Raw genomic sequence first — 72,089 nt, forward strand, 5'->3', positions numbered from 1 at the left:
ACTATCCTACTCACGATTTAGAGTTGGCAGCAGTAATTTTTGCCTTGATGATTTGGAGACACTATCTTTATGGAGAGAAGTGTTACATTTTCACGGATCATAAGAGCTTAAAGTATCTTCTGACCCAGAAGGAACTTAATTTGAGAGAGCGTCGCTGGTTAGAGCTTCTAAAGGATTATGATTGCGTGATTGATTACCACCCTGGTAAATCTAACATTGTAGCGGATACTTTGAGTCAAAAGACGGTATCGGAGTTGAGGTCTTTAATGGCCAAGATGAATTTATATGACGATGGCACTTTGTTAGCAGAATTGCAAGTTAAGCCGACCTTGGTTGATGAGATCAAATCTAAGCAGCCCCTTGATAGCTCCTTGTTTTCCATCTTTGAGCAAGTAGAGCAGGGGACAAACTCAGATTACGCAATTAATCAGGATGAAGTTTTATGCTTTAAAGGTAGATATTGTGTGCCTGATGATGCTGAGTTGAGGCAGACTATCCTTACTGAGGCTCATAATAGTCCATATGCTATGCACCCCGAAGGAGATAAGATGTACCGGAATTTGAAAGAGAGGTATCATTGGATTGGGATGAAGAAAGACATATTTGACTTTATGGCTAGGTGTTTGACTTGTCAGCAAGTTAAGGCAGAACATCAACATCCATCAGGTTTGTTACAGCCTATCAAGATTCCTGAATGGAAATGGGAGCATATTACTATGGATTTTGTTACTGGCTTGCCTATGACTCCTTCGAAAAAAGATTCAGTTTGGGTGATTGTTGACAGACTTACAAAGTCAGCTCACTTCATTCCTGTGCGAGTAAATTATACTTTGGATAAGCTGGCAAGATTGTTTATTTCAGAGATTGTCAGATTGCATGGTGTTCCATTGTCTATTATTTCTGATCGAGATCCGAGATTTACTTCGAGATTTTGGAAGGCGTTACATACGGCTTTGGGAACAAGATTGGATTCTAGTACATCCTTTCATCCACAAACTAATGGTCAATCTGAGAGAGTAATTCAGATTTTGGGGGATATGTTGCAGGGTTGCGTAATCCATTTTCATGGTAGTTGGGAGAACTTTTTGCCGTTGGCTGAATTTGCTTACAATAACAGTTATCAAACCAGCATTCGTATGGCACCCTATGAAGCACTCTATGGGCGTAAATGTCGCACTCCGATCTGTTGGACTGAGTTGCGTGATAGGAAAATATTGGGACCTGAGTTAGTGCGAGAGACGCAGGACACAGTCAGATTAATCCGTGACCGTCTGAAAGAGGCATTTGGTAGGCAGAAATCTTATGCAGATCAAAGAAGGAAGGATATACAGTTTGAAGTGGGAGATCAGGTCTTTTTGAAAGTTTCACCCTGGAAGAAAGTATTGAGATTCGGGCGTAAGGGTAAATTGAGTCCAAGATTTATTGGACCATTTCGTATCTTGAAGAGGGTAGGACCTGTTGCATATCAGCTTGAGTTGCCTTCTGAGCTAAGTCGTATTCATGATGTCTTTCATGTATCAATGTTGAGGAGATACCTTCCAGATCCAGGTCACATTATTCAGGTTTAAGAAGTAGAGTTGAGACTTGATTTGTCATATGAAGAGGAGCCCATTCAGATCTTAGAGAGAGATGAACGAGTTCTTCGGAATAGGCGAATTCCAATGGTCAAAGTTCAGTGGAGTAATCGAGGCCCCTCAGAAGCTACTTGGGAGACATTGGAGTCAATGGAGGCTCAGTTTCCTCAACTATTCTCATAAGGTAAATTTCAAGGATGAAATTTCTTGTAGAGGGGGAGAATTGTAACAACCCGACTATTTACAAAATAATATTAATTGAAATTGGAGGTAAATTGTGAAAATGGGTGAAATTAAGTGACTAAAGTATAATTTATGAAAACTTGTATGCCATTTTCGAAGTAAAGGAAATTCAGGGATCAAGCCCTGAATTTCCCCTAAAAGTGTCGGCAGGTTTGGTTATAACTTAACGTGTTTTCTGATTTCAATCAGAAAACACAAAAGCTTTTCTTAAACTTTCACTCCTCCCGCACCTCGACTTTCAAGTCCGATTCCGACGCCGTTCGACATCCGATCGTCAAATTGAAACCACCATCGTGTTCGTTATAGAGTCAGGAACAATCCCCTTAAATTAATTGAAGCGAAACGCTGCTAAATGTCGGGAATTTCAAGTCAAAGCATCGACGTTTTTTTAGCTCTATCGCCGAGAAAATCTCAAATTCACCGCCGATCGTTGCTCAGTTTACGACACCTCCTGCACCATCGTGTTCCTTGTGTCGTTTCGAGTTCACCGGTGTCAACCTTGTTCGCCGTCGACGGCGGCGCGTGAAGAGGTGGTGCAGTCAAAGATTCGACCGATTTGAAATCGAGCTCTCCGCCGTTCAAAAATTTAAACCGATCGTTGTAAGTATCTCGAAATCGCTCAAAATAATTTTTAGAAATTTTTCCGGGATTTTTAGGGCCCCGGAGGATGCCTCACGCGCCACACGCGCTACCGTAGGGAGAGTGGCTGCTGGAAACCGGTTTAACCAGTTTTCAACCGGTTCTGACCGGTTTGACCGGTCTGACCCGACCGACCGACCCGACCCGACCGTTGACCCAACCCGACCCGACCGTTGACCGTTGACCGTTGACTTTCTTTGACCAAAACTTAAAATGGCTTTGACCGAGCATTAAACGACCGTTAATCTTTTTTGAGTATACCTATCCTGATAGTTTTCGACGTGCCAAATCCGTTTCCACTGTCCGTTTCGTCAAATTCGAACCCAAAGGCCTCCAAATCGACAGTCAAAGTAGTTGACTTTAACTTTGACCAAGAATCTGAATTTTCGAAAAGTCATACTTTATGTTTTTCGACGTCCTGATTCCGATTCCGCAATCCGTTTGGCCAAATTCAGACTTGAAATACCCCAAATTGATAGTCAAACCCGAAAAATGCTTATATACTTAAGAAGTCTAGTTTTGAACAATTAAATAGGATTTGGGACTGATAGATTATTATTGTTTAAAGGTACAAGAGACACTCCGGATCGTTCGACAGCTCGACCCAGCTCTTCTAGATCAGTTAAACCACGTGTGCCATTATTCACGCGTTCGAAAACTGTAGCAGAGCGTGGTGAAACCAACAATCAATAGATTTGCTATTTGAACCTATTGTCGAGGTGTGTTCCCTACTTATTACTGAACTGTTTTATTGGTTTTAATATGTGGTACACCGAATTCATTGGTTATTGTTTTATGGATGCACCAATTTTATGTGACAATTTATGGAATATGGCTGCTATCGAATTTTTGTTTTGAAATGGTATATGATTACCATGTTTTTGGATTTATGGAATTTATGTCACGGTGCAATTGAATTTTGGAATTGTATTACGATGGAATAGCTCTGATCAAGCTAAATGGGCCTAATGTGACTCTTGAGGGCCCCAAGATGTTTCATTAGGTCGGCTTTCCTTTACTGTGTGCTTAGGGTAAGCTATATGGACTTATTGACTTGGACTTAAGGATACAAGCTTCAGAGCCTATCCTTAAGTCGGCTTTCTTTATGCTATGTGCATAAAGTAAGCTATATGGAAAATAATTTTGGGAACTACTGATGACGTACCAGAAAAGGGTTTAAACTATGATTTTCAAAAGTTAAACTCTTTTACGAATTTGTGAGATTACTGGACTATGATTTGTACCTATTATGATTTTATGGAAATGTTGGGACACACTGAGCCTAGCTCACCTTTTGAAAATGTTTTCCCCCTTTCAGATACTGTTGGTTAGATACCTCGGTTCAAGCACTTGGAGGATCAACATATCTCTTGAAGTAAATCAGATTGTAATGTTTTTATCTTGCAAGTTGACTTTATTTTGGTGACATGGACCTTATTTTAAATATCGGATTTTATAATGATGACTCTTTTGCTATTACTGCTCGGTTTATTGTGATTTTGAATTTGAATTTGAATACATGTTTTAAATTAAATTATTATTTATTGGTACTATATTTACGAGTTGGATTTTGATAGTATAATTTGTTTATAATTTCATGTTATTTATAATGTGATTTTATATTGATGGAATAACGGTTTCGGAAAATGTCTTTAATAATCATAATGTGATCCACTAGACTTAGTGCCGGGTCTAGGGGATTACACCCTGAGAGTGGGCTTCGTCTGGCAGTAGAAAAAAAGAGAGAAATAGAACCGGTTTGACCGGTCCGACCCGACTGACCGGCCTGACCCGTTGACCAGCGTTGACCGTTGACTATCGACCGTGTTGACTATTGACCAGCATTGACCACCGTTGACCAGAACTTTAACCGGCATTAACCGACCATTGAACGGCCGTTGACTTTTTCTGGGTATACCTATTCTGACGTTTTCGATGTACTGAGTCTGTTTTTGGGGTCCGTTTCATCAAATTCAAACCCGATAAGCTATTTATGACTACTTTATCTCCCGATTTAATCCTTTTTTCAAAATTAAGCTCCGTTTTTTTATGTAATTTCTGTTGATATGTGCTTGAGGAATTATTGGAAGTTGAATTAAAGATCTAGGGCATTCGAATGGAATTTATATGGTCGATGAGTATGGCACAAAAATTGAGGTAATACATTACTACCTCTTTATGCTTTATGGAATATGTTGATAATGGATACATGCATGGATGTATATATGATTGGTCTATTATGTCTCTTTAATTATGGATGGATTCGAATCAAATATGGTTTAAGTGATAAATTATGAAAATACCCTTAAGAGGTAAAAATAGTCTGAGTTAACTCTGAATGAGAAAGTAACATGAGACTTTGTTCTTAAATCGATAAATTATTGATTTATTTGTTAAGATCCTACGTTGCTACAAAAAATTCCTGATAAACCATTCGTAACTTTTGAGAAAGCAATTGATCCGAAAATTTCCAAGTTATGAGTAATTACCTGAATAATAAATTATAGTTTGTGCTCTTTTGTCAGAAATGTTCGAAATAATTGAAATAGATGATAAGTTTGAATTAAGTGATAAGATTGGACAGAAACAAAGGATTGGAATATTCTGGATCAGTAAAATTACCAAAATACCTTGGAATGCAAATGACCCAGAAATATTACTAAGCTCAGAAATGATTGAATACCCTAGAAAGGCAATGAATTGATCAGTCGACAAGTATCAGTTCTGGAAGAGATTCAGCTTGAGTTGTTTGATAATCTGATCGATTGACATAGATGGTAAATGTCCTGAATCTTCATTCTCCCATATCAGCTCAAATCACTCTGATCATATATGAAAAACAAGTAACCCATATGCAAAGGATTCTGAAAAACTTTATGAATACTTGTGTTTCTGAAAACTGTCTGAATACTAAATGATACTGATACGTCACATTTTGAATAATCGATGTTCCCATCAGCTAATAAATTCTTCCGATGGTGATTCTAATTTCTGACATTCTATCGGTATACTAAAGATCCCTGTTTATATGTCCAATAAGATTATCCAGTACCTCCGAACCATATCTGTAATCTCTAGTGTGTTCCCTGATCATATGAGTATTTTATCTGAATTTTGTTCTAATTTCTACTCTGAATTCTGTACTGATTTCTACTCTGAATTTTGTTCTAATTTTTGCTCTGATTTCTGTTCTGATTTCTGATATCTCCGTTACTGAAGGAAAATGTTTTATTCGGGGAACTCTGGGTTTTGGTATGAAGAATCTGACAGGTTTAGTCGCTTTGGTTAATTCCTTTTATAGATTCTGCACCGACTGGTAATTCCTTGTGGACCTATGGCGACCCTTGGGTAGGCTCTGTGGCCCTAATATTTTTCTTGGGAAGGCCTTTGTGGCCCGAGAATATTCTTGGGTAGGCTCACAGGCTCTAAGGTACTCCTTTAGGTTGTGCTATTCTGGGGAACTACACATGGCGTTCGGTTGGAGGACGATTCAGAGTTTTTAAATCAAAAACTCCTATGATATTTTAATGATTTTGATCTGTACTGTTTTTAATAAAATAAAATAAATATTTTAGATGTTTTGTGGGAACACACAAGATAACCTATTCTGATCTCCTGAACCTAAACATCCAAATTATTTCCATCTGAACTGAATACTATCTGTTACTATTTAAGATATCAATGAGACCTCAGCTCAGCCTAAAAATCTGTAGATATCTTAACTAATAAAGAAATATATGTTTATCTGTATTTGCGCGTTCTTCAGCATCATCTGGTAGTTCTGTATTACTGAGCTTTCCAAAGCTCACTCTGTTACTCACCTTTTCAGGTTAAAGGAATTGTACTGGTGCCTCTTTCGATATCAATAAGAGAGTTCTTCCGGCGTTGCTTGTAGAGGATGGTACATGTGATTAAGGGGCATGTAATTGTATTTTGTTTTATATATACGAGTCTGAAAATCTGTTTTATTTCTAAATAATGATAAATGATTTTATGAGTTTACGTATTCTGATAAAAAGTTTTAAATTTTCCGCTATTTTTACGATGGGTCACTCCGGTAGCCTAATGTGACACTCCAGATCGGATCGGGTTATCTGCATCGGTCTGAGAGGGTTACAAAGGATCATTCTTTCAATCTGACGAAAGCCAGAAGAAAATATTTACAATTATTTGGAAATATTCAAAAAACTTTGTGCGAGCTTTCCGTAACATAGATTAAACGAACAAACATTGCTACAATGTTTTTATTAAGGATTGTCGCCTTTAGAAATGAAGATGATTGATGTCGCAAGCGGAGGAGCCTTAGTTAATATGATGCCAACAACTGTAAGAGAATTAATTTCTACCATGGCAACAATTTTTCAACAGTTTTCAAGTGAACCCAGCCGACGGGTTCACGAGATAAGTACATTTTCCATTGCAAATAAATTAGATAAATTAACTGAAGTGGTTAATTTATTGGTTGTAGAAAATATGGAGTAACAAAAGTCTGTGGGATATGCATGATGCGAGATCCCGACTGACTATTGCTTGATACTACAAGAAAACGTGCAAGTCAATGCCACATGGAGCTTTCCAGGACCTCCTCAAAGACCATACAATCCGTATGGAAGTACTTATAATACGGGATGTCGAGATCATCTGAACTTTAGTTACGCACAAAATTCGAAGCCGAATTATCAACCGAGACCATCTCCACAACCATAAATACAAAAGACATCATTGAAGGCGATGGTGGAGAAGTTGGTAATTTCCCAAGAAGAATTCATCGTTTCCCATAAAAAAATTCCAAGGGAGAACTGGAGTTCATCTGCAAGAGCTAGATAAACAAGTGAGCCAATTAGCCCAAAATATGGGAAGACTTGAATCACAGGGAAGACTACCTTGTCAAACGGAGTCAAATTCGTGAAATAATGTTAGTGTTATTACTTTCTGAAGTGGAACCGTTATTAATCCTGAAGTCCTAAAAGAAGAAGATGTCACACATTCCAAAGAAAAGAGAGCCACATCATAATCCAACTATCAAAGTACAATTTCTTTGCCTTCATCTTTCTCTACTTCTCATAAAACCAACCCTCATTTTTTTCTTTCTTTACGCGAAACAGCACGACACTTCCCCTCAAGACTATTGAGGTTTGACAAGAGAGCTGACGAGAATGAAGTATATAAATTTTTCAAAAAGTGCAAGTTAATATTCCTCTCATTGATATAATCCGACAAGTCTCGAGGTAGGCTCAATTTTTGAAGGAACTTTGTACCACAAAGAGAAAATTACATAGCCACGAATAGGTAAATTTGGGAGAACATATTTAGCGGGTTTGACCTGAAAACTGCCACCAAAAATGAAGAACAAGGGTATGTTCGCCATACCTTGTAAAATAGGTAATTTTTCAATTAAGCATGCAATGTGTGATTTAGGAGCTTAGATTAACGTAAAATCACTTTATGTTTATAAGATTATTACTAACGAGCCTTTGAAGGAAACACAAGTGACTATACAATTGGTGGATCGCTCAGTCATTCACCCAGTGGGAGTGCTCGAAAACGTATTGGTGAAAGTTGACGTTCTTATCTTTCCTGCTGATTTTTATACAATCGACATGGAAAATGGTGACGAATGCTTGTTCTGAAGTTCTATTAGGTCAACCCTTCCTTAGCACTGTAAACATGAAGATCGATGTGAGAAGCGGTATATTGACCATGGAATTTGATGGCGAAGTAGTAGAATTTGACGTTTACAAAGCGATGCAACCTCATCACAGTGTCACCGATCTAAATTTCATCGATGTTATTAAACATGAAATTCATGAATTCGTGGGAATTAATTTTCCCAATGAATTATGCGACGAATCAAAACAATTTTTCAAAACCAAAGATAGTTGATGGTCGGAATGTTGTTGCGATTAAACATGTGTGAGGAAGGATCGACTAATTGATAGCAAATGAACTTACAGGGAACACAACTAGCAAATTGTTGCTAAAGTGAGAATTGAGATCGTAAACTGTTTGTATGGAAACAACTATCTGAGTCGGTTTTAATGTGCTTAAGCGGTTCTTGATCTACAATAATTAATGTTGATTAGATCAATTTCCAAATCCGAGATCTAAGAGTTGCACTTGGGTATTCGGTGTACAAGTTAGTCACAAGGATCAGTCCTTGTAGATAAAGTAACCGACATGAATCCTGAAGGGTAAATCTATTTCGATGATCCAAAGAATGTGAGTCAAAGCGAATGCCTAAGGCTAATTTAATCAATTGAGTTTTCATCTTCCTTTATCTACCTTTCTTTTTTTCCCTTTAAATCTTATTTTTTCCCTTGTTTTTATTCTTTAACTACAAAACCCCGCATTTTATTTATTTTACTTAAATTCATGCTAAAGGTCAAAATCAAAAGTCAAGAATTTCATCGGCTTTCTTAGTCTTTGTGGGATCGACCCTTGCTTCTCCTATACTATATTTAATTTCCTTTATTTTATTCGAGAAGAAGAAATTTATTTTGACGTGCAAAACGACACCAATAAACTTTATATTGCCAAAGTCAAATTTAGTGAAGGCATTTGTGAAACTTGATGCATAAACGTTGAAATTTGAAGCTCAGAATTCTTCCTAAACTTCGGAATAATTGGGAGATTACTATTCAATCACTTAGAATTTTGGGAATGACACGTCAACACTATTCATCAATTTGAGGAGTAATTTGTATATTAAACCTTTCATTCTCACTGTCGATAAATTAATTAATTTTAGTAACAGAAATTTGGAGTAAACCATTTGTTGAATCTTTTCAACAAATGGCCCATAATTTCGTCATGTCTTATCTTTCAATTCCAATGAAAAAAAAAGCTGCACTCTTTACTAAAAAGAAAGGGAATTTTTAATAGATATGATACTTTAAGTAATATTAATGAATCAATTAATTAATATAGCTTATTTATAGGTTGGCTTTATATACAATAGTAAGTATACCAAAAGAAGTAATAGTAATAAGTTTTTTTTCGAAAAATAAATAATGAGTTGAATGTTTCATACACAACAAAGTCAAAATAAAATGCATAGATATCGAAATGGGATTAATAATCAAAATAATATTATTTATTAAAATAGTACTCAATTAAAATAATATTCTTTTAGCAAAGACATGTTACGTGAGAAGTATCTTTCAAAATATGCATCTTGTAAGACGTATTTTTGTCAACGTGACATATCTTTCAGACAATCTTTCTCACGTGTTGTATCTATCGAAAACATGTATTTACACAAACATTAAATTTGGGACTTGATCATAAGCAACCCTCCCCTTCTCTTGTAAAAAATAATAAAGAATGATAAGGAGCGACGGAGTTTCTAAGGGGGTGGCTCACAAAACTTTTACTATAATAACACTTTAGGTCTTTTTTTAGTTTAAAAATAAATCCAATAAAAATTTTGTTTATCTCAAATTTTAAATTTAAATACTCAATGAATTATCATTTTTTATGTAAAATAATTTAAGCTCTATCAGTGATTGATCCTAACTCGTTCTAGGGATGGAACTGAGAATTTATTATAGCAGTAGTTAAAGTATTTTTTTATTTTTTGTTAATATAATTTTTTTAATTGAGAAAAACTTGATAAATTTTTTTATTTATTTTTTATATATATATTTTTAATATTAATTAATACTTAAAAAATAATTAACGGGGGCAAAACTCACATGGGGAGAAATGCAAAGGATTTCAAGATGAGTATCCGGTTGGGACATTGGCCAACCCTACATTGCTAAGATTCCAAATATGTGTTCATGTTTTCCGCATCTTATGTCAACATCTATTTACCCTAACTGCAACATGAGAATACTGTGTGCATGCACCAACATAAAATCACCAGACGTCAAAACTTCGATCCAAATTTATTATATTATATTATATATACACAAAAAATGGTTCCATTATCATATATAAAGTTAAATGTCAATGGGAAGGAATGCATCTTCTCTTGGTAGAGTTTCGTCCATTAAATAATTTGTCTCGTCAGATGAACAATACTGCATGTAGGACTAGAGCTCATAATATATAGGATAAACTACCCTTGAGGTCATTTTTGTTTAACCAAGATTATTATTATCTGTTTAACCAAGGTTGAATATGAATCATGCTAAGAGATAATCCGACACTTATTCAGGTTTAAACTATTTTGTTTAACCAAGTTCGCTCACTCTTAAAACTTTAAAAGTTTGCCTTTAGCATAAAATTATGTGTTCGTCCCTGATTACGATTGAGACAAAGTTTTTAACCCAATTTTCTCTATTAATCATATCAATATTTAAATCTTTAATTTTATTTAAGAGATTTATCAATCCATCCTCTTTATTTCATTCTATCTTTTATATTAAACTTGGAATTTCAGCCCAAAATCCGTTATTACAACACAATAAAAGTACTTGTTCACTAATGATACTATTTATACATTATACTCAAAAAGTCTTAAATCTTCAATTATAAATTATTTATTATTATATTTTTCCATAATGGAGTGACTTGAATCAGATTTGGACAAAAGAAAAATTAGGTAGCAAGTCAATCTGACATGATATAACTATAAATTAAATAATTTAAAATAATATAAAATATTAATATAAAAAATTTATTTTATTATTTTAAAAATAAAATAGATAATATTCATTTTTTTATCTTTATTGTTGTAGTTGTTTGATGTTCATAAAAAAAGCTTAACTAGTGGCTTGGCAATTGATGAATTATTAATCACCTAATTTTGTTTTTCTTTATGTAATGGATGATTTGTTTATAGAAAAAGCTTTAATAATTGGGATTTAGGTAGTTTTAATAAACTTCATTTTTATTTGTTTTTGGGTCCATTCTATTTGATTTGCTATATATGGAGACTGATGATTTTCCATTGTTATCATTTTATTTAGGATTTATGCGCAACATGGCATTCTTTTTTTGTCTCAGACTCGCACTACCAACAAATTGTGTTTTAATATGTTTTAGTATTTTTAGATTTAAAAAATCAATAAATTCTTTTACATTTTTAATAATTTAGAATTGAAAAAAAAACTATTTTCAATTTTATTAATATTTTAGATTTTATACTTTTTTATTTTTTAATATTAAAAAAATATTTGAAGCTATAAAGTAATTATTATAAATTGTTAAAAAATAAAATTAATAACATAAAAGTATTTTTATAAAAGAAAAAATAGATGATTTTAAAATGGTGGCCAAATTTGCCATAGCACCCAACAATCAAAACACAAAAATCCAAATAACTTTTGCATGCATCACACGCACTTAACCTAAAACCTGATTGGGTGGTCAATGAATCAAATCCCCACTTCTCACCAAACTAATAACAATCAACCCAAAAGCATCATATTCATAGAGATCCACATAAACATGTTTCCTTGATCTTTATATAAATGATTCAATCATCAAAGTGAAAAAGTATTCTGGCAATAGTGCTGAGATTTTGCTCAATGGATAAGGGAATCTATGTTAAGTGAGGGTTAGTTAGTGCCTTGTTTTAATACAATTCAAAAAATTGAAAAAGGATTACAGATATTAAAATTCCTACTTTAAACTTCAATTAACCTCAAGCATTTTCTTGCCTATAAGAAGGGCCATTTCTCATTCGTGAAGTTGGCAAGCCTAAGAGGAAGGTAGAGAAGAGAAAAATAGTAGAGACAAACAATGGGAGCTTTGTGCAATGTGTTAAACAAAGTGAAACCATACCTTGCAATGGTCTCCCTGCAGTTTGGATATGCAGGGATGTACATAGTCTCCATGGTTTGTTTGAAGCATGGCATGAGCAATTTCATCCTCGCCACCTACCGACATGTCGTCGCCACCATTGTCATTGCACCCTTTGCCTTTGTTCTCGAAAGGTTCCTCTTTTTTCCTCCCCCTTCCTTTCCTTTAAGGATTTAAGTTGCAGTCTCGATCTGTTACCGCGGCAATGGAAATTGAGACTGCAAAATAACGATAGCAATGTTACCTTGCGGTACAGATTTAAACTCCCTTTTGCATTCTTCTTTGCAGGAAAATAAGGCCAAAGATGACCCTCCCTATCTTCCTCAGGATCGTAGCTCTTGGTTTCCTTGAGTAATGCTCTAAACACTTCCATGTGCACCTTTATGCAAATAAATTCATAATTGCGCGCGCGCGCACATCGCGCACACAAACACACATATACATACATAAATATATATATATTCTGAATGTTAAATATTACTGATTGGATGTTACAGGCCAGTGCTTGACCAAAACTTATATTATCTGGGAATGAAGTTGACGACAGCAACATATTCGTCAGCTTTTGTCAACATGCTTCCTGCTATTACCTTCATATTGGCAATGATTTTCAGGTGAGTAAAAACCATGTCATTCCTCACAAAGATCGAATGAATTTACCCATCTTTAATATACGATAGCGATGCCGAATTCAGGTTAGAGAAGGTGAATGTGAAGAAGATAAGAAGTGTAGCTAAGATCATTGGAACAGCAATCACAGTCGTAGGCGCAATGGTGATGACTTTATACAAAGGTCCCATTATTGACTTCATCAAGTCAGGGGGAGCCACCGACCATGGAACCACGGCCGAATCCACCGATAAACATTGGGTTACTGGCACAATTCTGCTTCTTGGAAGCATCTGCAGCTGGTCTAGCTATTTTATTTTGCAAGTGAGTCCAAATCCGATGCAAAAAACACGAAAATTGATCGAAAATAGTTAAGCTTGAGCTAACATTTGGTTATGGTTTCTGGTCAGTCTTTCACATTGAAGCAGTACCCTGCAGAGCTCTCTCTTACAGCAATGATATGTTTCATGGGGATGGTTGAAGGTGCAGGCTTGTCGCTTGTCATGGTTCGCGACCTAAGCGCGTGGAAAATCGGTTGGGACTCGAGGCTTCTTGCTGCAACATACTCAGTAAGTGCCTATGATCCTGCACGTGAAACACAAGTATCTCAACAGTCAACACTATTAACATTTATGTGATTGATCAGGGAATAGTATGCTCCGGCATCGCGTATTACGTGCAAGGAGTCATGATCAGGCAACGAGGGCCGGTTTTCGTAACATCTTTCAGCCCTCTATGTATGATCATCACTGCTGTATTAGGGGCCATTATTTTAGCAGAAAAAATCCACCTTGGAAGGTATGTTTGCAAAGTGCAATCCACTTGACACCAAAAGCATATATTCCATTAATCCTGGGATCACAATAACAAAGTTTACTAATTAAAACATTATATAAATTTTTGCTGATACTGACAGAATTATGAAACCCTATTTGTTAGTGGATTCTCCATTGTTTTTCTCATTTTTTTTCTAATAATTTCAGCATTCTTGGAGCCATTATCATAGTCACAGGCCTTTACACAGTGGTGTGGGGAAAAAGAAAAGATGTGAAATACTCAAAAACAGATGAAAAGGGCAATGCCCTGCAGGAATTGCCCATCACTGTTGATGATGGGATCAACGGAGTTGCCAAAATTGTTACTATTCCAGCTTCAAAGACCCAATTCGCCACTCAAGGAACATAAATATTGTTGCCTTCCAAGTGCTTGATTAAATTCCTAGCAGACCAGCAAACCATAAAAAAATTACTATGTAACCATCCCCTCATCTCTCTCTCTATAAGCTGCTCTGCATTTTAATTGTACTCTTGATGCTTCTAAATTTGGTCAAGTAAAAATTAAGTTTGCCTATGTTCGTTCCACAAATAGTTCATTTACATCAAATGCTATAACAAAAAAGATATACTGCAAAAACCCAGAATAGGAATCAAACAGCTAAAATTGTTCCAGGCTCATCATTTGTTTTATATTCATTGGAATATCTTTATTTTACATCTCATAGTTATATAAGCTATACCTCCATTGAAAATGGCTTGGGGAAGAATCAAATTCTTCATTGCAATTTGTTATTGCAGTAAAAGTTTAGAGAGAGAAATGCATTTAACAGTTATACTGATTCATACAAGTGTGAGGAACCTATTTGTATTCGTGTTATATTTTATATCATATTCGTCTTTTCAATTTAATAAATAAACATAAACAAATGATTCACGAATAATTTATCAAATACGATCAAGTCTGACGGACTCATGACTGAAAATATTTGCTCATATCTTGGTTGAATCAAATGGACTGATCATCTGATTTACGGATAAATCTACTTACAAAAACACACAGATTATTAGGGGCTTGTAAGATACCACTTGTAATAAATGGGCGCCGTCTGATGCAATAATGCTCTTCAATTGGACCGAGTTGTAATAAATGAGTTTCTAGTTTTCTACACAAAAAAGGTTAATTTAATTTTTGAACCCTAAATTTGATAGTTTATACCTAATTAGTATTAGAAATTTCTTTTTTGACCCGGTTGACATCTTAACAACGATTTTTTTAATTTAGTCCATAAAACTTTCAGATCTCTACTCATCATAAGTTCATAACTCACGATCAAAGAAGGATCGAGGTGATGTTGGGGTTGCAGTTGCACCTTTGAAAATATCAAATTCATGTATAGTTTAAATTTTTATTTTATGTATTTTTATTTTTATTTTTTTAAGGAAAACAAGCCTCATTAAAAGCCCCTCTTAATCAACACAAGGTGTTAAGCCTATGAGGGGAAAAGAGTATCAAACTACATAAATCAAATAAACCGTACATCGTTTGCTACCTCCGAAGAGATAATCTCGGGATAAACCGAGTCAAAAAATAATGAATACAAGGATATACAAACCCATTTAATCAAAGAATATGTATTTTTTATTGATGATCTACTTTCGTACCCCTTAAATTTCTTATATAACTTTATGAATTCACACTTAATATAAATCTTGAGCCTGTCAATGTCCACAACTAGAACAAGTAATGGGTAAAGTTAGGTGAGAAAGCAAGGGATTTATAAAGATGTGTTAGCAAATTTAAGGGCAGAAACAATAGACCTCTGCCTATTTTGTTCCTTCTTTCATTTTCTTTACCCCAAATATAAAGGGAGGATAAAAATTATTAACCAATTAATAGTTTGTTCTCTCCCAGCTACCCAAACGGGGCAAGCAGCAGGCTTTTTAGTTTATGGTGAATTTATTTTCATTATGAATTTATTTTCTTGTGTGTACTAAATCTCTCTCTCTCTCTCTCTCTCTCTATATATATATATATATAGATAGATAGAGTTAAAAAAATTACAACTTTTCAAAGATACATGGTGAAAGATATAATATTTTTATTTACTTTTTTTTCTTACTACAAGTAAATATTTTTAAACAATAAAAAGAATCGGTGAATTATAGCATAAGTCCCTTGCTTGATGTCTGAAATACTAAGTAAATATATATTTTTAGTATTTCAATTTAATTTTAAAGTTTAATTTTTTATTTGATTTTTGCAATTAAGTACTTAAATTTGGTACATATTTTTATGTTCAATTAGGCATCCAAATTTGGTTTTTTTGTTCAAATAAGTACTTAAAATTCTTAATCAAATTGAACAAATAAGTCAAGCTCAGGTAACTATTTAAAAAACATAAAAAAGGCTAAGTTTATATATCAAATTAAACGTGCAAAACTGAATCTTAAAGCTATGTTCAAGTATCTAAGTAGACCCAAAAAAAAAAACTTAAGTACCAAATTGAATCTTGATTTACGATTTTTCTTTTGTACTTTTTAAACCTGTTAAAAATACTAGCTCTATATAAGAATTCTTTTTCTTATAAATTTAGTGAGTAAAAAAAATTAATTTTATAAAAAATTAAAATAGTGAATATCTAAAAAATATCAATAATTATAAAATGTATTTCATAATATATTTTTTAATTCAATTAGAATTCTCAGTGGTTAAAGGAATTGTTGTTCTTCTTATAGCTCATGGGTTCGAGCACTAACGACTACAACAAAATGATTGAGCATTCATTGTCAAATGACTGAGAGTATTTAGAACTTATATTACTTTGTAATCACCTTAACTTAATAATAAAAAATTAGATACATAATATAAATAGTTTAATTAATTTTTATTGATATCTTCTAGCTTAATAAATATCTAATATAACATTAACGTCTATAATGTTAATTAAACTTTAAAGTTAATTAATGTTAATGGGAAATATTTATAAAATAATAATAATAAAATAGAGTTTAATTAATACCTACAGACCAACATTAATCAAACCAAATTAATATCCACAAACAGTCATTAACCTAACCAAACTACTTATAGTACTCACATTCAAATTGTTAAATTGATGTTGTTTATGAGTCACTTATCTTTTACTTTCTTTTTTAATTTAGTTTATAATTAGTTAAATTGGCTAAATATTTGATTAGTGTTTAAATTATACATTATTTTATGATTAATTACTCCTTGATTAGATAATTTTAGTTGGTAACTTGGATCTTTTCATTTATTTTCGATGCATGACATTGAATTCTAGAAATTATGCTATTAACAACAAAATCGAGCAATTTTTTTTATTTTTTTGGATTCATGGCCAGATTTGTGGGCACGACTTGGGACATGACACACTCGACATAACATCTAGTTAGAGGTTGACGTGTCGATGACATGGAAACGTGTACCATCCCAAATTATGGGTTAGTGACCAAATTATAAAGTTTCAGAATTTGATGACTAAAGTAGAAGAATGAAATAGTTCAATGATTATTGGATATATATGATGAAGGTTATTTAGTAATTATTAAAGGAAATAAAGGGCAAAAAGGTCAATTGACCAAGAAATGAATTAAAATGGGATTGATAAGGATAAATACACTTGGAAAGGGAGAGAATTCTCCAGAGTGCTCTTCTCCTTTCTTCTTCTTATTTACGTGAAAGCCAAGAGCAAAGGTAAGTTTGATTTAGCTTTTGATTTCTTGAAAGTTTTAAGTTGGATTTGAGTCTTTGAGGGTTATATAAGCTTAAGGAAAGCTTATATAAGTATAAAACACCAAAGAGAGAGAATTAGAAAGGAATTTTTATTAAGGGTTTATAAATGAACTTTTGTTATAGAAAGGTTTTTAAAGTTATAAAGTTGGATTTGACTTGTCAAGGGTCTAATTAAGAAGTTAGAAGTAATTGAATGGAATTTGGAACATGTTAGAAATTGAGTATGATTCTTGAATTTCCATATGAAAGATGGAATTTAGAGGTTAAAGATGAGATAAATGAATATTCATGAGTTTAAGTATGTATATGAAAGTTAGGAATATGAAAGGGGTTGAAATATGAAGGATTTAATCCAAAAAGAAGGAATTTTCGGGTTTAAAAAGAGGTTCTGGGCAGAGTGCATCGATGCATATTCATAGTGCACCGATGCATCAATGTTAAAACCCAGAAATTGTTTGAAGGTGTATAGATGCATTCTTTTAAAATAAATACATCGAATGTAATTCGTGCATCGATGCATAAGTAGTGCATTGATGCATCCCAGTAATAAACAAACATCGAATGCATTTTATGCATCGATGCATCAGTAGTGCATCGATGCATACCTTCATTAAAAGATGAAATTGCCTTTTCTCTTAGTCTAAAGAGTGAACCATTAGAGTATATTAGTTATAAAACTAATATAGATCTATGTATGATGATGTAGATATAGAACGTGATCCCGTTCCGGATCAATTGAAGGATTATAATCGAATCAAAGCAAAGCTAAGGTGAGTGCACATTCTCTAGTATATGAGGTTCAAGGGAAAATAAGACTTGTGATAAGTCTATTTCCAATAGTGAAAAACATGAATTCATAGAAGTATGTATTTGTTATGATTTATATGTGTGCATGAGTATATGTGTTATTGATATGAATATGGTAAGTAAAAGGGATTAATGGTGATGATAAGAATAATAATAAGGATAATGAAATGATAGGTATATGTGAATATAGGTATTGATGTGTTTTGTATGTATTGTAAGATGATATGTTTATGTGATAACATGATAAGATGACAATGAGTTACATGTCATATGAACACATGAGAAATGTTATGAGCCATATGAAAAAGAAAGTATATGTGATACATGAGGGTGAATCCTATGTGACATATGAATATGAATTCATATGAAAAGTGACATGAATTACATGAAAGAAACTACGTGATTACATGTATATGTGAATGAAACCATGAGCTTATATGAATATATGATATGGTTACATGAATATGTAAAAGGATATAAAAGATAATGCCTATGTTATGTGTCATGAGAGCTAGGGGTATAGTTGGCATGCCAAGAGTCGAGGGTCTATGTGGTCCTTCGGGACATATATGTATTCGTTGGAACATGTGTGAAGTCTGGTGAGACACATACTTGATCCTTGGCATATGTATATGATTCTTAAGGAATGATATGTGGTCCTTCGGGACATATATGTATTCTTTGGAACATGTGTGAAGTCTGGTGAGACACATACTTGATCCTTGGCATATGTATATGATTCTTAAGGAATGATATGTGGTCCTTCGGGACATATATGTATTCTTTAGAACATGTGTGAAGTCTGGTGAGACACATACTTGATCCTTGGCATATGTATATGATTCTTAAGGAATTATATGTGGTCCTTATGGACATTATTATATGGCACTACGGTGCAATTCTACGCGGCACTCCGGTGCAATTATTATATGGCACTACGGTGCAATTCTACGCGGTACTCCGGTGCAATTATATGTGGCCCTTCGGTGAAATTATATGAGCTGTGGTGACAGCATTAGTGCACAACCTCTATGTACTCGCATATCTTTAGTTCTCACATGTGTATCATGGGCTATTAAATAGATAATATTAATAAAGTGGTCTGATAATATGTTTGTTTCCTTGTGGAATTTCATGTGTGATATTGATTGTCCAAATGGTAACTTATAAGACCATATGATGAAAGGAATCAATGATAGTGATAAAATAAGAAAGAAATGAAGATGATAATATAATTGCTTGGGTGTACGTGTTTTATGATAATATATATATATGGTTTACATGACATGGTATGTATATGTGCAATTGGTTATGGTATATGTTATATGATATGGATATAAGAGATCATAGGAACATGAGATAAGAGATATGAATGATAATGACATATATGTTTGCATATATTTGTTACATGTAAAAGTATGAGTGGTATGAAATGATAGTAAGAATTGTTTAGGTATGATTATTAGTTACCGTTTACCTTATATGTTTATATGCCTCACTAAGTCTTTGACTTAGCGTGTAAGTGATTTACACGTAGGTTTCGAAAAGAGGAAAGAGAAATTTGGAGCAAGACAGGTCAGTTCTCCTTACTAAAGTTCAGATCAGAAAAGATGTGAATAATATGTATTTTAGTATATAAAGTTCTAGTTGGCATGTTTTCAAAAGAATATATTGTTTAAGCTATGAACAGATTTATAAATGTTTCGAATAGTTATATGTAAATAATAAGTGAAAGATACATGCTCTGATTGGTTTTGTAATAATGAAAATGTCTTTTATGTAAATTAGTCATTTATATGTTATAAAAGTTTTAAATTACTCACTATTTTATGCAAGTACATGTTTTAAAAAGGTCAATGTGACACCTCGGATTCGTATCCGGGTCGGATACGGGTTGGGGTGTTACATTTAATGGTATCAGAGCTACGGTTTAGCCGATTCTAGGCTTAAATCGAAGTCAGAAGTATTTTAAAAAGTGTACATGCCAACTCAAAGTGAAAAATTCTGATCTGATAGTGTAAGGAGTATGCTGTCTTGCTAATAAAAATATATTATTATGTTATAATAAAAGTATGATAATAAGAGTTTTGAAAGAAGTGAAAGGTAATAAACCTGAAGGTAATCGCATTCACCTGCCCTGGCCAGGCAGGGAGAAGAGCGAACACCTCAGGAAATGCCTGTATAAAATTTGGAAAATTATTCTTCATGATTGAAGAATGTTCTGATGTGTTTTCCAATTTATACTTCTTTAACTCATAGAATGAATGTATCAAATTAGTTGATAAAGTTGCGAGCACCCAAGTTCAAGGGTGGATTTGAGGAAGGTTCTATTGTTATAGACCTTTGGTTGAATGATATGATAGAAGGTTTTCATTTCTTCAAAGTGGAGATGTTGAATTGAGTAGTTTTGTTACTACTTTGGTAAGTTAGAGTATGGTGGACAATTGTCACCATAAGAACATTAAAAGATTAAATGATGTGATTGGAATTGTATAAGAGTTCAAGAATAAGTGCATTGATGACCAATTTATAAGACAGATGAAACTGGAATACACGAGCTTGAAACAAGGGAATTACACCTTGTATGAGTATGATTATAAGTTTATTAAGCTAAGCAGATTTGCTGCTGAGTTAATTCCGACTGAAAATGATACATGTGATTTGTTGTTAGGACTTGCGCCTTAAATTAAAAGAGTGTTACTGGTTTTGAATTTGTTATCGTTTCAAGAAATGGTTAATTGTGTTAAAGCTTTAAAGAGAAAAATCTCAGAACGAAAAGTTTGGAGAAATAAAATCTCAGATGATTAAGAGAATTAGTGCTTCATAGAATTTTAGCACCATCAAAGAAAGGTAGAGATTCTGGTTCAACTTTAAACCAGACATGAATTAGTTGTATTCTCCGTCAGAGAATCAAATCAGATGAGAGTTCGACAGACTACAACAGTAGGTTTGATCTTGAAAGATTAAACAAAGAGTTAATTGAGGATAAGTCAGGGTTAAAGATAACCCTTGTGAATTGGGTTAAATGCTCTTTCAGAAGTTATGTAAATCGAAGCAGAAAAAGTATTTTAAATGGATTAGATGAGTATTGAAATCTGGTGATATTTTTTTTTACAAGAGGAGAAAACATAAGTATAAGAATGGTAAAGAATAAGGTTTTGTGCAAGTAAAGTTGACTATCAAAGCAATGAAAATGTGATAAGGAGTGATAGTTAAGGATAAATATATGTGATATAAAAGAGCATGGGAGTATGAAGAACATGATATGGTTTAGTTATGTATAAGACAATGTGGATTATAAAAGGATAAATGGATAAAGACCAAGGAATGGATTAAGTGTTTTGCAAGAAATTAAATAATGTGAAGGATAAGAAGTATTTTAAATGTATCAAGTGAGGTAGATACTGTTTTTGTATTTAAGATGGAAAGTGTTAGCGTGAGCTAACAAGATTATGGGACGGAATGTATTGAAATTACAAGATTTCAAGATATGGTAGGTTATGATAACCAAATATGAAGTGAATCTGGATACAGTTGTATACTGTGATTATAGTAAAGTGATAGAGTGAAGGAAGTGAGGATTCAAATGTTTGAGTAAAACTAAGAATTAATAAGAAGAGTTTAAGTATGGGTACATCAATGATCAGTTTATAAATAAAGGAAGTTAGAATGTTAAGTTTGAATAATGGAAGTGACATGGTGTATGAGATTGAATGTTTATTTGATTAGTTGAGTAAACTATTGTTGAAATAGTTCCGACTGCAAAGAATGTATATGAATGGTTCGATGAAGGTTTATGTTTTAGATTGGAAGAATCGATGTTGACTAACAGAGTTATAAGATAGTAGTGTATTAAAGTTAAAGGATTAGAAGATGATTTCAGGGTAAGCTAATTATGTATGGTGTGGATTGAGATATGGTTATGTATTTTAATCATTGGAATGAAAGATAATAAAGGAAACAAGGCATAATATTGTATATGAATGAGAGTATGGGTTCAATAAGTGAATTACACTGGGTTGATTTTAACTGAAATGATGTGTAAGATTAATTTGATAAGGGCTTACGCCCTAGATTGAAAAGTTGTTATTAATTAGCTGTAGTGGCATGGATGTTAGAATTATCAGATTTGAAGGAAACATAAAGTAAGTTAATCAAATGAGATACGAATCTGGATGTGGTTGTGTATTTTGATCATATAGATATGATATAGGCAAGGAGATAAATATTTATGTGTCTTAAAGAAAATTTTGAAGGAAGAAAATACAAGCAAAATACGATAAGAATGAGGTTTTGTATAAGTGAAGTTGATTAGTAAAGTTATAAAGATATAATAAAGACTAGTAATCAGAGATAAGTTTAAGTGATAGGAAAAGAGTATGTGAACATGAAAGAAAGATATGATTGGCGTATAAGAAGATTTTGAGTTATGAAGAAAATGAAAGGATGAAGTTTAAAGAATTAGATGTGATAAAGATTATGTTGAGATATAGGTTATAAGTTTAACCAGAAGTAAGAAAGGTATGTCAGGTAATGTGAGAAATTGTTTAGTTATGCAAAGTGTATGTTTAATCAGTTATGATGAAGATTTAAGGTTATGTTTCTTGGTCAAGTGGATGTATTCAGAGAAATGAATAAAGATTTATATATATTAAGGAAGTTTTGGAGTCAGTCAAGTAAGGATGAAATAAAAGTTGGTGATTCTTGAAAGACAATTGAAGATTGACAAGGAATTTGATTGATTTATGAGTTTGAGTAATAAGAATTAATGTTATTGTCTATCTGATAAGTGACATGATAGGAGATATAAAGTAAAAAGGTAGTCGAATAATTGAAAAGATAAGAACCAAGTTATTAAAGATGATACAAAAGATTAAGTTCAGAAAGCAACATGAGAACGTTAGAAGATATGTTCTTCTCAGGATGTGCAGTGAAAATTCGAGGACGAATTTTTAAAAGGAGGGGAGATTTGTAACATCCCAAATTATGGGTTAGTGACCAAATTGTAAAGTTTCAGAATTTGATGACTAAAGTAGAAGAATGAAATAGTTCAATGATTATTGGATATATATGATGAAGGTTATTTAGTAATTATTAAAGGAAATAAAGGGCAAAAAGGTCAATTGACCAAGAAATGAATTAAAATGGGATTGGTAAGGATAAATACACGTGGAAAGGGAGAGAATTCTCCAGAGTTCTCTTCTCCTTTCTTCTTCTTCTTTACGTGGAAGCCAAGAGCAAAGGTAAGATTGATTTAGCTTTTGATTTCTTGAAAGTTTTAAGTTGGATTTGAGTCTTTGAGGGTTATATAAGCTTAATGAAAGCTTATATAAGTATAAAACACCAAAGAGAGAGAATTAGAAAGGAATTTCTATTAAGGGTTTATAAATAAACTTTTGTTATAGAAAGGTTTTTGAAGTTCTAAAGTTGGATTTGACTTGTCAAGGGTCTAATTAAGAAGTTAGAAGCAATTGAATGGAATTTGGAACATGTTAGGAATTGAGTATGATTCTTGAATTTCCATATGAAAGATGGAATTTAGAGGTTAAAGATGAGATAAATGAATATTCATAAGTTTAAGTATGTATATGAAAGTTAGGAATATGAAAGGGGTTGAAATATGAAGGATTTAATCCAAAAAGAAGGAATTTTCGGGTTCAAAAAGAGGTTCTGGGCAGAGTGCATCGATGCATATTCATAGTGCACCGATGCATCAATGTTAAAACCCAAAAATTGTTTAAAGGTGTATCGATGCATTGGTAGTGCATCGATGCACTCTTTTAAAATAAATACATCGAATGCAATTCGTGCATCGATGCATAAGTAGTGCATCGATGCATCCCAGTAATAAACAAACATCGAATGCATTTTATCACCGATGCATCAGTAGTACATCGATGCATACCTTCATTAAAAGATGAAATTGCCTTTTCTCTTAGTCTAAAGAGTGAACCATTAGAGTATATTAGTTATAATACTAATATAGATCTATGTATGATGATGTAGATATAGAACGTGATCTCGTTACGGATCAATTGAAGGATTATAATCGAATCAAAGCAAAGCTAAGGTGAGTGCACATTCTCTAGTATATGTGGTTCAAGGGAAAATAAGACTTGTGATAAGTCTATTTCCCATAATGAAAAACATGAATTCATAGAAGTATGTATTTGTTATCATTTATATGTGTGCATGAGTATATGTGTTATTGATATGAATATGGTAAGTAAAAGAGATTAATGGTGATGATAAGAATAATAATAAGGATAATGAAATGACAGGTATATGTGAATATAGGTATTGATGTGTTTTGTATGTATTGTAAGATGATATGTTTATGTGATAACATGATAAGATGACAATGAGTTACATGTCATATGAACACATGAGAAATGTTATGAGCCATATGAAAGAGAAAGTATATGTGATACATGAGGGTGAATCCTATGTGACATATGAATATGAATTCATATGAAAAGTGACATGAATTACATGAAAGAAACTACGTGATTACATGTATACGTGAATGAGCCCATGAGCTTATATGAATATATGATATGGTTACATGAATATGTAAAAGGATATAAAAGATAATGCCCATGTTATGTGTCATGAGAGCTAGGGGTATAGTTGGCATGCCAAGAGTCGAGGGTCTATGTGGTCCTTTGGGACATATATGTATTCTTTGGAACATGTGTGAAGTCTGGTGAGACACATACTTGATCCTTGGCATATGTATATGATTCTTAAGGAATGATATGTGGTCCTTCGGGACATATATGTATTCTTTGGAACATGTGTGAAGTCTGGTGAGACACATACTTGATCCTTGGCATATGTATATAATTCTTAAGGAATGATATGTGGTCCTTCGGGACATATATGTATTCTTTAGAACATGTATGAAGTCTGGTGAGACACATACTTGATCCTTGGCATATGTAATGATTCTTAAGGAATGATATGTAGTCCTTATGGACATTATTATATGGCACTACGGTGCAATTCTACAAGGCACTCCGGTGCAATTATTATATGGCACTACGGTGCAATTCTACGCGGCACTACGGTGCAATTATATGTGGCACTTCGGTGAAATTATATGAGCTGTGGTGACAGCATTAGTGCACAACCTCTATGTACTCGCATATCTTTAGTTCTCACATGTGTATCATGGGCTATTAAATAGATAATATTAATAAAGTGATATGATAATATGTTTGTTTCCTTGTGGAATTTCATGTGTGATATTGATTGTACAAATGGTAACTTATAAGACCATATGATGAAAGGAATCAATGATAGTTATAAAATAAGAAAGAAATGAAGATGATAAAAATAATTGCTTGGGTGTACGTGTTTTATGATAATATATATATATGGTTTACATGACATGGTATGTATATGTGCAATTGGTTATGGTATATGTTATATGATATGGACATAAGAGATCATAGGAACATGAGATAAGAGATATGAATGATAATGACATATATGTATGCATATACTTGTTACATGTAAAAGTATGAGTGGTATGAAATGATAGTAAGAATTGTTTAGGTATGATTATTAGTTACCGTTTACCTTATATGTTTATATGCCTTACTAAGTCTTTGACTTAGCGTGTAAGTGATTTACACGTAGGTTTCGAGAAGAGGAAAGAGCAATTTTGAGCAAGACAAGTCAGTTCTCCTTACTAAAGGTCAGATCAGAAAAGATGTGAATAATATGTATTTTAGTATATAAAGTTCTAGTTGGCATGTTTTCAAAAGAATATATTGTTTAAGCTATGAACAGTTTTATAAATGTTTCGAATAGTTATATGTAAATAATAAGTGAAAGATACATGCTCTGATTGGTTTTGGAATAATGAAAATGTCTTTTATGTAAATTAGTCATTTATATGTTATAAAAGTTTTAAATTACTCACTATATTATACAAGTACATGTTTTAAAAAGGTTAAGTGACACTTCGGATTCGTATCTGGGTCGGATACGGGTTGGGGTGTTACAAAAAGGATGTGTTAGGTGACGTGGCACCCAGTCAACAGCTTTGAGAAGGCCTAGTCAACAACTTCTAGGGTCCGTTTGTTTCACTGAAAACGTTTTCCGTAAAAGGAATTACATTTTTTGAAAAAAAAATTCTGGAAAACGTTTTACGATGTTTGGAAGATTTTGTTTAAACCCTTTTCCACTAGTTAATAAATTTTTTAAAAATTATTTATTACAAATATTAAATACAATAAATAATATTATTTCTCATAAAACTTAATATTATTATTTTTAAAATATTAAAATAATTTATTTATTATTAAAATATTATTTTTTATGATTTTATTAATAAAAACAAAAATATTGGTATATTTTATTGAAATAAAAATATTATAAATTATATTAATTATTTATTATTGTAATAGTGTTATATCATATTTTAAAAATATTAAATAGTATATTTTAAATATATTTATTATTAAAATATAATATTATATTATTAGAAATATTAATAAATATATTTTAAATATTTAATAATTAATATTTTGATTAAAATGATATTAAAATATTTTATTATTATTAAATTCATAAAATAAAATTATTTTGAGTATTTATTCTTTGAAGTGAAAAGTTCTGAAAATGATTTACACAGAAAACACAAAGGAAATTCTGTTGACCAGGAAAATGTTTTACGTTGACCAACCAGTTTTCCTCCAACCAAACACTGGAAAATGTGGAAAATATTTTTCGAAAAACGTTTTACGTGAAACAAACGAACCCCTAGTTAGCGGTTGATGTGGCGATGACATGGCAGCTGATGTGCTAGGTGACGTGGCACCCGGTCAACATCTTCTAGAAGGCTTAGTCAACAGCTTCTAGAAGGCCTAATCAACAGCTTCTAGAATATCCAACCAGTAGTGGCATGAAGAAGAAGATTTAGCCGAATTTTTTTATTTTAAATTAGGATTTATCTTATTTTTTATTTTTAGGAATTATCTTTTGTTTTGAATAATAATTTCTAGGTTTTTTGAGGACTATAAATACCCTGTTGGGGTAAGCCTCTAAGCATTGATTTTCATTCAGAATTCATTCAACTCTTGTTTCTTTCTTTCTTTAGATTTATAGAAGTTTTTCTTTCTTTTTACTTTTCAAGTTACTTTATTTTTCTTTCAAAATGCTAAGTATGGTTTCTACCATGCTTAGCTAAGTTTTCTATAACCAAAGGCTAGAGCAATGACTCGATTCTAAGTCGTGATAATCGAAAAGCGCTTCATACCCTTAAGGGTTACATTTTTAGTTTTCAAAAATCAAGGATCGGTAATCGAACATCCTTTTATAATCACGGTGATTTCATTTCAAAAAAGTGCACGTTGAAATTGAATTTCGATTTCGATTAATAGTTGGAAGGAATGATCAGCCTGTGGCACATTCGACCTCCTGTGAACACACTTAGCAGCTGTCAACTAAGGGAAACTGAAATCGAGTTAGATTCTTAATTGAGACGATAGAATCCGAGTCGGGTTTTTTCCAGAATTTAGAGGTGTGAAATTAATAAGTGATTGCCGTAATTAACTCACAAAGAGTCGAGATCTGAAAATTGATTTTAGATTGTCGATTCATTTGAGAGAAAAACAAGTTATAGGGGTTGGGCCTTATAGATTATAACCGGCGTGATCCCAAAGGTAAAATCCTATTCGATGATCGATTTAAATCGAGACGAAAACTTTAGCCTAGACTGATTTGTACCAATTGAATTTTATTTTATTTATTTACTATTTTATTTTATTTTATTTCAATCAATTTTATTACTTTTCATTAATTCTCCGAAATATCCCCTCTAATTTCTTTTACAAATCACAACTGAAGTCAAATCAAAAGTGAGGAAATCATCAAACTCCTAGTCTCTGTGGATCGACCCTTACTCTCACTATTCTACTTATTATTATTCATTTTATTATGATTAAAACTATTTATTTGGCATCATAACGATGCATTCAAAATTGGTGATGCTGTCGGGAACTACGGCAAAATTATTGATTTAATTTTCTTGTTTTTAATTTATGACCAGGAAGAATCCGGGCACATTAAAAAATTTTGATCCAAAAATCGAAGCCCGAGCGAGACGAATTCACGATCAAACACTTCGGGAGAAAAAAAAGAAACGACAAGAACAAACAAGTTTCGAAGACACAACTGACGCAACATACGAGGAATCAATAGATTCCACGTAGTTCACCAATCCAATCGACACTGATTTCACATCCTTTACAAATCCGACATACGACGTAGATCATCCAGAACCAAAGGATGATCAAACCATATGCAAACTAGCCGCAGCTCCTGCGGTACAACAACCACTTTGCATTGTCTTTCCTCAAGGCGATACGCCATTTCATTTGGTCTGTTCAAGCATGAAACCTCAAGGAGTATACGAAGAAAAAATTAAATTACAAGCATTTCCATTTTCTCTTTCTGGCATTGCAAAAGAATGGCTATTTTACTTACCACCAAACTCGATAAATACTTGGGTTGATTTAAATTGTATTTTTCTTGACAGGTTTTTCCCAACAGCGAAGGCAAGAAAACTGAGGTGAAGCATCCTAGAAATTAAAAAAAAGAACGAGGAGTCACTTTACGACTACTAAGAGTGATTCAAAAAGCTATGTGTGAGTTGTCCGCAACACGGATTGACCGAACAGACATTTCTACAATATTTCTATGAAGGTTTGCTTCCTATGAAGATAAAGATGATCGATGTTGCTAATGGGGAGCTCTCGTCAACATGACACCAAACCAAGCAAGGGAGTTACTTTCAACGATAGCAGCCAACTCTTAGCAATTTGGCGCATCGAGTGAATCCAACTGACATGTTCATGAGGTAAGCACCGTTTCACTTGAAAGTAAAATCGATAAATTAACTAATATTGTTAATTCCCTTGTTGCAGGAAATAACATAACAGCCAAAGTATGTGGGATTTGTATGATGCCAGATCATCCAACGATTGTTGCCCAACACTACAAGAATAATGAAGCATAAAAGTGAATGATGTGGGTAATTTTTTGGGAGCTCACCAAAGGCCCTATAATCCCCATAGCAATACATACAATCCAGGGTGGTGAGATCATCCTAATTTTAACTATGCACAAAAAAGAGGTCGAATCAAGCTTGCCATCCAAGGCCACTGCAACATATCAATCGCCAAAGACTTCACTTAAGACCCTTGTGGAGCGATTGACATAATCCCAAGAAATATTTCAAAATCATGCAGAGTAACACTTACAAGAAATTGACACAAACTGTGGGCCGTTTAGAATCACACAACAATTTTCCCTCTCATAACAAAGTGAACCCACGGGAGAATGTGAGCGCCATCACTCTCAGATATGGAATAATTATCGAGAAACTAATCCGAGAGAAGATTGATGCCAAATCCCAAAAAAATGATGAAGAATCAATTGACTTGGATAACGATAAAGCAAGTGGTGCCAAATACCAAAAGGAGGATGAAACCACAATTCAAAAGAAGAAGAATCTGATACCTGAATCTACACCATCCCCATATACCATACCACCTTCTTTCCCATCGAGATTCATAAAAAAAGAGAATAAAGTCAAGAAGAATGATATCCTATATGTCTTTTAGAAAGTTGAGATCAACATCATACTCTTAGAAGTAATCCATAAGGTCTCAAGGTATGTCCGTTTCCTTAAGGAGCTTTGTACTACTAAAAGAAGACTTACCATGCATGAGAAAGTAAACCTTGGAGAGCACATTTCTGTAGTTTTGACCCGACGGCTTCTATCAAAGTTGAAGGACCAAGTCATGTTCGTTATACCTTACAAAATCGACAAAGTGGGCATTAAAATGGCGATGTACGATTTGGGAGCCTCAATAAATGTGATGCCCTTATCCATTTACAACATTTTTTTAGTCGAACCATTAAAGGAAACTAGAGTTACCATTCAATCAGCATATCCCTCAGTTATCTGCCCAAAAAGATTCTTGGAGAACGTCTTAGTTAAGGTAAACAAGCTAATCTTTTCGGTCGATTTCTATGTCGTCGACATGGAAAACGACCACTCAAATACTTCATCTGAGATTCTCCTTGGGTGAGCATTCCTTAGCACTGCCAATACAAAAATCAACGTGAGGAGCGGTATTATCACAATAGAATTCGATGTTGAGATCGCTAAATTTAATGTTTACAAAGCAATGCGACATCCTAAAAATATTCAAAGTATTAAGTTTGTTGATGTGATTGAGCCTGTGGTTGATAAATTTATTGAAACTAACTCCGTCAATAAGTTTTGCAGTGAATTGGACAACTTTGATGGTGAATTTAGAGAGTTTGAACAAACTTTTTCCATTAATTCTATTTGTTATGATAAAATTACTACACATTCAAAATCTAAACTTTTACCTTCTGTTTTGCAGGTTCCTCATATTGAATTAAAAGAATTAATGGATCACTTGAAGTACGTATTTTTGGGCGACAATGATACTTTACCAGTGATTGTGTCGAAAAAATTAACCAAGGAAGAGCAAGAAGATCTTCTAAAGTTATTGCGTGCACATAAAGAAGCTATTTGTTGGACCATAGCCAATATTAAGGGGTTGAGTCCCTCAACTTGTATGCACAAGATTAAGATCGAAGAAGGAGCTAAACCATCACAAGAAGGACAATACCAACTAAATCCAATGATGATGGAAGTGGTAAAAAATGAAATTTAGAAGCTTCTTAACGCCAATGTTATTTATCCAATCTCGGATAATAGTTGGGTAAGTCTGATTCATGTTGTACCTAAGAACACTGACGTTACGGTAATCAAAAACCTGAAAAGTGAGTTAGTTCCAACTAGAGTACAAAATGGGTGGCGAGTCTGCATAGAGTATAGGAAGTTGATCTCTTTAACTCACAAAGATCACTTTCCTTTACCGTTTATTGATCAATTAATAGAAAGATTAGCTAGTAAAACTCACTATTGATGTCTCGATTGATTTTCAGGTTTCTTTCAAATCCCTGTGGCGTCTGAAGATCAAGAAAATACAACTTTCACTTTCTCTTTTGGAATGTTCTCTTATAAGTGAATGCCTTTCAGACTGTGCAATACACCTGCCACATTTCAACATTGCATGCTCAATACTTTTCAGATTTTTTTGAGAAAGGTGTAGAGGTATTCATGGACGACTTCACGGTATATGGTAATACTTTTTTCTAATGCCTTTTTAATTTATCAAATGTTTTAAAGTGGAGCCTAGAATACAACCTTATTTTAAACTATAAAAAATGTCATTTCATGGTCAATAAAGGGTTGATTCTTGGACACATTGTTTCTTCTAATGGTATTGTGATTGATAAAGCCAAGACCGATGTTATTCACTCAATCCCTTACCCCACTACGGTAAGGTAAGTATGTTCTTTTCTTGGCCATACAGGATTTTATCGACGGTTTATCAATGACTTTTCGAAGATAACGCAGCCGTTGTGCAATCTTCTCCAAAAAGACCAAGCTTTTGACTTTAATCTGTAGTGCCAAAAGTTGTGGAACACATTGAAGGAAAAACTAATCATAGCATCAATTGTGCAACCACCATACTGGGAATATCCATTCAAGCTTATGTATGATGGTTCTGACACTAGCGTTTGCACGGTTCTCGGCCAAAAAATTGGCAAGGAGCTGCACGTTATTGCTTATTCATCACGCACCTTAGACTCGGCTCAAATAAACTACTCTACAACCGAAAAAGAACTTTTTCCATAGTTTTTTCTTTAGAAAAATTTTGATCATATTTACTTGGTATTAACATTATCATTTTTTCTGATCATGCAACATTACGGTACCTGATGAGCAAGAAGAAAGCAAAGCCGAGGCTAATTCATTGGATTATACTTCTTCAAGAATTCAACTTGGAAATAAAAGACAATAAGGGGAGAGAAAACTTAGTAGTCGATAACTTGAGCCGAATTTCTATCATCTCATCCGACTCGCCAATTAAATAAGAATTTCTATAAGAACACTTAATTTTGGCGCAATAAAAGAATTTTCCATGGTTTGACGACGTGGTGAATTACTTAGCCTCTAGTAAAATTCGGATACACTTACCAAGAGCTGTAATTAATCAAATCAAGATGGAATCTCAGTTTTACATTTAGGATGACCCTTATCTTTAGAAGAACTGCTCCAATCAAGTAATCCAATGTTGTGTCGTCGAAGAGGAGTTGAACTAGATTCTTAATTTCTGTCATTCATACTCGTGTGGTGGTCATTTTGGATTGAAATGCACTACTCACAAGATCTTAGAATGCAGTTCCTTTTGGCCGAATAATTTTAGATATGCTTATTTTCATTGCAAATCATGTGAAAAGTGTCAACGATAAGGTAATATGAGTCATAGAAATGAAATGAAATGAATTTAAATCAAATCCATATATGTGAAATTTTTTACACATGGGGTCTTGATTATATGGTTCCTTTCGTTTCGTCTTTTGGTAACACTTATATTATTCTCGTTGTTGAATGTGTTTCGAAATGGATTGAAGCGAAAGCAACCCAAAATAATGATGAGAGAATTACTGTGAATTTTCTGAAAATTTTTATTTTTTTCAGGTTTGGAACACCAAGGGCGATTATCAGTGATAGAGGAACCCATTTAATCAATCACATTATCGAGGCGCTTGTGAAGAGGTTTGGTGTAACACAAAGAATCACCACGGCTTACCATCCACAAACAAATGGGCAAGAGGAAGTGTCGAATCGTAAAATTAAGGCAATTTTAGAAAAGATTGTCAAGCCAGATCGAAAGGATTAGAGCTTAAAGTTAATCGATGAGCTTTGGGCATATCGAACGTCTTATAAAGGACCGACTGGGATGTCTCTATACCGCCTTGTTTTTTATAAATCATACAATTTTCTGGTTGAACTAGAACATCAAGTCTATTGGGCAGTGAGGCAATGCAATATGGAAATAGAATCAATCGAAGAAACATGGAAACTACACATTCAATAGTTAGAAGAAATCCGATAAAACGCTTACGATAAAGCCTAATTTTTTAAAGAAAAGACGAGAGAGTTCCATTATCAAATGATATCCTTTAAATTATTTAATTTTTAATAAAAATGTTTTGTTATTTAATTCTAAACTTAAGCTTTTTGCAGGGAAAATTTGATCAAAGTGGCTTGAACCATTTACGGTGACTCAGTTTTCCTCATGGCATAGTAGAAATCGAAGACAATTTGGAAACTCAATTTAAAATAAACGGCCAAAGGTTAAAGATGTATTATGAAAACATTCCAGTTTGATTAGTCGAGGAGATTTAATTAGAAGAACCCAAGCTTTAAAAAGGGGTCGTTGAGCTAACGACGTTAAACAATAGCGTTTGATGGGAGCCAACCCATTTCGTTTTTGTTTAATTCATTTTCTTTTTATTTATTTTTAATTTTTAGTTTTCAATTTTTGTTTGTTATTTCCATTCATTGTTTAGTTTATGCATTTAATTCTTGATTTGAATTTTTTAGGTTCCCCGAGAATTTTAATTTAAGTACGGATGAAGACGAAGCGAAGAATCGGTTCAATTGAAGTTGAAGTCGACCAAATTTAAGGCCAATTTGGAGTAAAAATCGTGGAAGGCAAAAGCTCAATCTCTACATGCATTGAGCACACCATTTCATTAAAGCAGAGGAGTTCGATGCACAATAGCAGCAAGTGTGACCGGTGCATGTTAGTACAACCCAAACCCTAAATTTTTCCCCTTGCCACCCAATATTCCCTTAAAATCTTTCTCCCATATTTTTGTAAGTTTCGGCTGCCCCTAGTCCCCAATCAATATCAATTTCTTTTGGATTTGATAACTTTATCCCCTTATCACTCCCCTTTTTCTAATTAAATTCCCTTATCAACCAAAACACCTCACCAAATTAAAACTCATACCCTATCTTACGTTAACAACAAAAAAATTAGTCTTTCCCCTTCTTTTTATTAATTGGCCAAAACCTTACAACCATTAAACACCATTGATGTCGCCTACCTCGCCGCTGTTAGTCGAGCACCACCGTGCCCTTACCGTTTCATCACCGGTGAATGTCACTATTTTTGCTCCAATTTTTCTTCTCCTTCATTAAATTATCAAGAAATCATGGTGATGACAAGAAACAAATCGGGCAATCCATCTCTCCCACCAGTTAATCTCGGTGGTGGCCGACGCCATTTCACCGCTCCTCCAGTGATTAACATTCCGAGCAGCTCTAACTCACTTCCATAACCTGCTCTCATTCCTCAACCAGCCGCTCGACGTGGAGAGATACATACATTACAAGCATGTACTCACCGTCCACGCCTGAGCCAATGCCACCATCATTCGCTTATCATTCATTCGATTATATGGTGTCACTGTAAGGTTATGTCGTTCCATCCGAATCACGCCAAAATCGACCATCCTCTTTGGCCACTCTGAAATTTTATTCAATGTTATCTTTGACATATTCGCAATCGAGTCGGGTGTCACTCATTCAACTCATTTGACAGTACCCGAACATGTCAAATAATCCAAGGTAAATTATACTCCTATCGATATCAAACCATTACTAATATGACATCCTATTTTTGGTTTTTCAGATGACTTTGCTTCTAGATTTTCGAATCCGTCGCCACAACCAAGCCCTGAGCCGACGTATTTCTCTAGTCGAAACTACAACTAGCAACAACATTCCCCATCTTTTGTCGCGAGTTACGACAGAACGCCTCCCTACGATGATCATGCACCTGATCACGACAAGGAAGTACTTCAAGGTTATCTCAACTTTGACGATGAAGAGGCTTGGTGATTCCACAGTATTCGACACTGTAGGTTCCAAGTCTATAAGTATATTCCTGATCACACTCTTGATTCCTTGCATTTGCGTGATTCTATCATGGATTATTTTGATGCAATTGGTTGGCGTTCTTATTCTAAAATTCGATATGTTACCTATTACGAATTGGTTTTTGAGTTTTATATGACTTTTACATTTTTTCCAAATCATATAGATTACTTAGAAAACATTTCGTTCAATCGTTAGTGGATTATAATTTTTCTATGGGGTTCGCGACAGATGTCACGGACCATGATGTTTTAACCTCTTTATGTGAGATTTCGCAGGAATTCAACACGGATGTAGCATACGAAGGACTTACCAGTTTTTCCGGTGCTACCTACAATGCAAGCAATACCAAAGGATAGCATATTCACGATCCCACCCTCCGCTACATATACCAGTTCCTAGCATATAATTATTCTGGGCATAATGACACTACGTCCTCACTAAGTAAGGTTGAATTATTTTTCTTATAGTGTATGCAAATCAGTGTGAAGGTAAATTTGGATTTTTGGTTTGCACACGCCTTTAAGCGAGTTGTGCGTTCCGATAGCCCATTAATTCTTGGACCTTACATTACTAGCCTTGTATCTAATTTATTTTCATTAACATTTGATTCAAATCAAATTACTTATGCTTTTGCAATGGATTCTTTGGATGCTAGGTGTTTGGACTCGAACGTGTATAGTGAAATCCATGAGGTGCATGACCGGCTAGACTCCATCGAAACTAGAATTGTCGAGATACTTTCGTACCTTCACCTGGGACCTTCTAGAAGTGGTCACTGCCGCGGCCGACATTGACCGGTATTTTCACCGTCTCTCTTTTGTATTTTACTTTTTATTGTTCATTTTGGGGCAATATTATTTTAAGTGGGGGTGTAATTATAAATCAAATTAGCCTTTGCTTATTCTTTGATTGAAATTGGTTATTTCTTTATTTGAATCGTTGATAATCTTGGTTGCCGATCTTTAGTTTGATTTAGTTTCTTTGTGTTTATTTGTGAATTCAAGCATGTTCTTGTTAAATTTAGGATTCAAGATATCATGGCACAACTAGTTGATGTAAATTTTTCGTGGCAATTTCATGAATTCATTGATTAAATTGGATCATGACTTAGTTCAATAAGCCTTTCATGTGAGTTTTAAGGCTAATGAGCATATATTTTATTTTCTCTCTTTGTTTCAATTGAGTGTGCCGAACTAATTGATTTCATTCTAGAGCCTGTAACTCGATGCTTGTTGAGACTACACTTTTGATTATGATGCTATGATATGATAGAGGCATTAGGATTAAACCCATTTCCCTTCCCAAACAAATAACCTACCCTTTTTATTTTCCCCTTGTGAACCACTTTGAGCCTTATATCCTTTTCTTTGATTTACCACATTTTTAAACCCAAGCCTATTTTATTTTTCCTCTTTTTGTTACTTTTCTTCAAGACAATGTGAGATTATTTCCAGAAAAAAACCAGAAAAAATTGTTCAAAAAAATACAGTGCAAAATCGAAAAAAACAGTCCAGAAATTTACCCTGTTCGAACAACAAAAAAACCAGTGGAGCTTGGTTTGAACAGTGCATAAATTCAGTGCAGTTTTGATTTGAGTGAGCAAAAAATTCAGTGAAGAAATTTTTTTGGTTCGAGCAGAAAAAAGAAAAAAAAAAGAAAAGAAAAATGAGTGAATAAAGCTTTGAAAAACTTGTTTCGCCTTCCTTTCATTTTTATCTTCCTTTGAATAAATTTTCGGAATAGTCTCTACTTTGTCTTGAATTTTAAAACCCCATTTCTCGACCTTTTCCTACCCGAACCTTAGCCCCGTTACAACCCGTTTTGAAACCCTCTTGATTGTTGCATCATTTTCATACTAAGTAGTGGATATTATATTTAGTTACATGCCTACAGTAATGTGTTGATTAGTTTAGGCTTGAGCAATTCTTTCACCCGAAACACTTGAGCAAAATGAGTGAACCCATGTGAGGAACTAAGTCTTGTATTCTTTGAAATTGATGGATGATTGAAATGCCATGATTGATTTACTCTTAATTGATTATGCATTGCTTGATTGAGCTTGAATTTCGACATTTGCTTGATTGAGTTTGCTTAGAAATCTTAGAAATTCTATGGAATTGAAGTTAGCAACTTGAGTTTTTTAGCATGATAATTGATAAATGCTTGAGGACAAGCATTGAATAAGTGAGGGGGAATTTGATTAGTATTTAAATTATACATTATTTTATGATTAATTACTCCTTAATTATATAATTTTAGTTGCTAACTTGGGCATTTTCATTTATTTTTGATGTAGGACATTGAATTCCGGAAATTATGCTAAGAACAACGAAATCGTGATATCTTTTTTCTGGATTCATGACCGGATTATTGGCCACGACCTGGGATATGACACACCCGACATGGCGTCTAGTTAGCAGTTGACATGGCAACTGATGTGGCGATGACATGGCAAGTGACGTAGTTCCCAGTCAATAGCTTCTAGAAGGACCAGTCAGCAGCTTCTAGAAGATCTGATCAGTAGTGGCGTGGAGAATGAGACTTAGCCAAATTTTTTATTTTAAATTAGGATTTATCTTATTATTTTTTTATTTTTTAAGAATTATGTTTTGTTTTGAATATTATTTTCTAGGTTTTTTAGGACTATAAACACCCCATTGGAGTAAGCCTCTAAGAATCGATTTTTATTTCGAATTCATTCAACTATTGTTTCTTTCTTCCTTTAGATTTATAAAAGTTTTTCTTTCTTTTTACTTTTCAAGTTACTTTATTTTTCTTTCAAAATGCTAAGTATGGTTTCTACCATGCTTAGCTAAGCTTTCTATAGCCAAGGGCTAGAGCAATGGCTCAATTCTAAGTCGTGAGAATCGAAAAGTGCTTCATACACTCAAGGTGATTTCAAAACGATTTCATTTCAAAAAGTGCACGTTGGAATTGAATTTCGATTTTGATTAATAGTTGGGAGGAATGATCAGCCTGCAACACATTCGACTTCCTGTGAAAACACTTAGTGAAGATCCGCTAAGGGAAACTAAAATTGGATTAGATTCTCAATTGAGACGGTAGAATCCGAGTCGGGTTTTTCCAGAATTCAAAAGTGTTGAATTAATAAGCGATTACCGCTATTAACTCACAAAGAGTCGAGATATGAAAAATGATTTTAGATTCTCGATTCATTTGAGAGAAAAACAAGCTATAGGGATTGGGCCCTATAGATTGTAACCAGCGTGAGCCCGAAGGTAAAATCCTATTCGAGGATCGATTTAAATCGAGGCTAAAGCTTTAGCCCAAGGCTGATTTTTACCAATTGAATTTTAGTTTCTTAATTTAATATTTTAATTTATTTAAATCAATTTTATTACTTCACTTTAATTCTCCAAAATCTCCCCTCTAATTCCTTTTACAAATCATGCCTACAACCATATCAAAAGCGAGGAGATCGTCAAACTCCTAGTCCTTGTGGATCGACCCTTACTCTCACTATTCTACTTATTCTTATTCATTTTATTGGGATTAAGGCTATTTATTTTGATATCATAACGATGTGTGTCAATATTTAAATAAGGACTACTCTTTTAAAGGTTGTTCATATAAAGACTCAAACTTTTAAAAATTGATCAAATAGAGAGCTAATGTCCTTTGAATTTGCTCAAATAAATGTTTTATCTTTTAAAATTATGGAATAAAGTTATAATATTTTTTATTAGTTTGAGGTGAATAAAATTAAGTATGTTTTTAAAGACTCTCAATATTTGATAATGAATGCTCATATCCTCCTAGCATATGTGGTGCTCAAACTCAAAAGTTTAATGGACAACAAAAATCTCTTAACCACTGAAGTCGTTTGATTTATGTAAACTTCTAACATTTCTAAATGTACTTAAATAAGATCCTTATGTGGATGATTGATTTGAATGTCAAATATTTACTCCTTTAATGTTTTAAGCTTAAGGGGTAAGAGAAAGAAAAATACGAGGGGGAGAAATGAGTATTCAGCTTATTTTTCAACAATGAGTAAAGTGCATCTTTAGTCCTTTCTCTTTTAATCCTAACTCAAAAATACCTTTATGGGACCAATCTCATTCGATTAGGCCCACATTTTGACTATCGGTGTTAATCACATACTCACATCGTTCCATATATCTCTCGATCAAGTTAGATATGTTGAGTCGTAAATTTGAGTCGTTACGGGGTAAATTTTGAAATCATTCTGTTGGTTTCGAAATAAACAAACCTTAAATTGTAAGGTTTATGCTCTAAACTCTTCTTGATGAATTACTATGCTTTGGACCATCATGTTTGGTAAGAAAGACAAATTAGTGCCTAATTTAATGATTGCTTATTATTTGAATGTTTTCGAGTCGATTTAGTATTGATCGATTCCACTTAAGTTTACATTAATTAATGTGACATCTTTGACCCAATTTTTGACTGAATCAAGTTACGAGTATACATGTTGGTTTGTAAAAAATATTATTACCAGACATAATAATCTTTGTGAAATGTTATGCTCATATTTTTCATGTTTGGTAAGAAAGACAAATTAGTGCCTAATTTAATGATTGCTTATTATTTGAATGTTTTCGAGTTCGATTTAGTATTGATTCGATTCCACTTAAGTTTACATTAATTAATGTGACATCTTTGACCCAATTTTTGACTGAATCAAGTTAAGAGTATTACATGTTTGGTTTGTAAAAAAATATTATTACCAGACATAATAATCTTTGTTGAAATGTTATGCTCATATTTTGTTTTCGAAGAATATTACCAACATTAGTGATTTTTTTTAATCTGAGCTGGACATTAACATGTTGACTACGATACGATAAAATTATATTTTAATGATGTTTACTGGCATCGTTGTTGCTTACAAGTATTGTCTCGACGACATAATATTTCAAACGTTGGCTTGGTGACATAATATTTCAAACGTTGGCTTGGTGACATAATGTAAACCAGATTCGATCCACAAAGTACAACTTAAAATATTCTAGGATCAAATTTTATCATATATCATTCATCATGTTAACTTCTATATTAGACTTAATAGAAAAGGATATGTTTAGAACATATGAATAGTCGCGTGACCATTTTATAACTTTTAAAAGTTGGTGGACTGAACAAAACAACGCCCTATAGTTGAGAGATCATTTTGTTATTTTTAATAGTCATGGGGCTCAACAAAACAACAACCTATAGACAAGGGATCATTTGTGTACTTTACCCAAAAGAAAATATATTATAAGGAAAGTTTGATAAAATTTATTTTCAGGTAGGGGTGAGCGCTCGATTGAGTCAAGTAGAGTGAAAAAAATTGAGTTATTCAAGATGACGAGTCTCATTTTATAACTCAAATTTACTTGAATTTTTTTCAAGTAGAGTCAATTTATTCGAGTTTTTGTTTAAATTTAATTATAAATATTTATAATATTATGATACTTTTGATTCAAATTTAAACAATTTTCTACAACCATACACAATACATATATATATTTATTCAAATTTTTTCATAAATGATATAATATATCATACAGAGTCGAGGGATTCGACTCAAATCCTAAAACCAATATAATAATTACAAAAAATTTGAGTTATTCACCACCATGAAAAATTATTAGATGAATCCTATTCACCACGTCACCCGTTATATTAATCAATAACATTTTTCTATATAATTTTTTAAGATAAATATTCACCTATTTACTACTTGTAAATAAAAAGTGAATATTTATTTTAAAATTAATGTATGTGACTCATTAATATCATTGATGACGTGATGAGTCAGAATTATAAAATAATTTCTCATTGATGAGACACGTTTCTTAATTATTTTCTTTTTCATATTTCATATATAATATATAATAGAAGTTATTTCTGTCATTAACAGTCTTTCTCTCAAAATTAAAAGCCCCCAACTCCCCCCCACAACCCACCAACTTCACCCACAACTTAGTAACCGACCTCCTATTTCCAGTCACCAGTCTTCATCTTGTTTTGGCCACCCAATTTTAGGTGTTCCAAGTAACAAAAAGATGCCAACTTCATCTTCGTTTTTGAGGCAGCTAAGTGTAAAACAAGGCTGGAAATCTAAATCCTGTAGGTGGGAAATGAGCAACAATGACAACAACGTTGTTGGAGGGGGAAAATGTGTTGGGTTTTGTGAGACAACCTTAAGGACTCAGAGAATGGAACAAGGTCGTGTTAACATGTATGGCAATGGTCATGATGATGATGATGGGTTGGTTTTAAGGAAGAGGGTGATGGTTGTGGTGGACCAAAGTTCACATTCTAAGCATGCAATGATGTGGGCACTTACACATGTTGTTAACAAGGGTGATTTGGTTACTCTACTCCATGTTATCTCCCCAATCCCAAAGTGTTCACACTCTTCTTTCCTTTTGCTTGTAAACCTCAGGCAACTCTTCTCAGTTTCTTTTTGCTTTAATTTCTCTTCTTTGAAGGGAAGGGATCAAATCAATCTTTCTTGAAAGAAGATCCTTAGAGTATCCTCTTTCGTTAATACAAACAGAATTTTATAAAATATAATGAGTAAAAGGTTAACATGTCTATTTTGAAATTTTTAGGGACTTAAAAGGTTTTTATTTTAAGAAATAATTTAGGTTCAAGGATCAATTTGTTTACTTTTGAAATTACCATAGACCTAAAATGTGTTTATTCCATAAAAATTTGAGGACATGGTCCCATCCATCTCTCGTACTTCTGTCTCTGTATATAAGGTTCTTATACTATGTACTTTTCTATTGCATGTTTAGTCTCTTAACAATATAATTTGATTTTTTTATTCTTTGAAATGTGTACTTTTTGTCCTAGAGTGTATGAGGTGTATACACGGTTGGATTTGATTTTTGGGTAAAGTATGCATTTAACACATAAACTATCAGTTTTGGTTTATTTTAGTACTTAAACTTTTATGTGTACTTTTTGTCCTAGAGTGTATGAGGTGTATACACGGTTGGATTTGATTTTTGGGTAAAGTATGCATTTAACACATAAACTATCAGTTTTGGTTTATTTTAGTACTTAAACTTTTAATTTTTTTCAAAACTATACCTAATATTTAGGTTTTGTTTCACTTTAGTACACCGCCATTAAAAACTTAATGTGTTTAATTTTTCAAAATATACTAAAATGAAACAAAAACTAAACTTTAGGTATGGTTTAAAAAAAATAAAAGTTTAGGCACTAAAATGGATTAAAACTGATAGTTTAGATAATAAATGATAATTTACCCTTAATATTTTTCTAAACCATCATTTAGTTTTTGGTTTATTTAATTTTATTTATAGAGTTTTCTATTACACCTACTTTATTTCATTAATTTTAAAAGTTATTTTATAAAGCTTTTAAGTTTCTTCATAAAATTTTCATTAAAAAAATATTTTTGAAGTAAATAAAAAACATTAATAATTCATTATTAGTATTTTTAAAGTCATCTTCCTTATTTTTAAGTACAAAATACTTATTTTTTACATCATAAAATAATTAAAATTAATTATAAATAAAATAAAAAAATGATTTCTATCCAATTAGGTTAACCACAATTTTTAAACTTATAAAATGTCTGAACATAACGAATCAATTTTCAGTTAATCAATTTTTGTTGATGAACCTAGTAACATATAAGCGTTAATAAATAAAGTCAAGTCAAATTATTAGTCAAAATTAATAAAAGTAATAAAATTACAAATAGGAACTAAATCGACCAAAACCACATAGTACAAGGACCTTGTTTACAATTTGATCATTATGAAGATTCACGTGGAAAACCGAAATGAAATCCAGGTAGAAGTGGAAACAGTGGCAATCCAAGGGCCAAAGCTGGCGATAGTGATGAGCCAAGTGAAGAAGCTTGGAGTGTCTGTGTTGGTACTTGGTCAAAAAAGGCAATCTCCTTTCTTAACCTGGTAATGATGAATGCCTCCTTTAACCCTCTCTTCTTCTTCTTCAACCCGAAATGATTTCTTCATCATTTATTGTCACTCTCTTTCTCATCTTTTTATTGCAGTCTGTGTGGGAAAAGCGAGAATGAAGAGTTTGTTGAGCAATGTATCAAAAATATAGATCGAAATTGCTTAACTATTGGGGTTAGGAAGCAGAGCAATGGCGTCAGCGGCTACCTTATTAGCACTAGATGGCTTAACAACTTCTGGCTCTTGGCTTAATCTTTTGATATAATGTCGTAAAATATCCCGATATTTGATTAAATAGTCATTTTTAACTCTTATTTTGTTTCAAAATATTTTAGCCAAACATTTCATTTTAGGACAAAAAGATCCCTTACGTCCTACTAAATGATCACTTTGATCGTTATTCCTTTTCTGAGTAATTTGGCCGCAGAGTTTCATTTTAGGATAAAAGACTTCAATTTTGAAGTAATGATCATTTGTTGACCAACAATTTCCATCAATGAAATAGTATTTTTACCCTAAAATAAAACGTTGAAATCAAAATACTTGAAAACATATAGAGATTAAAATAATTGTTTAATCAAACACTATGTAACATTATATCTTTAATTTTATCGAGGCTGAAACTCGTTTATGATATCAACGAACAACAACAATTTTATAACTTTGTCAATGACTCATGACAATACATCCTAAAATAACTTGTGATAGAGTTCAAAGAATATTTTGTAATTCAAATCAATTTGAGGTCTATTTTACAATGAAAATTATGTTAAAAGAATTCCAACTAATGGAGTTATATCACAATCTAATAACAAAATGAACATACTAACAATATATGAGGAATCATTCATACATATATTCCTATATCTGCTACTTATGTGCCTAGACAAAGCTGAAAACAAGAGCCACATTCCTCTAACATGAACAGAATAATTAGATCAGAGTATATGAAAATTAAAAAAAAAAAGTCAGAAACAAACCTGAAAGATCCATTTGTCAATGATTATAAAAGTAACATTAAAACCCCACCATTGGAAGATTGCAAGCAGAGATTTGAAAACACCCGCTGCAAAAATCTCCCTTCTTCCATTTTCAAGGATAGACCGAGGGGATGACGAGGGCAGTTGTCCCTTTAAAAAGTTTAAGTTATCACATATTTTAGATATTTTCTTTATATTTTCTATTGATAATATGCATTCGCACCGAAGATTTAAATAATTTATTCTAAAATATTATAAGTTCACTCCTTAATATAAAATACTAGGTTAGTCCATATCCATTATTATCCTCACTCCCTCTCTCTATCACACAACAACAAAAACACAGATCACCAAATTCAAAACCCAGAATCGAAAACCAAAGATCAACAAAAACTCACCTCAAAATTTTTCCAATTGAAATTTTGTTTATGATTTTGAACAAAGTTCCTAGAAAATTGGATGATCATACACTTTTCATTTGATTTATGACGTTGACTACTTCGAAGAAACCATTTATCATTTTTCCTTTTTGATCTTGGTTGTCTTAATAGTAAAGTGGGAGAAACTAGAAGTTTTTCTTTAATGTGCATTAAACTTCTAAACATAATTGCACCTCTTTAAAAGAAAAATAATGAATAATGTTATACTTTATATAAATTGAATCATAAGATTTTCATACGCGTTTTCAATTAATGGGTAAAGTACACAAATGGTCCCCTGACATTAAGGTATTGCTTTATTAAATCACTCGGCTATTAAAAGTTCCAAAACGGTCCTCCGACTATGGAGCGTTATTTATTGAGTCTCTCAACTTTTAAAAGTTACAAAATAGTCACCCGATTATTCATTATGTTTCAAACTCGTCCTTTTTTGTTAAAAAATTGCCGGCATTCTAAGTTGATGTTAACCTATTGACTGTGATATGATAACATATAATCCTAAAATCTCAAACTGTCATCGTATTTAAGTCATAATGTTAACGTCCAACTAAGACGACCATCAATGTTTTTAACAAAAAATGATGAGTTTGGAAAATAACGAATAGTCGGTGACTATTTTAGAACTTTTAATAGTCGACAGACTTAACAAAGCAACACTCTATAGTCAGCCGATAATTTTGGAACTTTTAATAGTCCATGAACTTAATAAAGTAATACCTTATAGTCGAGGAACCATTGTAATAACCATTTTTTAAACAAAAAAAAACAAATTTAAAATAGGGGTAAACTATAAAAATAGTCCATGAACTTTTAAGGTGTTTGCATTTTGGTCACCCAACTTTTGAAACTTGCCATACAGTCATCAAACTTTTAGTCCATTTCCAAAAAGGTCTCTGCCATTACTTCCGTTAGTTTTTTGCTAACATGGCAGTTAATCTGCCGTCAAATCTCTTCTTCTATTATTGAAAACCCTAACCTTTTGGGAGAATTTATTTTTGTGGCAGAATATTTAAGCATGCCATTGGAGGATTCAAAGCCAATAAGAATGGAGGAACCCGAAGATGATAATGAAGACAAGAAAATCTTGAGTTCCATGATGAAGATAGGGGATAGGAATTTGGTTTCATCTCAAACACCAAGCTTAAGGTCTAATTACCATTACACAGGTAGGGTTGATACTCATGCTTGTGGTAGTGGCAACAATGCTGCAATGTTGCCTAATTACATGGCAGCAACTCAGTCTGCAAAGGCTATAATTAGGGATGGGGCGGGGCAGGTTGGGTTTTTGGCTACCCGACCCCGACCCGAAAATGTATACCTAAAACCCAATCCTGTTCCATCCCAAAAAATTTTAGATTTTTCCTCACCCCGGGCCCACCCTGAATTTTAGAATAAAATCCTGACCCTAACCCGAATATATTATTTTTTAAAATCATTAAACTGATATATTTTATAATTAGTTATTATATTTTAAATGATTAAAGTAATATATTTCATAATAATTTTTATATTTTAATAATTAAATAATATATTTTAATAAAAAATAGAATTCTTAAAATATCAAATGTAATATATATATACATGTCGTGTTGGTGATTTTTCACCTAAAACCCGACCCTGACCAGCCTCGAAATTTTACAACCTATAACCTGCCCTACCCCACCTCGAGCCCTAAATTTATTTTTTAAAAAATTACCCCTATAGGATTGGGTCAGGTCAGGAACCGTATGGTTCGGATATTTTTACCATCCCTAGCTAGAATAAGGTCTCAAAGTGCACCAAGGCAAAGGTCATACATACCAGAGAGGGATCGAAACGGTTTGGCGAGGAAACGACTATCGTTTCCGCTCCCCGAGCTTTATGGTGTTTGGGCGGGATATGGAGGTTATGGTCGCAATTTGAGGAGTCCAAGTTTTAGGAGTGTAACTGAATCACATCTTGAAGTGGAACAACATTCTAACTATTCCTCTTGCTACACCGAGAGCCATGGCTGTGAAATCTCCCCATCTCCAACTAGTGATTTTAGAAGGTGGATGAGGTAATCCTTGTCCTAGTTTCCTTTCATCATTTTCATAGAGATTAGGCAATCAAAGTGTGTTTCATTCTTCATTTTTGTTTCTCTTTTTTCTTTCACCATTTTTAGTTTAAAATTGAAGGTACAAGTGAGGTAAATGTGATGACTGATGACCCTCTTCAATAAAAATTGTATAGATAATCAATTGGAAGTTACTAGTAAAATTCATTTCTTGTTATTCATTTTTTCCCTCTGCCTCTCCTTATCTTTGTCTATTCCAAATAGGCCCACAACAGTAACCTTCGCTGATCGTTATTATTGACCTACAATTTTCTCTTAGAGATTCAATCCATCGATCGATTAAATTAGGGGGGAAAATGGGAGGGGAGAGCATGGGTATGGAGCTGAGGATTTCAGGAAAAAGGTGAGGAACATGTCCGGAGGTCCGTACTGTCGGCCCAAGCACTGGTGTCGCAACACTGCCTTTTCCATGTTCGGCGTCTTCCTCATCTGCATTCCCATTGCTATGAAATCAGCCGAGCTCGAGCAACGGCCTCATCAGTTTATTCGACTGATTCCTTCGCAACTCTGGTGCAAGAACTTTGGGAACAAAGACATGTTTTCTGGTTTGAAGCGCCACTGGGCAGCAAAAAGATGAATAAGAAGAGAGTTGGCGGCAAGTTAACTGTCATGTCAGCAAACAACTAACAGAGGTTACGGCAAAGATATTTCTGAAAACAAACTAAAAGTTCGATGACTGTATTGCAAGTTTCAATAGTTAAGTGACCAAAATGCAAGCGTCTTAAAAGTTTGGGGACTATTTTTATAGTTTACCCTTAAAATAATTATGACTTTTATCTCAAAAAATTTATATTTGTGATGAAATTGATTTAATTTGAATTTGGAGTCGCAATTAATCTTTGAGCTAGGTAGGTCGAATAACTGAAAATGTCAAAAAATAATTTATTTAGAAAAATTATTTTTTAAGACGACTTGGTCTACTTTTACCATAAATTCATTTTTTAAGGATCGAAAGTTATTGCGCGTAGAGAATGGTAAGCACCCCACAACACCCAAAATTAGTACCTAATCGCCCATACTTCATCTTGGTAGTGGAAACAACAATGCTAAAATCGAAAATTATCCCATGACTTATTTTATCGCCCATTAATTAATTTATTTCGAACTTTAAAGAATATTCTTTATTTTGAGAAGAGATAACGAGATTTGCTATACAAATATATTCATTTTATTTCTTCGGGGTCACATATCAGGCATGAATAAAAAATAAATCTAAAAAATAATTATTCATTTATTTTTATTAAAACATACTCGATTGTTTTCAAGTTCATTTTCATTCGAACGTCGTATTGGATCGTATTACCTCGATATGTCACACTTTCCATGATCATCTACGAAATTCATTCTTGAAAATGGATAGGAGTATAAAATAGATGAGTAACTAAGTGAATAGTAAAATGATAATAAAATGGGAATTAAAATATAAAGGATAAAAAAATACTGATGAAGAAATATGTTATGTATTAAAATAAGTAATATCAAATAATTTATCGCCTTTATTATCATTTTTTATCATTTCGCCTTTATTACTTATTTTATATGTTATGTTATTTGATGAAGAAATATACGTATTAAAACAAAGAAATAACATTTACTACATATGTGCACCTAATTTAAAATATAATATATGTATAAGATAAATAAACTAAAACATTAAAATAAAGTTTCATGAAATATATGAAATAAATAAAATTTAAGCATGACCAACATCGTGTAAAAGTTTAAGAGTTGTATTATGAGGAAAACAAAGCAAATAGGCCTAATATGAAATAAACTCGAAATTAAATCATCCATTAAGTCTAATGTAGTGACCAAAATATAACATGGTAACATTAAAAGGGGCTGAAACATAAATAGAACATTTTCTAAATGTAACACCATTAAGGACGTGAATGAAATAAATATAAAATTACCTACCCTAATCTGACATTTAACCACAACACACATGTAGAAACATTGTGAGTAAAATATAACCAAAGCAAAATTCAAGGCATGGAATCAGGAAATTAACATTTATTGTTAGTGGCTAAAACAGAAACTAAGTAAAATTTGAAGCTCAAAACAGAAATAAGTAAAAATATCATTCGGTGACTAAATTGGAAAAACAAGCTAAAGGTTCAGGGGTACAAGAGAAATTTTTCACTTTCTACCAAAAACACACTAAAGGTTTTACGTTAATAATTTTTCATTTCAGATATTTATATTAATTATTACATATTTAATTATAAACACCTTTCTCACATTTATATAATAATTTTTACTTCTTACATATTCAGGCTAATTAAAAATATATATAATTTATCAATAAAATAACACTATTAACCAATGGAAAACCTAGTGTGCCATCGAGTATGGAAGTTCATGAAAATTACGGTGGACAGCCACCGGAGAGCGTCCCAGTTATCTCAGCTCTTCCGGGAAGGGAGAGACTGGCCACTCCCAATCAGTTGGATTTGCTACGCGTGACAAAGAAGAGACGTAATGTTGTAGCAGTGAGTGAGGTGATGCAGGTCAGTATGATGGATGTAGAAGTTGCAACTGAAGACGGTGGGACTGCTGGGGTAGTTCCCATGATGGTGGATACTGTGGGTACCTATGACTGAGAAAACGACGTACACAAGCTAGATTACTGGTTCCAGGGTTCTACATGGGGATGAACCTAGGGTTCCTAGTTTTATTAAGGATGATGTGACGATTATGGCGGAGGATATTATTATGGACCGCACGGAGGTGATACCTTTCATACAGTTTTCTGACAGAGTGAATGATCAGATTAATGCAAATATGAGCAATGCGATCATTGTTAGGCTCATTGGTCACAACATTGTACAAGGCTCTCGTGAATCGAGTTGTGCTCTCTGAAAGATTATCAGGGAGTTGTACATTATCGATCTCGATAATAACTATTTTCTTGTGCTTTTTCCGGATGTTGGTGACTATACCAAGGTTCTTACGGAAGGACCATGGACTATTTATGGGAGCTACTTGACGGTGCAACCATGGAGTAAGGACTTTTCGACGTTAGAAAAGCACCCTTCTGGGTGCAGTTATCGGGTCTCCCTTATCTGTACTATACTAAAGCATTGTTTCGTCATATTGATTCCTTCACTGGCAGGGTAATCAAGATTGACTACAATACAGATGTTGGGTGTCGGGGTAAATTTGCGTGTTTGGGGGAGTTATTGTGGACCTTTCTAAACCTTTGTTTTTATGCATTCGTAGAGATAGATTAACTCAGAAACTCGAATATGAAGGTCTGCAACATATTTGCTACGAATGTGGTATTTATGGGCATACCAAAGAGACTTGTGGTACTCGTAAAGATGATAAAGAAGCTCAAGCAGAGACTATTGTTGCCCATGTTGAGAATAGCGTCCCATCTAAAGTTGAGGTTTCCGAATCAAATTTGTTTGGGCCATGGATGTTGGTGGCGGATAAACGACGTCGAGGGGGAACTAACCGGGAGGTTGAGAAGACTACTATTAAATCTGGGTATGGATCGCATTTTGACCCCCTTACGATTGAGGAAGGTGATGCCCCTACTAAGCAAGGAGAGCCTGTTATGTTGTCGGAAACTCCGCTAAGATAAACGTTCAATTAAAGAAGGGAAGTGGCCGTTGAGGGAGGTTCCAAAGAATGCTGCTTATAAGGCTTCAAATCCTGATAAGAAGAGAAAGGCTCGTAAGGGTTCTAAACAGATGGAGATGATTCCTCTGGGAAGTTCGGCGGATGCTCAAGTTTTGGAGCATACTACTATTAACACATCTAGAGTTCATAAGGTAGTATCCATAGTGGAACAAGGATCGATTGGAATGTCGAAGGTTGGTCGGCGCCGTCAGAGACACGTATCGTAATTTTCAAATAAATAGTTTGTATTTCTCAAATGAATAAAGATAATATAGAGAAGTAGGGTTGATCCGTAGGGATTACGGAGTTTTCAATGTTGAATTGTCTTGACCTTGATTTAACAATTAAAATAAAGAAAGGAGGGTTTTGAAATAAAAAAGTGAAAATCTAAAAATGATGAAAATAAAACAAGAGTAAATTTTTGAAAAGAATGTAATAGGATGAAAATAGCCTTAAGTTTCGTTTTTGCCTCAATTCTCAATTGATCATCGAAAGAGATTTTAATTCGTGATACATGCTGGTTATAGTTTACCAGTCTCAATCCTTGCAACTTATTTTTCTCTATGATAAATCGATATTGGCAAGTCTATCTCCGAAATTCAATCCTTGCTAGACTAGCCACGGTTATCGCCGTTAGCACCAATACAACTTTAAGCGCTGAAAAATCCCGACTCGGGTTAAGGTATCTCAATGAGAATCGAACCCAATCTCAATTAGCCTTAGCGGGCCGTCGCTAAGTTTGTTCATAAGGAGTCGAATTACGACCTTTTCCTCCCAATGGTAAATCAAAACAACATTCAAAATAATATACACTTTTTGAAATGAAAGAGTTGAGATTATTAAAGGAAAGACCGATTATCAATCCAAATTTTCAAAAAATCAAGAATGTTATATGAAAATATTAAGTGCTTTTTCAATTCTCACAATATGAACTAAGTCGTCGCTAAGGCTTTGGCTAATTGAAAATTTAGCTAACCATGATTGGAATCATACTTAGTATTTTTTTAAAAGAAAATAAAAACTAAAGTAAGATGAAAGAAAAAGAATTTTAATAAAAATCCGAGAGACTTTTATAAATCAAAGAAAAAGAAGAGTATATTCTCAAGCTTCATCCAAAGGGGTATTTATAGTCTTAAAATATCCTAAAGATAGAATAAACATTCAAAAATAAAATATCCTAAAAATAATCCAAAAGATAAATCCCAAAATATTTTTCAAATTCAAACTAAATTCTAAGATAATTCCGCCCGTGAATCTTCTAGAAGATGATGACTTGACTGCCTTCTAGAAGCTCTGTTATTGACTGAAATATCCTAATCTCCACATCAAAGAATGTTGTGCCTATGAATCTAACCACGATTCCAAAAAAAAATGTAGAATTCATGATACCAATAACGAGGAATAATTACCACTAAAATATTATGCAAATTTGAACACTCATTAAATTCTCCCTCACTTATCTAATGTTTGTCCTCAATCATACTTCAATTTAATATGCCAATATCTCCATTCTCATCCACCATTCCCATCCAAATCAAGTTCACAACAATTATTCAAATCAAAATATCAATCAAGTGGAAATAACAAATAGGATAGAGTTACACAAAATCATGACATCCCATTTATTTATCAATCTCAATGCAACCAAACTCAACACCCTCACAAGAATTCACTCAATTCACTCAAAGTGTACGGGTGTAAAAACTCTTAAAGCCGGAACAAAGCACAATATTACCATAGGCCTGTAAGAAAATCAAGTCTTCACCGCTAAAAATGAACAAGATTCAATGATCAAAGGGTTTTAAAAGGGGTGTTATGAGACTTAGGTAAAGGTAGGGATAAAGCACGAACCAAGGAATAACAAGCAGATAAAGCAAGAAATGGCTAAAACTTTTGCAATCGCAATCCTTTCCTTTGTCATCTGTATTTCGTCCTCCCTAAATTTCACCTACGGTGCCGGCCCTGGTAAACAAAACAAGTTCGTCGCCATCAGTAAAGTTTACTGCGACACTTACCGTGTCGAATTAGAGACGAAACTCAGTGAACCAATAAATGGAACATGATCAAATCACTGTATTCTCTATATATATTTCAAATGCACCTATTTACAAAGTTGTGTCTTGGAACATTATAATTTACAGGTGTGATTATGAAACTCGAATGCAAGAATCGTATCAGCAGAGCACCACATTTCAGAGCACAGAAGTATTGACAAGTCGGTTGAAAGAGTACAAAATCGAAGTGATGGAAAATTACGAGGATTCAAACTGCGACGTCAACCTGATAGAGAGTCCCAGGAAGGATTGCAGTGAACTGATCGAAAGTTGGAGGAAAGCTAGGGTTCTCCTCACCTCGCGAGACGGCATCAACGGCGACATTCGCAATCCGAACAATCTTTGGGTTTAAGAAGAAGAAAGCTCTCCCTGGGTGTAAACAAGTTCTTACAGATATGGGCTATTATGAACTCAATGATAAACTTGGAAAGGAACTCGTCCCATAAAACTTCATATATTCGTCTTTTATGATTTTTATTGCATAATTATTAGAAAAAAGATCTAACCAATTATGTTAGGGATCCAATTAAAATTTGATAATGTTGCGGTATAGCATGTGTCAATGATAGTTTATCATAAACAACGGTAGGTGTAAAAAGTAATCAATCAAGACATTAAAAGTGCTTAAACATCAATCTATGCATGTTCTTGATCAAATATGAAATCACTAATAGAACACACCTCGTAATAAACAAAAATTAAATATCTGATGAGTGTTCTAATTTGCATATATTTTGTTAACAAAATATTCCTTGTTGTTAATTTCATGCTACTGATTTCGGCTGTTTTAATTCTTTTTTGTGCAGGAGTTTATTTTCAAGAAAACATCACTAAAAGGGACGATTCAGGAGGTTTTATTTTTTGGAATCGTGGCTGCACACATGTGCACGACACTGTGCACGACGCGATCTGACGTGGTAATTACTAGAAGCAGCCTCGTTACCACAATCCAAGGAGATATTTTAGGAATATTAGTTTTAAGTTTGAATTTAAAACACTTGGATTTATCTTTTATTGTTTAGGATTACTTTAATTTGAATCCTTATGCTATCTTTAGGGATTTGGAAAGCTATAAATACTCTCCTTAGGGTATGACTTAGAGATATCTCAAATTTATCCTTGTTATTTTATTTCTATTTTATAAAAGTTTCTTTTTTATTTCATTTCCGTTTTTACTTTACTTAAGTTTTATCGCTTTTTATAAAACATGCCAAGTATGATTTCTAAAGTGCTTAGCAAATTTTCTTATTATCCGAGAGCTAGAGATTACTCAATTCCAAATGTGAGAATTGAAAAACACTTAATATCCTTTGGGTTACATTCTTGATTTTTTTTAGATTAGTTTGGCAATCGACTTTACTTTTAAACATGACACTACAACAAAAGTGGCTTGTTGCGGCGTTTTTTTTTACTTATAGCGGCGTTTTTAAGCGCCGCTAAAAACACCTACGGCGTAAATACAAACGCCGCTAAAAATAGCGTCGCTAAAATTTGTGTTTTTTTTTAACAAAAAACGCCGCAATAGGTGACAACATATAGCGGCATTTTTTCAACAAACGCCGCAAAAGGTATTGATATTTAGCGGCGTTTTGCAAAAAACGCCGCAATAGGTGTTGATATTTAACGGCATTTGGCAGACAAACGCCGCAATAGGCGTTGATGTTTAGCGGCGTTTTCTTCACAAACGCCGCAATAGGCGTTGATGTTTAGCGACGTTTTCTTCACAAACTCCGCAGTAGATGTTGATATTTAGCGGCGTTTTCCTACAAACGCCGCATAATATGTCTTGAGATTTAGCAGCATTTTCGTCGAAAATGCCGCAATATGTCTTGAGATTTAGCGGCGTTTTTATCACAAACGCCGTTAAATATATGGTATATTGCAGCATTTTTTGTTACAAACGCCGCTAAATAACACAGAATTTAACAGTTCTAAAAATTATGCTTAATACCCCAAATCTATTTTTTCAACCTGTTCCATTATCCAACAAACAAAACAGCAATAACATCAAATCCAATATAATAAATAAAAGTTTTCATTAACGTAATATAAGTTAAGTTAAACACGGTTCATTAACATTAACATAATGCTCATAACATAAATGAGGCTACGATGGTGGATTCTGAGGTTGCGTTTTTTGTATCATCAGCATCATATCATTGAGTCTAAATGTTGCTCTAATTTATAGTTGGGGGAAGGATCGACCTGTGGCATATTTGACTTCCTGGGAGCACACTTAGCGGTGGTCCGCTAAGGAAAATTGAGATCGAATTCGATTCTTGTTGAGACAACTTAATCCGAGTCAGACTTTTCCAAAACTTAATCTGATTTGTTCTAGTGGCGATAGTCACAGTTAGTCCATTCAAGGACCAAATTTCGGAGGCAGACTTGGGAATATCGGTTACCAAAGAAAAAAGCAAGTTACAATGGGTTAGGCTTTGTAGACTGTAACTGGCATGAATCCAGGGTAAAAATGCAACATCCCAAACACCGGGTTAATGATTAAATTGTAAAATTTCAGAATTTATGTTTGTGATGTTACAAAAAATCCATTTTAATGGTCAAAGTGAATTGAATCAAAGCGAAGATCAAGGCATCTATCAATTGGTTTTTTTAAAACTTTTATTTTTATTCTTTCTATTTTTTTATTTTCTATTTCTCCTCATTCTATTAAATCACCCCCCTTTTATTTGGCTTCAGTCATAGTTACGTGGATTAAAATCATTGCAATTCTACATCAAGAATTTCTAAGTCCATATGGATCGACCATTTTCTTCTCTATACTACTCTTATTCCTATTTATTTTTATTTGAGAAAAGAAATTTATTTGACGAGTCTACGATGCTTGTCAAAATTGGCATCATTTTCGGGGACTTCGACAAATTACTGATTTATTCTTTTGTTTTTTATTTTATGACCAGGGGAAATCCAAGAGATTTAGTAGAACTTGACCATAAAATCGAATCGAGAGCTCATAGAACCCACGACCAAATGCTTTGACGAAAGAAACAACGAGAACAAAGCAACCAACAATCAGATCTGGATTCTATTTCTGAGACACCATCTAACGCTCGTTCCTATGAATATCCACCACTCGACGCCACTCTAGTCGCAAATCCCACACTAGAAGAAGAACCACATTACTACCTGGGCTGACTTAAAGCGGGTTTCTCTTGACAGATTTTTTCCAAAGACAAAAGCAAGCGAACTAAGGAGAAGCATCATGGGAATTCGACAGAATGAAGGAGAATTACTCTACGATTACTAGGAGCGGTTTAAAAAAGCTCTGCGCTAGTTGTTTGAAACACATCCTATCTGAACAAATGCTCATTCGATACTTTTATAAAGGAATGCTTCCGGTAGAAAAGAATATAGTATATGCTGCCAGTGGAGGTGCTCTTGTCAACATGACCCCAGAAGCAACAAGGAATTTAATTTCCACAATGGCAGCTAATTCATAGCAATTCAGCTCCTCAAGTGAACCCAGTCGACGGGTTCACGAAGTAAGTGTTGTTTTACTTGAAAATAAAATCAAAAAATTAACTGATTGTTTCAGGAAAAATTGGAGCAACAAAGGTATGCGGGATATGTACGATGTCCGATCACCCGATGGACTGTTGTTCAATGCTACAAGAGGAGTCCAGCGTACAAGTAAATGTCATGGGTAACTTTATGGGACTTCCCCAAAGGCCTGATAACCTATACAACAACACCTTTAATCTAGGATGGAGGGACCATCCGTACCTCAGTTATGGGAACAATAAAAGAACAAATCCGAATTATCAATCGAGGCCCTTTTCGTTTCCTCTTCAACAAACAAAAAAGTCTTCGCTCAAATCTATTATTGAGAGACTAGCCTTGTCTCAAGAAAATTTCCAAAATCAAGCCGAAGCTCGCTTTCAAGAGCTTGAAAATAGAATGAGCCAATTGGCTCAAACGATGGGGCGAATAAAGTCTCAAGGAAGATTACAGTCACAAACTGAGCCTAATATGAGAGAAAATGTAAGCGCAATAACCCTCCAAAGTGGTACCGTCATTTCACCTGAGATCACAGAGGAGAATGTTACACCACCCAAAAAGAATAAAGAAGCTGAGATGCCACCTCCACCTAATTCAGGTAAAATCACATCTTCCTTTTCTCCTTCACCTTACAAAGTTTTTCCTCCTTTTTCTTCTAGATTAATGAAACGAGATAAGCAAGCTGAAGAGAAGGAGATCCTAGACATATTCCGAAAAGTGGAAATAAACATTCTGCTTCTTGAGGTAATCCGGAATGTGCCGAAGTATGCTAGATACCTTAAGGACCTTTGCACCAATAGAAGGCAATTGATCAGAAACGAGAAGATAAATTTGGGTGAGAACATTTCGGTAATTTTATAATGACGGCTACCACCGAAGTATAATGACCAAGATATGTTCGCAATACCTTGTAAGAATGGTAAAGATGGAATTAAGTGCCATTTGTGATTTGGGTGCCTCGATCAATGTGATGCCTCTCTCTGTTTATAATATTATTTCCACCAATCCTTTGAAAGAAACAAGAGTCACAATTCAACTTGCCGACAGATCGATTATCTATCCTATATATATATGAGCACCCTATATAACATGAATATATAAAAAAAATGAAAAGACTCTCAAATGAAAATAGATGTCTACATTAGGTACCTATTATGATAAAAAAAAATCTTGAAACACCTAAAGTCAACAAAAAGGTATAGTTTGAATACTTATTTATTGATTATGTCTTTTTTAAGTCCAATAAACATATTTTAACTTTTCATAATCGAAAGTATCAACAAAAACGCAACGCATTATAATCATGAGACTATTTGTATATTTTACTTTTTTATCTTTTAATTTAATAAGTTAATATCAAATTTTTTAAATTTATATCACAAAAAAATATTTAAACTATATTATTAAGTACTCTATTATATCAATTTGTTTTGAACTTTTGGATAGCCATGAACATTCCAGTTTGATTAGCTTCTTGTTCCCATGATCGTGTCCTCGAGACGAGACGCACATGTATTAGTTAATTTATATGTGTGAATGCAAATTTTATTACTTTAGGCCCATAATAACAACCAAAAAAATCCCCAGCAATGAGGTAGAAACACTTATCACAACCATTAGAAAATAGTTAGAATTTGGTTTATTCATGTGTCCTACATGTTGTAGCAGAAAGTTCACTTTGAAGTCCTCCGGCATGCCTGTTTCAGTGGAACATGTGGATCAGAGAATGAATCGGTCGAGATCTAATCGAACAGCAACTTGTTAGCCGCCTCGGTATAATGAATTCTGTCCCAAATTACACGAACCGATGGATGATCACACGATCCCACGAATATGTCCGAGCCATTCATCATAATCGTTCCTCCACATATGACCTCGGTACTATAGTTATACCGACCTCCATAGCCGCAACAAGCTACTAGTGGAAGCTCAAACACTGAAAAAAGTAATTCAGGGTCGTTAGTGCCCGATACACGTCGAACACGAGTGCTTCGAGCATGCGGTCTAGGATCGGCGTACCATGTTTTAGGGGTTCGGCAAACAGGGAATACTTCACGGCATAGATGTCGACATATGTGAAAGCAACAGAAGGCAATTCTGTTCTGAGCTGAACTATTGCTTCCTTCAGTTTGAGATTGAAATACTGAGCCACTTCATTGTGAGGTTTCAAGCAGCCAACAGGGTCCTTTTCAGCTGAAGAAAATGCACTCAAAACATAAGGCAAGCAACCGATTGGTCCAGTGTTGTGAACCCAGAAATATCTGCCTCCTAAACTGTATATATTCTGCAAAAACACTCATTGTCGTTCAATCCTAGGTCCAAAACGTTGCAGTTTTTCAAATTGGCATAATGGCAAAATTATCTCCTAATATTTGTACAAATGATCACTTTAGTCCTTATTTTTTAGAGCATTTTAGTCTCAAACGTTTTAATTTTTAGTCAAAATACTCCATGTTGGAAGGAAATTATTAGTTTACTAACAGTCAACATATGCTACTAACATTATATGTGCTTGTTATGTTATGTCACTTATAGTGACGATGTGACATGTGTCACGCCACTCATATCGGTGACATAGTATGTATCATGTTAGCAGTTAAACACATGTGGAAATATCAGGTCAGCAACATATGTTGACCGTTAGTTAACTAGCAGTTTTCTTCCGATAGAAATATTTAGACCAAAAATTAAAACATTGAAGGATAAAATATTAAAAAAGAATAAAATCCAATGTAATTATTTATTCAACGTTGGGATATAATTTTATCATCATGCCTTTCAAATCTCTCAATAGGATTTCACCTTAACATTTGCTGAGAATTTATTGATCATATCAGGAACAAAAGCATTGACTTGTATTGTCAAGTTCGCAAAGAAGCCTTCTCCAATATCATTTTGGCCAATATCAAAGTGTATAAAGCTTTAGAAAAATACTCTCCCGTGGGCATTAACCTTGCAAGCAACCCTCCTATACAAGCAAAACGATCAAAAAACTCAGCAATAGAACACTTAACATGATTAGTAAATGTTATGAAAAATGCCAATATGCACAGAATAACTCACACAACCAGATTCTACACACTGATCAAGATCAAGAATCAAAGCAGTAATCAAGAACACCAAATATTTACGTGGTTCGGTCAGTGAGACCTACATCCACAGGAAGGAATCAAACTTCACTAAAGCAATCAAAACAAGGTTTACAAGATTTAGAAAACCAGAAGCAAGAACTCTCTCTAAATCTCTCTATACAATCTGATCACTCCTCTTGAACCCTCTCAACTCACTTTCATCTTATTTATAACCAAAGACCCTTCCAAGTTGATTGGTTCTCATCATCAACTGTCAAAGTCAAGACAGTTACAACTGAGTTAGTTTTGTTCCTAACAGACGGGACCACCTCTATACCATTGCCTTAGTCCAGTAAATTGAGAGTCATTACAACAATTCTCCACCTTGACTCTCAATTATAAAAAATCCAAAAAAATTCCTTCCTATTATCAGCCCCTAAGGGCTTTTACTTCTCAGTTGAGTTCACTAAGTCCAGACAGTGTCTAAACTTAGTTACTGGTAGTGCCTTTGTGAGCATGTCAGCTGGATTTTCTTCAGTGGGTATCTTCTTGACTGTTATCGAACCCTTGGTAACAACATCCCTCACAAAATGGAGTTTCACGTCTATATGCTTAGACCTTTCATGAAAGACCTGATTTCTGGTCAAGTGAATTGTGCTTTGGTTATCACAAAACACTGTTACAACCTTCTGTTGTATGCCAAGCTCTTCAACCATTTCCAGTAGCCACATAGCCTCCTTAATTGCTTTTGTCACAACAATATATTCAGCCTCTGTAGTTGAAAGAGCCACAACAGATTAGAGATTGGACTTCCAGCTGACTGCAGTACCAAAGATTGTGAAAATAAAACCTGTCAGTGACTTCCTGGTATCAATTCTCCCTGCATAATCGGAGTCCACGTAGCCAACCACTATTTCCCGTTCATTCTCTTGCCTTTTAAATAATAACCCTAACTCAATAGTACCCCTTAAATATATCAGGATCAACTTCAAAGCTTTCCATTGAGGTTTTCCAGAATTTACCATGAACCTGCTTATGATACTGACAGCATAAGCTAAGTCTGGCCTGCTACAAACCATTCCATACATAATGCTTCCAAACCCACTAGTATAAGGGACATTCTCCATGTATGTTTTCTCATATTTACTCTCAGGTGCTTGAGAGTTAGACAATCTAAAATGTTGGCCAATTGGTGTAGTAACCTGCTTAGCCTCATGCATATTGAACCTGACTAATACTTTCTGTATGTATGACTTCTGAGACAAGAACAAACTATTCTTCTTTCTATCTCTCGTGATCTCTATTCCTAAGATTTTTGTGGCAGGCCTCAAATCCTTCATATCGAATTCTGAGTTGAGCATACCTTTAATCTTCTGGACTTCCTCATTGCTCTTGCTAGCTACTAACATATCGTCTACATATAGGAGTAGTTAAGTGTTTATTTCTCCATCTTGCTTCTTTATGTATACACAACTATCGTAACTGTTTCTAGAAAAACCAATCCTCAACATAAATTCATCAAATCTTTTATACCATTTTCTTGGGCTTTGTTTAAGTCCATACAATGCTTTCCTTAACAAACAGACTTTGTTCCTGTTTTCAAAAGTGCAGTACCCATCTGGCTGATCCATATAGATGGTTTCTTCCAACTCTCCATGTAGGAAGGCAGTTTTAACGTCTAACTGTTCCAGTTCCAAGTAATATTGAGCTACTAGAGCTAAAATCAACTTGATTGAGCAATGTTTTACGACAGGTGAAAAAATCTCATTGAAATCGATTCCTTCAACCTGTGTAAATCCCTTGGCAACAAGTCTGGCTTTATACCTGGCCTTTTCAACACTTGGTATGATCTCATTCTTTTTATATATCCACTTACAGCCTACTACTCATTGATTCTTTGGCATATCCACAAGGTCCCAAGTTTTATTTTTCATCAGAAAGGTTATTTCCTCGTCTATTGCATCAGCCCACTTGTGCCTCTCCTTACTCTTCAGAGCTTCCTTGTAGTTATTTGGTTCAACCTCTTCCATCTCTTCTGCAACGCTTAAAGCATAGGAGATTAGGTCTGCATGGCTAAATCTCTCTGGTGGTCTGATGGTTCTTCTTTGTCTATCTCTCACCAAATTGTAGTCATCTAATCTGGTTTCTGGTTCAGTTTCTTATTGGTTTTCTACCTCTCCATGTTGATCATTCACTTCAGTCCCTTGATCTGTTAATGTTTGTTGTTGTTGCAGCTCCACCTCAATTGGAATATCATCCTTTGTAGCAATGTTCTTAGTAGCATAACTATGCAGATTTGCCATTTTTGACTCATCAAACACCACGTCTCTACTAATGATACATTTTTGTTGGCCGGCTCAATACACCACAATTTATAACCCTCAATTGGAATATCATCCTTTGTAGCAATGTTCTTAGTAGCATAACTATGCAGATTTGCCATTTTTGACTCATCAAACACCACGTCTCTACTAATGATACATTTTTGTTGGCCAGGCTCAATACACCACAATTTATAACCCTTAGTTCCGTGTGGATAGCCAATAAAAATACACCTCAAAGCTCTTGCCTCCAGTTTATCTTGTCTGATGTGAGCATATGCCAAACATCCAAAAACTTTGAGATTGTTGTAGTTGGTTGGTTTCCCATACCACATCTCCAAAGGAGTCTTTATTCCAATAGCAGTTGAAGGACACATGTTAATGAGGTAACAGGCTGTTGACACAGCTTCACCCCAAAAGCTTTTGGGTAGACCAACATTTAGCAGTATGCACCTCACTCTCTCTAGGAGAGTTCTATTCATCCTTTCAGCTAAACCATTCTGCTGAGGGGTATTTCGAACTGTCTTGTGTCTTGTAATACCATTTTTCCTGCACAACTCATTAAACTGCTCTGAAAAATATTCCAGGCCATTGTCAGTTCTCAAGTACTTCAATTTTGCTTCCATTTTGTTTTCAGTGAGAGTTAACCAATCCTTGAACCTTTCAAAGGCTTCATCTTTTGTTTTTAGAATGAAAACCCATACTCTTCTAGTGTAATCATCTATGACAGACAGAAAATACCTCCCACCTCCATGTGTTTATGTTCTAGCAGGACCCCATAGATCACTGTGTACATAATCTAATGGTTTCTTTGTTGTGTGAGTTCTAGTAGAGAATTTTACTCTATTTTCCTTCCCCAACACACATTGTTCACAAAAATCCAGTTTACTAATTTGGTCAACACCTAACAAGTTCTGTTTAAACAATTCTTATAGGCTCCTTTCACTTACATGTCCCAACCTCAAGTGCCATAGTCTAGTTTTATCATTTTCAGGTTGAATTACATTAGAGGAGTTACCAATCATAGTTCTCCCTATTAGAGAATATAGCCCATTTTTCCTAACTCCTTTCATGGTAATTATAGAGCCTTTAGTTACTCTAATATAACCATTTTCAGCATTAAAAAAATAGCCATTTGATTCCAACATTCCTAAAGAGATCAGATTCCTTTTTAGTTCTGGTATATACCTGACATGCTGTAGTATTCGTTCATCTCCATCAAACATCCTTATCCTGATTGTCCCACTACCAACCACCCTGCATGCTTTGTTATGTCCAAGCAGTACAATTCCACCATTGACCAGTTGGAGTGTCTCAACCAATCCTTATGAGGACACATATGGAAGGAGAAACCTGAGTCAAGAATCCACTCTTTACTTGATTCTGACTCAGTAATTACCAAAGCTTCAGCCGAATCATAGCCATCAGAGACTACACTTACTTCTCTTGAGTCTTTTGGCCTTTCTTGATATTTTTTTCTTTTGGTCGGGACAATTCTTCTTGAAGTGACCTTCCTTGTGGCAATGATAACACTTGAACAGTCCCTTTGATGACTGATTTCCACTTTTCTTTGTTTGTTTCGATCTTGATCTGTTCTGATTATTCCTTGAGTCTCTTCTGTCTGATCTTCCTCCAACAGTAAGTCCATCCCCACTGTTCTCCTCATTCATATCATGTTTCTTTTGAAGTTCTTTAGCTCTAATAAGGGATTGAACTTCTTCCATAGAAATTGTCTGCACCCTTCCATAAAGCATTGCATCTTTGAAATGCTCATAACTCTTGGGGATAGAGTTTAGTAATAGCAAAGCCTTATCCTCATCCTCCATCTTGACATCAATGTTTTCGAGATCATCTATGAATTTATTGAACTCATCAATCTGCTCTGAGATTGATTTTTCTTCATGCACCTTGAAGAAGTATAGGCGTTGCTTCAAGAAGAGTCTGTTGGCCAGAGATTTCGTCATATAGAGCAATTCAAGTTTAGCCCAGAGTGCCTGAGCCGTTGTCTCTCAAGACACTTCCCTCAAAGCTTTATCACCTAGGCTCAGTATTATCACGCTGTGAGCTTTTTCCAGGATACTGTTCCTTTCTTTCTTGGGCATCTCAGTAGGCAAAGCTGTTGGTCCTTGCAGTGCTTCCACAATTCCCTGTTGTACAAGTAAGGCTCTCATCTTTACTCTCCAAAGGCCAAAGTCATTCTTTCCAGTGAATTTTTCAATGTCGAACTTGGTAGATCCCATCATCGTGGTCTGAGTTCCCACAGACGGCGCCAATTGTTATGAAAAATGCCAATATGCACAGAATAACTCACACAACCAGATTCTACACGCTGATCAAGATGAAGAATCAAAGCAGTAATCAAGAACACCAAATATTTACGTGGTTCGGTCAGTGAGACCTACATCCACATGAAGGAATCAAACTTCACTAAAGCAATCAAAACAAGGTTTACAAGATTTAGAAAACCATAAGCAAGAACTCTCTCTAAATCTCTCTGTACAATCTGATCACTCCTCTTGAACCCTCTCAACTCACTTTCATCTTATTTATAACCAAAGACCCTTCCAAGTTGATTGGTTCTCATCATCAACTGTCAAAGTCAAGACAGTTACAACTGAGTTAGTTTTGTTCCTAACAGACGCAACCACCTCTATACCATTGCCTTAGTCCAGTAAATTGAGAGTCATTACAACAGTAGATGCGATCGAGTGATCATAATATGATAAATCGATGATTTTACTAATGAAAATAACACCAATTTCACCATATAGATGTAAACTGGCCTTGTTTCCTAATGAATTGTGATCTGGATTTGAATTGCTGGAACTGTGAGAACCGAAGATAAAGATAGGATGGACTAAATCCACCATTAGGGATAATGCGATTGGGTAAACTGATTGTAGATGCTGCGGTGGCAAAGTTTATGCCATGGGAGAAATTGGTCCCCATTGAATCAAGGTACGCATTAATAAATGGAAGACCTAATGCCTCACCTGCCACACAAAAACAAAATAAAAAAAGTAAACAACACATCTTTTAAACCATGAAAATATCTTACTACTATCATCAGTTTCGATTATCTTGATACAAGGGTTAGATACGAATATGTATTCGTGTCTAAATATACATCTAATACCTCGATAATGAATACATCTAATGCATTGATAATGAAAAGTGCATGAAAAAATTTTACTCGATTTTAAAAGTTTAAATTTGAACTTGACCCAACTTGTAAGTTCGCAAGGTTAAAATTGCCAAGTTCGATTAGTCTCGAAAGTTCAGAAATTTAAAAGTTTTAAGCTCGACTTGAAATAAAAAAATTGAAGCTCTACTCAAGCTAAAAAAAAAACTTTTTCAAACTTAGCTCAATTGAAGCTCAAACTCGAGTTTAAAATTATACTTTAAATAGATGAAAGTTTTATATTGTATTTAAAAAAACAACATATATAGATGTTAATATTATTAATAATTTAATCTAAAAATTATAAATTTAATATATTATTTTTCGAGTTGCTCACGAGTTTTTTGAGTTGGATATCAAGTAGTTTGTTTCGACTTGTTGAGAACTCGAATCGAGTTCATTCAATTCAAATAGTGACTCAACTTTAACGAAATGAAACTCGAATAACTTACAATTATCTTGTGACCAGACTCGTCCCAAAAGATGGGAAGGTTTTGTGCTAATTTTTAAAATGATGTCCTTAAAATATTTATAATAAAATGAACTATAAAATATTAAAATTTATTATATTATGATTCTTTTTTACAAAATAAAAAACCGAAAGATATAAAAATGAATTTTCTTGACGCATGTGTACAAACAAAAATTAAATTTTTAAGGTTAACAGATTTTTTTCAATGTATGAAGCCTCAAGACACTCTAACATATCACAAATGGAACGGCCTGACTTGTCTCAGTTTTAGCCATACATGAAAATTTTGTTTCATTCCTATGGTAAACGAAGTTAAAACATGCCTATGAAATCGAGGACGAGTCGGCCATCGGAGAAACGGCGGGCAGGCATGTGAAAGCAGGTGTTTCCATAAGGAGGAGTGGGTGGATCAAATCCGGCTGCGTATCTGCCGGTGTTGGAATTCGAGTCACCCAAGTCAATGATAGCAGGGAAATCACAGCTTCTCGGCTCATCGGCGGCAGGGCTCAAAATGAAAGCATCGGACAGGACCAGGACGAGCATGAAGAAGAAGATGGATATGGCGGCTCGTTGGGACATGGTGGGAAACTGGGAGCAGCAATTAAGACGGGGAAAACAGAGAGATTGTGTTTGGTTTTATCAAGTGATTAACAGTGCGAGTGTAGAATTTTGTGGGTTTAGTAGATAGAGATAGCTTGGGTTTTGACAAATGTGATAATTTTTTTTACTGTTTAATGGAACACTCATAAATGTGCATGTGATGATGGTTTGTCGAAAAATAGATTAATTCGATATTGGTTAGGTTTAATAAATGTTGTAATTTAGAAAATTCTTTATGCAAGACTTCTTTCATTATTCATTCTGGAAGTTTAAAAAATATTAAAAAAAATCATTAATCAAACCACTCAATTATTAAAATATCATTAATCGAACCACTGTTAAAGAATTAACAACGAGATAGAAAGTGGATTTTTATATTAATTAGACAATTAATATAAAATAAAATTAAAAAATAACTACACGGATGATCATTTATGTTTGTCGCTTAGGAGTTTCTTGAGTAATTCGGTTGTTTCCGCAAATTCGATTACATATCGTACTTCCATTCAGTTCAACTTGGTTATATAATATAGTCATTTTGGTATTCGAGGTTGATTTGTTCATTTCAGAGCTGATAATATTAGTTATTCTAGGGCTTGGACATGCTTCGAATCATATTACACTTTAGGGGCATTCCAAATAAATCAGGAGTTTAATCAGTGATTCCAAGATTCAAATTGATCATGATATAAGTTCTCAGATCGTTTCCATTATCATAGTCATAAATAATCTTTTTTACACTTTAAAGGTATTATCGTCATTTCATTCAATTCTGTTAGTGGCATTACTTCTGATAACTTAGGCTTGAAAGTATTCTAGTTCCTATAGAATTCAGAGTACTTTGTTCATTTGATCACTGGAGGTTATTTTCACCACTAGGGGATGTCTTGGTCCTTTTACAGTACAATGGTATTTTCATAATTTTTCCTCATAGTGTTATTTTTAGTAATTTCTTATCCAAATATTTCCAACATTTAACCTTTAACGATATTAATCAGAATTTGCGCGTCCCGAGATTAATTGATTTACTAATTAAATTACTGAACTTGGATTTGATTTCGATCGGTCTAACAATTTCTTTTACGAGCAGTCTGAGTCTTATATAGTGTTCCCATCTTTATTGCAAATTTAATTTGAGTCCAATGATAATTAACTACATCTCAGTGACCAATTATTTCCATCCACGCATTTAACATTTATCAGTGAGTCCCGAAAAGCATACAAAATGTAGTAAAGTATTACCTCAATTTTCGTGCTCCACCGATAATTCAATGTCCAATAATTCATCGGATACATAGCAAACGAATTTACGTCAGAAACTGAATTTAAATGAGAAACCAACTTGAATCCGAAGATAAAACATTGAAAAACGGCTTACCTGGTGCGAATTTGGCAAAACGAAGTTCAGATTTGGACTCAGGACATCAAAAACATGAAATAGGGCTTTTTTAAAATTTTATCTTTTTCAGTCAAAGTCAACGATCTGACCGGTCAATGGTTCAGGTCATGTCAAACCGGTTCAGGTGGGGTCAGGCGGGTCGTGTTGACCGGTTCGGGTTGGGTGAGCCGATTCAGACCGGTTGAGACCGGCTGGACCAGTTCTAGAAGAAACCAGACCGGGAACGAGCCCCACACACTACCGACACGTGGCAGCGTGTGCATCGGCGACGGACGTCGGGGTGGTCGGTAGATTACTCCCTATTCAAGCACTCACCAAATAGAACCACAATCAAGCATCGATTAGCTTCGATGATAACTGGACCTTTGTTTTCGGTCAAGGACGAATCAAACAGGGGTAGTAGGGGGCCGGACGGTGAGGGATTAGGAACCTGGTGAAGCTTTGATTGGGGGGGGGGGGTTTAGGGATTTGGTTTTTAAAAATTGGGGATTTTTTTGTATCATTGAGGGGGAAAGAGGGTTTATTTTTCTCTATCCAACAAAAATAGGCAAATTCAGGACTGGGTCCCTGAATTTCTTGCACTTTCTAAAACTGACTATAAGTTTCGAAAATTTATAATTTGACCTTTAAATTTGGGTGTTACAATTCTCCCCTCCTTAAAAGAATTTCATCCTCGAAATTCACTCAAGTCAGAGTAATGCAGAAATGAAGCTTTCATCAGTTCTTCTATATCTTCAAGTAGCTTTTACAGAAGTATGTGTCCTCTACTAATCCTTAAACAGCTGAGTATACATTCTCGTTAGAACTCTCACTCATTCCAATAAAAGAATTAGAACAGAATTATCCTTGTGGAATCAATTCAACCTTGGTTACGAGGTTAGGTTCATAGAGCAATAACATCTCCCAATTTTATTTCTGGAGTCGGGTCAGAATTTCTCGGATAAGCAACTATCACATTACTCGTGAGGTACTTTACTGAATTTAGACAAATGTTACTGGTATTCCTTTATACATAGGTCGAGCCCTAACAGATAGAAAACTTAGGTTAGCATATTACATGGAAGAACTCGACTTTGGAGTTCCGACTTATAGAAGTATCGTTGTAGTCTAGGGGTATATACTGACCAGAAATTTTATGACAGTCGACCAGCCAGTCTACCCAGAAAACTTGACTCAACCTAAGCTCTGATACCACTAAATGTAACACCCACATACTGATGCGGGTGACCTAATCTGATTTGAGGTGTCACATTAGGGCCACCGGAGCGACCCACAGTAAAAATTTTAAAAAGAAAATTAAAATATATTAAAACGTGTAAAATCATAAAACAATTTATAAATACAAAAGTAAAATTTACCAATATTCAGAAATAAAACAGATTCCAGACTCGAATATAAAAACAAAATACAAGCTACATGCCCCCTAATCACATGCATCGTACTCCGCAAGTAACGCCTGTGGAACTCCCTTATAGATGTCAATAGTTACACTTGTTCAATCCTTTTAACCTGAAAAGGTGAGTAACAGAGTGAGCTTTGGAAAAGCTCAGTAATACAGAATTACCAGATGATGCTGAAGAACATACAGATAACATATAAGCATATATTTTCACATTGATTCAGACATCTACAGACTTTTATGTTGAGCTAAGGTCCCACTAATATCTCAAATAGTAAAAGACAGTAATCTTTTAGTTTGGAGAAATTGTTTCAGATGATTGGGTTCATGAGATCAGAATAGGGTTTCTAGTGTGTTCCCACAAAACCAGTGAAAAAGTACAGATCTTTTTAAAAAAGTAGCAGTTTAAAACGTATTTTTCAAAAACCATAGTAAAACCCTCCAACCGAACGCTATATACAGTTCCCTAACTGCAAAACCAAAGGGAGCACCTTGGGGCTTGAGAGCCTACCCAAGAAATATTCTCGGGGTCGCATGGCCTACCCAAGAAAGATCCCGGGGCCGCAGAGCCTACCCAAGGTTCGCCTTAGGTCCATAAGGAATTACCAGTCAGTGCTGAACCTATACAAGGAATTACCAGCAACAACTGAACCTGCCAGACTCTTCAGTCATAGAAGAGTCCCAGAGTACCACATATAAAAATAATTTTAGTCAGTAAACAAAGATATCATAAGTTAGAGCAGAGATCAGAACAAAAATCAGAGAAAACATCCATATGATCAGGGAACACACTAGAGGTTCCAGATATTATTTGGAGGTACTTGATAATCTTATCGGGCAGGGAAAACATGGATCTTCAATATACCGATAAAATATCAAAAATTAGAATCACTATTGAAAGAGTTCATTAGCTGACAAAATCATCAGTCATTCAGAATGTGATTTATCAGGATCATATAGTATTCGGACATTTTTCGAAGGCACTTGATAGTCAGAAAGGTATTCAGAATCCTTTTCATCTGAGTTACTTGTGTTTTCAGATATGACAGGAGTGGTTCCATTATTCAGGAAATCATAGGCATTTTGGGCATTAGGTTCTTGGAGAATTCTTAGTGATTTGAGTTGAGAAGAGAGAAATAAAGATTCTGGGCATTTGCGATTTGTGGCAATCTATCAGAAAATATCGAGTTAACTCGAACTGTACAAGTCCCATCAATGATACATGTCAACCGGTCAAATCGTTGTACTTTTAGAGTATTCGCTTTTTAATACATATAATTCTTGTTGAATTGATCATCTTCATAATCATCGCGGAATGGATCTTAAGGAGATGAACATATATTCCAAATGTCTTTATTCCAATTCGGCATTACAACGTTATTAAGAAATGTCGACGTGTTTGATTCGTGGTTCCAAACCCTTATGTACGGTACAACATATAAGATTATCAACGTTTCCAGACTTATCCAAGTTATTCACTTAATTCAAGGTCATCAGGGTACTTAATTCAATTAGTATTCAAGTTTATCTCGGTCGCTTAGGAGTTTCCTGAGTTATTCAGTTGTTTCCGCAAATTCAATTACATACCGTACTTCCATTCAGTTCAACTTGGTCATATAATATAGTCATTTTGGTATTCGAGGTTGATTTGTTCATTTCAGAGCTCATAATATTAGTTATTCCAGGGCTTGGATATGCTTCGAATCATATTACACTTTAGGGGCAATCCAAATAAATCAAGAGTTTAATCAGTGATTTCAAGATTCCAATGGACCATGATATAAGTTCTCAGGTCATTTCCATTATCATAGTCATCCATAATCCTTTTTACACTTTAAGGGTATTATCGTCATTTCATTCAATTATGTTAGTGGCATTACTTCTGATAACTTAGGCTTGAAATTATTCTAGTTCCTATAGAATTCAGAGTACTTTGTTCATTTGATCACTAGAGGTTTTTTTCACCACTAGGGGATGCCTTGGTCCTTTTACAGTACAAGGGCATTTTCATAATTTTACCTCATAGTGTTATTTTTGGTAATTTCTTATCCAAATATTTTCAACATTTAACCTTTAACGAGATTAATCAGAATTTACGCGTCCCGAGATTGATTTATTAATTAAATTACTGACTTAGATTTGATTTCGATCGGTCTTCCAATTTCTTTTACGAGCCGTCTGAGTCTTATATTAATAAAACTATATTAAGAGCTTTATTCAAACTGCAAATTAAACAAAAGACTTACAACAATTCATCTCAAGCACATTTGAAACAATCAGATCAAAAGATCAAATTTTCTTTCTTTTCCTTGGATCAGAACGAAACAACTTCAATGATATCTTCATGGCAGCTAAGCACAAATTTTGGAGATGTGATACACAATAAAATTTCCCATGGTTGAATAGCGACAGGTAGTGATGCACTTCCCAACGAAAGAAAACCAAGTTCTTCGCCAATGTGGATTTATGTAAAGCACGACAAAAACTGTCAACAACATCACTACATAGGAAACCACAAAGCTCACACAAAAAACATACTTGTCTACCCAATTATCTTCTCCTTCATCATTATCTGACGGAGTTGACTCTGTTGATGGTGCATCGGCTTTCGAGCAACTTTTATTAAGTAAAGGTACACAGAGAAAAGGGTTCCCCTCATAACTGTTTTCAATGAAGGTACCAAATTGAGCTTTCGATTCTGGAATACTGCCTGACAAGTTGTTGTATGCCACGCTGAAATCCTCCAAAGTGTTCAACTCTACCAACTGGTTTGGGATTTCACCACACAACTTGCTGTAGGAAAGGTCCAAACTCTCAATCTGCTTAAGTTTTGAAAACGACGAGGGTATAACTCCGACCAAGTTGTTGTGTGACAAGTTTAAAGAATAGATTTCACTCAAGTTTCCTAATTCGCGTGGGATCTGACCAGTTAACTTGTTGCAAGATAAATCAATCCCGGTCATGTACTTAACGATGTTACCCCCATACGAGTAGAACCAACTCTTTGTTCTGAAATCTATCCGTTCTTCAATGTAGCTGTTGGCAAAGGCATGATTTATTGTCGTTTCACCCTCTGTTGGATTTTCTATCAATTGATAATGTTGTATTGGATTTTCTATCAATTGATAATGTTGTATGATCTTATTCTCATGCGTTTGTAAGTTAAATTTCCCAAACAAGAAGGTATAGAGCCAGAAAACATATTTTGAGAAAGATCAATAATGCTCAAGGAATCCAAATTGCATAATTGAACTGGAATTTCACCTTGTAAATGATTAGCTCTTAACAGGACACTCAAAGAAGAAAGAGTGTCAATCCATTTCAGAATCCTACCGGTTCAATTGTTTTCTCCAAGATCTAATGTCACAAGTTAAGAGCTATTATAAAAAGCAAGTGACAATGTAACGCTCAGTCTATTCCCATGAAGGTGGACATGCTCTATCTATGGAGGATTGACGCAGGATGGTATAGAGCCAGATAAATTGTTTCGAGAAAGATCCAAAAATTCCAATTCATTCAATCCGCAAAACTCTATTTGAATAGAACCCTCAAAACTGTTGTTAGACAAAGCCAATCTCCGCAAATCTGACAGGTTCCCCATCCATCTTGGGAGCTTTCCATACAACTTGTTATTACTGAGATCAATTTCCTCCAGTGAAGTTAGAAACTGAAAAGTAGAGACATCAACATTGACCATCTCTCCAGAAAAATTATTTCCATCCAAATATAAATTTGACAACCAATTTGCTTTGAGAATCGCAGGAACTACATTTCCGCTGAGGTTGTTATTTGATAGTCTCAAGCCGTCCATCAAGCTTTTCATGATCAACTCTTCCGGTACTCTTCCAGACAATTGATTGTCTGACAGATCTAAAAAAAATAAATCCTTCATGCCACTTAAACAAGGAGGGATGTTACCTTCAAAGGCATTCTTAGATAAGAATAAGTCTCCCAAATGTGGATAAATTGAACATATGTTGGATGAAA

General features: G+C 34.1%; 3 protein-coding genes and 1 pseudogene across 3 annotated transcripts in view; 2 read left to right on the forward strand and 2 right to left on the reverse strand.

Moving 5' to 3' along the window:
- Positions 1-12,010: 12,010 nt before the first annotated feature.
- On the forward strand, positions 12,011-14,165 carry LOC120191214 (WAT1-related protein At4g08300-like). The gene is made up of 7 exons (XM_039194186.1): positions 12,011-12,340; positions 12,495-12,557; positions 12,704-12,820; positions 12,902-13,139; positions 13,226-13,384; positions 13,462-13,613; positions 13,799-14,165. The coding sequence occupies exons 1-7, from the start codon at positions 12,147-12,149 to the stop codon at positions 13,998-14,000; spliced, it is 1,125 nt and encodes a 374-aa protein (XP_039050117.1). The 5' UTR covers positions 12,011-12,146; the 3' UTR covers positions 14,001-14,165.
- Positions 14,166-41,045: 26,880 nt separating this feature from the next.
- LOC120191131 lies at positions 41,046-43,196 on the forward strand. The gene is made up of 4 exons (XM_039194122.1): positions 41,046-41,162; positions 41,196-41,417; positions 42,787-42,938; positions 43,040-43,196. Exons 1-4 carry the CDS (start codon positions 41,046-41,048, stop codon positions 43,194-43,196), a joined length of 648 nt encoding a protein of 215 aa, XP_039050053.1.
- Positions 43,197-57,248: 14,052 nt separating this feature from the next.
- On the reverse strand, positions 57,249-65,404 carry LOC120191184 (annotated as a pseudogene).
- Positions 65,405-70,453: 5,049 nt separating this feature from the next.
- LOC120191132 (receptor-like protein 56) overlaps positions 70,454-72,089 on the reverse strand; it is a 3,777-nt gene continuing 2,141 nt past the window's right edge. The window contains exons 5-6 of the mRNA XM_039194123.1: positions 71,550-72,089; positions 70,454-71,217 (exon numbers count right to left, since the gene is read on the reverse strand). The exon at positions 71,550-72,089 is cut by the window's right edge and continues 348 nt beyond it. Of these exons, the coding sequence (XP_039050054.1) occupies positions 70,454-71,217; positions 71,550-72,089 (1,304 nt within the window). The remainder of the gene's footprint in view (positions 71,218-71,549) is intronic.

This window comes from Hibiscus syriacus, unplaced genomic scaffold (genome assembly GCF_006381635.1).
Source record: "Hibiscus syriacus cultivar Baekdansim isolate YM2019G1 unplaced genomic scaffold, ASM638163v2 tig00116965_pilon, whole genome shotgun sequence".
NCBI classification, from domain to species: domain Eukaryota; kingdom Viridiplantae; phylum Streptophyta; class Magnoliopsida; order Malvales; family Malvaceae; genus Hibiscus; species Hibiscus syriacus.

Bases quoted from the DNA above. Each gene is read 5' to 3' on its own strand.
- LOC120191131 (XM_039194122.1), top strand. From the start codon at position 41,046: ATGCCAACTTCATCTTCGTTTTTGAGGCAGCTAAGTGTAAAACAAGGC. The intron at 41,418-42,786 runs GTAAACCTCAGG...ATCATTATGAAG, and splicing joins ACTCTTCTTTCCTTTTGCTT to ATTCACGTGGAAAACCGAAA. The intron at 42,939-43,039 runs GTAATGATGAAT...TTTTTATTGCAG, and splicing joins CAATCTCCTTTCTTAACCTG to TCTGTGTGGGAAAAGCGAGA.
- LOC120191214 (XM_039194186.1), top strand. From the start codon at position 12,147: ATGGGAGCTTTGTGCAATGTGTTAAACAAAGTGAAACCATACCTTGCA. The intron at 12,341-12,494 runs GTTCCTCTTTTT...TCTTCTTTGCAG, and splicing joins TTTGCCTTTGTTCTCGAAAG to GAAAATAAGGCCAAAGATGA. The intron at 12,558-12,703 runs GTAATGCTCTAA...TGGATGTTACAG, and splicing joins GTAGCTCTTGGTTTCCTTGA to GCCAGTGCTTGACCAAAACT.